At 57.1% G+C, this 69,345-nt stretch overlaps 2 protein-coding genes across 2 annotated transcripts in view; one reads left to right on the plus strand and one right to left on the minus strand.

The window, feature by feature from the left end:
- The window catches only part of SNX33 (sorting nexin 33), a 3,797-nt gene extending 2,907 nt beyond the window's left edge, over positions 1–890 (plus strand). Inside the window, exon 2 of the mRNA XM_010571642.1 lies at positions 506–890. Coding sequence (XP_010569944.1) covers positions 506–759 — 254 coding nt within the window. The 3' untranslated portion in view covers positions 760–890. The remainder of the gene's footprint in view (positions 1–505) is intronic.
- Positions 891–10,843: 9,953 nt separating this feature from the next.
- On the minus strand, positions 10,844–39,374 carry CSPG4 (chondroitin sulfate proteoglycan 4). Its single transcript, XM_010572249.1, is given in 10 exon segments — positions 10,844–13,028; positions 13,425–13,608; positions 14,500–14,654; positions 14,818–15,014; positions 15,138–15,352; positions 19,274–19,450; positions 19,926–20,405; positions 20,711–24,292; positions 25,590–25,753; positions 39,287–39,374. Coding segments are annotated over 10 exon segments (7,155 nt in total). The 3' UTR covers positions 10,844–11,115.
- Between the last annotated feature and the right edge of the window lie 29,971 nt (positions 39,375–69,345).

A 69,345-nucleotide genomic window follows, 5' to 3' on the forward strand; every position in this document is an offset into this window, starting at 1 on the left:
CTCCCAGGCTGGGGTCTCCCAGGGCTGCTCCTGACCCCCATCCACGGGGTTGACATCAAACATTTGCAGGGCAGGCGTGGCTGGGGTGCTTGGCTGCGATAACGCTGCCCCACGTTAGCTTTGCACCCCAAGCCTTGAGTCGCATCCGTCCAGCAGCCCAGACCCCCAAACCTCTGGCGAAATGTGAGGCTGACTGCCCAGGGATGGGGCGGAAAAGGAGCTGGGGAGGTCAGAGTCCAGAGGGAAAAGGTTCCTGGTCTTTCCCTGCCTGGAGGAGAGGGATGAGGATTGATGGGCACAAGGAGATGACAGCCCAGGAGCACGCAGATCCCTCCTTTATTCATGTGGGGCAGCTCTGCACCTCTGGCTGTGGGGCCAGGCTGGTGCCTCGGCACAGAGGGCGAAGGGACCCACCAGCGCTGGCCGGGGATGCCTGTGCCAGGGGAAGGGGGACGGAGGGTCGTGTGGATCCATCAGCCTCTCACCCTTCCCCCTGCCTCGCCAGGCGCCTTCGCGAAGGTGAAGGAGAGCCAGCGGATGAGCGACGAGGGCAGGATGGACCAGGAGGAGGCGGACGGGATCCGCAAGCGCTGCCGCGTGGTGGGCTTCGCCCTGCAAGCCGAGATGAACCACTTCCACGAGCGGCGCGTGGCTGACTTCAAGAGGATGATGCAGTCTTACTTAAAGCAGCAGATTGTCTTCTACCAGCGTGTCAGCCAGCAGCTGGAGAAGACATTACGCATGTACGACAACCTCTAACGCCTCCGCTTGCTGCCCTGCCGAAATCACGCACTTCTCTATCCACAGCCTTGCAGACCTCCTCTGTTTGTGACGGGCTGAGAACGAACGGGAACTCGTGACGCTAGTGACCAAATACCTTTGGGCTTCCCCCTTCCCAGGCGGGCAGGCTGCAGTCCTGCGGGGACTGCAGGCTGGCCGTGCCACCTCTTTCCCTGGGGACCTCCCACCCTGCTGCAGGTCTGGCGGGGGCGCAGGGGGGTCACAAGAGAGACGGACGTGGAGGTAATGGTGCAGGTATCTCTGCCCAGTGATTTTTAGCTTTCTGAAAACCCATCCTCCTGGAGCAGAGAGATGGGTGCATCCCAGCCCGCTGGGAGAAGAAATCAAAGCGGTCGACATTTTGCACACTAAAAGCTTTTCTGATGGAAAAAAGAGAAGAAAAAAGATCTTTATTTGGAAGAGAATGATTTTTCTTTTTTGTCACGAGATATTTTCAATACTTTCCATTTTTTGCAAATGTTTCTGCAGCATTTTTACCGATCAGTTTTTAAATAGACACACAGAGGCGAAGGGAAATGTCTTTCTCAAGCATGGCTGTTGACTGGGAAAAGGGAAAGAAAAAAAAAAAAAAGCCCCACAGCCTTTTCAATAAAATTGTCAGTAGAAAACCCACCCAACTCCTTCCTAGAGATGTCTGTGGAAAACGGAGCTGCTCCAGGATCCTGGGGAAGGCTCCGCATCCCAGCATCCCCCGGCTTCCAGCCAGCTTCTCAAAATCCCTGTGCTGTGGGCGGCGGGGGGCTGAGCAACGCAGGGGGGGGACCCCTGCACCGGCTGCCCTCCTGCTCTCCAAACAACATGCCGAGGAGCAAATCCTGCCCCTCTTTGCCCTGCCCAGTGGGGCAGGACCCAGGGCAGCGTGCCGCTGCCTGGGGAGACAGCGGGGCTGGCACGGGGGCCTTGTTTTCGAAGGGAAATGGCTGGGATAAATCACAGCGAGGAAAGTTAGGGCCGGCTTGGCGTGGCTCCAGGGTTAAAATTAGCCCCGGCATGCAGGCCAGCGGGGTATTGTTAAAATAACTGCGGCGCTGGGAATGCGACAGGCTGCGCTTCATCCTCCCGGAGCCCTCCCTGGCCCCAGCCCGCGGGGACGAGCACACTGAAATATAGCCGGAGGCGTCGCGCAGCCTTCGTCCGGGCAGGACATGTTTCCTCCTGCATCCCATGGCCGGGACGGTCCCCTTCACCACAGCCCCATCTCACTCTGGCCCCAGCCCAGCCCAGCCCAGCCCAGACCCATCCTATCCCAACCCCATCTTACCCCAGCCCACCCCAGCTCCTCCAGTGGCAGCAGCAGCCATGGGAATTAGGGCGGCTCACCCCTGTGCTAACCCCGCAGGGGTTAATGCCTCATCCTGGCCCTGCTGGCCATGCACTGGATGACCATGACCATGACCGCTGTCACCTTGGCCCCATGTTGAGGCCAGATGCTGTGCGGAATGGCACGTCCCTTCACCCCCCCCACCCCCCCCAGCCCCGCTCCCGTCTGCTCTCCCTCGGAATGGAGCCTGCCACTGCCGTCCCCAGGCGGGCAGCCAGCCTCCGGCAGCGCAAGCAGCCTTTGGAGCCATGCCAGCATCCAGCTGCGGCATCCCGGCTCCCCCGGACCCGGCTTGGCGGGGGAGATATCCTGCCTGGGGTCCCTCATCGCAGCACAGTCCCTGGGATGTCCCGGAGACAGATTTTGGAGTGTCTGGGTGTGGGGTGGGGGACAAGGACCTGGAAGGGTGGGAGAGCCGATAGCAGTGCCAGGAGGGTTCGTGCAGCCCGGGCAAAGGAGTTAATCCTCCTTGGAGCCACCCTGAGAAACGTTTGCAGATTTGGGCCCCAAACCCATGCCAGTCACACCCTCGGTGAAGGCTGAACGTTGCGAAGAGCTGCCTCTGCTCACAGGGTGTGCGACAGGCGCGGGGAGATGTCCCAGTGCCCCAGGAGCTCATCCTCCGCTCCAGCATCCTGGCATGGGGACGGAGACAGGACAGGGTCTCTTGCGGGGTGCGTGCACCCCCTCTGAAGGCTGTGCCTCAGTTTCCCCAAGGGTGGACCTGTGCTTTCTGCGATCCTTCAGCACCCGCAAAGGTCTCCCTGCCCCACCGGTCACCCCCCTGCATACCCCCATGTCTGGACCACGTTCCCAGGGCTGGCTCAGCACGGCAAACCCATCGGTCAGGAGAACCTGCTTCCCATTAACATTCCTGCCTCTTCCCTCTGCTGCCTGGCTGGGGCCCTCCCTGCCCACAGGCAGGCGTTTCGGGGTCTGCCTTGGCCGGGTGGGGGGGCTGGAGCATCCTCCTGCTGCCCCCCACCCCTCCCACGACCTCCTGCAAAAGCACTTGAGGTTTGGAGGATGGAACCAGCTCCGAGCATCCCGGCGGCTGCCCTGGTGCTCCTGCTGCTGGGTGGGCACCCCAGGGTCAGGGTGGCGGTAGGGAGGGGGGCTGGGAGTGCACACAGTGCTCCCTGTGCCCCAATGGTTTCAGTCGCTGCCCTTATCCAGGACACAGGCTGTTCCCTGCTCCCGCTCAGGGTCGCCGGCAAGAAAAAAAAACCTGGGGCATGCAGGGCCAAGAGGAAATGCCGGGAACACGGGGCAGGTCTGCTCCCTCCTCCCGCTTCCCAAGGCTGCTCTCGCGTGGGAAAGCCAAGGCCGAGGCACCGCCGTGAGCCCCGCCGGCACAACAGCCGGCCAGTGGCACCGAAGCCGGCACGGGAGAGCCCGTTGCTGCTTCTTCTCCGGCGGGCGACTTCCAGGAGCTCTTGTCTTGCTCCTTCCCTTTGAGCCTCTCCCCACTATGGAAAGAAAATCTGGCATCCTTGGTTTGACCTCTGGGAGACCGGGGTTTATATGCAGGCCAGGCCAGCAAGCAGTAGGGACAAACCTATATCCAACCGGCTGGATGCTGCGGGGTGGGAGGATCTCTGATCTCCTCCCGGGTGCAGAAGCAGCCAGGGTCCTGCCGGGACCAGCCGAGCGGCTGGAGGCTGGGGATGTGCTGGGTGCCTCCTGCTCCGGCAGCTGGGACAAGCAGAGCTGCTGATCGGAGGCTCGTCAGCCGCACGGATACCCCCACCGGCCCCAAGCGCTCAACAATTCGGGATCAGCACCAAAGCAGCCCGGCGACCTGACCCGGCTCCTCCTCATGGCAAAGGGGAGCGTGGGGTGCAGCTCCCAGCAGGGCAGCCGGGCAAGATCAAGCCTGCCGGGCACGCTACGCTGCCAACGCGCTTAGGAAGCGTGTTGGATCGACACGGCTGCCAACGGGGAGCAAAGTCACGCCTGCTCATCGGGGCCGGCAGCAGCTCTGGGGCTGCGTGTGCAGGGGATGGAGCTCGGTGGGATTTTGCTTGCCCCAACCCAGCCAGACCCATCCCCACCACGCTGGGAGGTAGAGGAGCGTGCGCCGGCGTGGAGGAGCGAGACCAGGCAGATCCACACATGGGAGGGCACTGGCGTGGGGCGTCAACGAACCGGGGGCGGAGGGAGACAGCTCAGATGGCCAGCTCAAATCTTTTAATCGCTGCACTTCTCAAATATTTCTGAAGCGTGACCCTGACTCGCCTCCTCCAGGCAAGGCAACGAGCACCAGCTGGTTCCACTGGCTGTGGCTATAAATGCTCCCTCCTTCTCTCAGCCCAGGGCTATTATGTGTGTGTGTGTGGGGGGGGGGTGGTCAGCAGTGCCTGGGCCAGGGGAATAAGCTGGGAACCACCTTTAATTGTAGCTGGGCTTTGCCAGCCCTCCTCCTTCCCCTGCTGCTGAGCTCTGCTGCTCTGCAAAGGGCTGGTCCTCCTTAGCCAGAGCCAGGGTGATGCTCAGGGCAGACCGCGTCCCAGCTCTCTGTGCCAGGATGGATAATCCCTCCCCGGTCCCTGGGAAGGCGCAGAGCCCGGGGAGGTAGGTCGTGCGCTGCCGGCAAGCTGCGTCTCTGGGCATGTTGTTTTTGCAGGAGGAGTGGAGAGACCAGGCTCTGGGATGTGGTTGTCCCTCTGTCATTGTCTGTCTGCCTTGGAGTTGCTGGGTGTGGAAACAGGATAGGCTCAATCTGGCTTGGATTTAAATCAGCAGCCGGGCTGGAGAGCCACGGCTGGCAGCAGCAGCCTGGGGCTTGCTTTCTGGTGTCCAGGTCCTCACGTCTCCATTATTTCCTCTGCTTGCTGGGGCCTGGGAAGCTTTATCTCAGGTGGGCAAGGTGGTGGGGAGATGCCAAACTCCTGGGGACAGCCCTGTCCCTGCATAGGCTTGTCCTGACCTCCTGCCAGGGTGACGTGCCTGCAGCCTGCTCTTCACCCCCCCTCAGGCTCTGTCCTGTCCTGTCCTGCTGGGCTTGCTGCCAGCTGAGCCTGTTCTGCAGGCTGCGGGCATGGCCTGCTGAAATCAGGCAGGAACGTAGCAGGGAGGGAGGGCTGCGGGCATCCCAGGGTGCTGGGCTCGGCTCGGAGCCAAGCGGAGGTTCTGAGCCTCGTCACACTGAGCAGCAGCTAGCCCGAGGTCTGGCTCCGAGTTTTCCAGGTCCAAGGAGGACCTGGTCACCCCTGGTCAGGCCCTTCACCTGCCTTGGGAGGAATACGTGTCCTCCTGCCCTCCCAAGTAGGGTCTCCTGGAGACCTTTTCTCATCGCCTGCCATCAGGGAATGTGCCCCCCACGGAGAGCCCAGCATGCTCCTTCTGGGTCCCAGAAAAATCTCAGCTGGTGAGAGCTGCCAGGGAGGTTTTGGGATGGGGACAGGGAGGCAGGAGCCCTGAGACCACGCTTTGCCTCCCCAAAATGCGGGAGAGGAGCTGCCTGCATGAGCTCAGGGGGTTCATGTACTTGATGTGCCTCTGCCCCCAGGAGCAATGTGGACAATGTTGTCACAAGGTCCTGCAGCCTGTGGTGGTCTACAGCAGCGGAGGAGTTTGGAGGCTGGGGACACGATGCTTAGGTGGGTCCCAGTCTTGTGTGCAAGGCTCGGATGTGCTGGCCCGAAGCCTGACTGGAAATGAAGTCCCTCGTTTGTTGAACCCCCGCATTTGCATGGCTAAAGCTTTTGGGGAGGGTTTCAAAGCCAAATGATGCTATCTGCCCTGGCTGGATGCTGAAAGAAACCATTTGGCCTATTATTTGTTTGCATTTGAATAGGTGCCTGGAAACTGGTTCATGTCACCAGAACTGTGACAGACTCTCCATCCCCACCTGCAAGCCTGGGTGTCTCTGGCTCCTGCCACGATGCTGGTATCGTTATTAACCCAGGAGAGGCGTCAGATCCAGCCTGCTGCAGATGCAATACCTGGGAGACCGCCGTGAGGTTATGGTCCCCTTCCTGAGGCCGTCATGCGTGGCCAGGAGAAGCTTTGCCTTGCCACAGTGCTTGGACTCATGGCCAGCACAGGACAGGGCCAGGCTGCTGGGGGATGTTGGGTAACTCAAGAGGAGGTTTTCTGGCTGCTTTAAAGGTGCTGTGTGCTTGCTGAGGAAATGGCAGGGGAAAACTGCTTTTACTCCCTTCTCCTTGCTGCTTCCATCGTTTAAACGTGTCCCTTCCCCACTGCCTGCCTGGGGACCAGCGGGGCTGCCTTCTCCCTGAGCCATGCACCAGCGCTGCTCCTCCTGCCTTGGCTGATCTGAGCTTAAATTGGGATGTTAACCCCAGTGCTGGGCTGAAATCCCGGCAGGGCTGCAGGGACTTCCCAACGGATCCAGCCCAGGCTGCATCCTGCTCTGGGATCCAGCTGCGGGGGCTTCCCAGCAGAGGAGGAGAAACTCCCTGCTTCTGGGGCTTACAGAAAGCAAGGGTGACTTCTTAATCATGAACAAAATAGAAGTGAAACTCACTGGCATTTTTGCTACTTGTGAGCCCCGCTGTGACTGCCTGGGTAATCTGGTGGTCAGGCACTGAGATGCTTTTACCCCTGTGGTCACCTCGGGGTATCTGGAGGGACACCAGCGATCGAGTCTCCTTGCACCTCCTGGGTGGCTCTATTTGGTGACATCCTTGCTTTTGACATGCCCCTTCCTACCATTTAGGAGGTGGTGGCAGGTATGGTTTGTCATCTCCATCCTGTTACACCTCTGTGAATCACTGCAACTCGCTCGCTGTCCTTTGTCTCTGTATCTGGGTGTCTTCTGGCTCCTGCCATCCTTTCTGCCGCCCCATGTTTTCCCTTTGTGACTTGAGGCTTTGCTTTAGCCTGGCTGTGGGCTGGCTCTCCTCTTGGCCTGCCTTTTATCCCCTGACCCAAGCGTCCTTGGAAGCTGCATGTAGATGTATGGGGGTCTTGATGGCCTGTTGATCCAGGTGCCCTCAGCACCTTCTTAGAGTCCCTCTTCTGCCCTTCCTGCTGTTCCTACACCTGATGTCCCCATTCCACCCCAACCCTGTATTTCTCTGCACTCGCAGGCTGGGCACAGCAATGCCTCCCTGGCACCAGGAGTAGGGATACCTCCCTCCTGGGCAGCACCCACCCATGACACCCTCTCCCACAGCCGGACTGGGGAAGACCTGCACCCCGCCGTGGGTGCAGGTTCCCTGCCTGCAGCTCGAGGTTGGGGTGAGCTGGGGGCTTGGCTGGTGGTGCTGCAGAAGAAATAGCTCCGGCCATGTCCTGGGACAGGGGTCCGTGGGGACAGCAGTCTCGCTCTGGGTGGCTTTTCTTGCTTTAAAACTGTGGATAGAAGGCAGAGGAGGGACATGGGTGTGAGACACCCGGGGTGTGCCCAGCCTGGGGAAACACCAGTGGCTGTAGGTGTGGGAGGAGGTAGGGAAGTGCTGTGGGTGAGACCTGGCATCGGCTCCCTGGGAATAGGGCATGCGAGTTCATGGGCATGACTGGCGCTTGTCAGCCAGCTGTGCACATCTGGCCCACCTCGTGGGACAACAGCACACCTGGCAGAGCACCTGTAAGCATCTCGCTCAAAGAGCTGCAGTCAACAGCTTGATGTCCGAGTGGAGACCAGTAATAAGTGGCATTCCTCAGGGGTCAGTATCGGGGATGCGGGCAGCGGGATTAAGCGCACCCTCAGCAAGTTTGCTGATGACACCAAGCTGTGTGGTGTGGTCCATGCGCTGGAGGGAAGGGATGCCATCCAGAGGGACCTCGACAGGCTTGAGAGGTGGGCCCGTGTGAACCTCATGAAGTTCAACAAGGCCAAGTGCAAGGTCCCGCATGTGGGTTGGGGCAACCCCAAGCACAAATACAGGCTGGGTGATGAGTGGATTGAGACCAGCCCTGAGGAGAAGGACTTGGGGGGGGTGTTGGTTGATGAGATGCTCAGTGTGACCCAGCAGTGTGTGCTTGCAGCCCAGAAGATGCAGCCCAGGATACGGTTGGCTAAGAGAAGCGTGATGGCAGGTCAAGGAAGGTGATTCTACCCCTCTGCTGCGCTCTCATGAGACCCCACCTGGAGTACTGTGTTCAGCTCTGGAGTCCTCAGCACAGGAAAGACATGGACCTGTTGGATTGAGTCCAGAGGAGGGCCACAAAGATGATCTGAGGGCTGGAGCACCTCTCCTATAAGACAGGCTGAGGGAGTTGGGGTTGTTCGGCCTGGAGAAGAGAAGGCTCTGGGGAGACCTTAGAGCAGCCTGCCAGTACCTAAAGGGGGCCTGCAGGAAAGGTGGAGAGGGACTTTTTACAAGGGCATGTAGTGACAGGACAAGGGGTAATAGCTATAAAGTGAAAGAGGGTAGATTTAGGTTAGATATAAGGAAGAAGTTCTTCACTGTGAGGGTGGTGAGGCACTGGAACAGGTTGTCCAGAGAGGTTGTGGATGCCCCATCCCTGGAAGTGTCCAAGGCCAGGTTGGATGGGGCGTTGAGCAATCTCATCTAGTGGAAGGTGTCCCTGCCCGTGGCAGGGGGGTTGGAATTAGGTGATATTTAAGGTCCCTTCCAACCCAAACCGTTCTATGATCTTCCCTAAATCTCTGCAAACTTTATAACCAGCTCAGCAGGGAAGGGTGCAGCCCAGCTCCTGTCATCCCCAAAACCTCCTGGATCAGAGTGGTTCTGGCCCAAACTGGGGTGAGGGGGGGGGGCGCGCGCCTCTGTGCGAGCAGGCAGCTTTGGTGCTGTGCCCCGGCCAGGTGCAGAGCCCATGGGGCTCTGGGGAAGGCAGAGATGCTGTGCTGGCTCCTGACGCAGGGAAGCCAAAGGGCCTGGCCAGGAAACTTTTGAGCTTGTTTGGGCTGTGGTTTGTCTGTTCTGCAGCCAGGCAGGAGCCCAGCCGGACCCTCAGCCCTTCCCTGGGTGGGTGGCAGTGGGCAGCACTGGGACTGGGCCTGATCCTGCCCCAGCCATCCTGCTGCAAACCCCAAATAACCCATGCGGAGCCACCAGCTTTTTCGGGATTTAAACCTTGCCAGCAGAGCTTGGCCCTGGAGAGCCACGATCCGTACTGGTGTTTTCCAGGTTACTGACTGTCCTCCTGTGACCTCAGGAAGTGGAAGTTTCCCAGCAGCAGGAATACAACCACAAGCTTTAAAAATAACCTGCTTCGCTTTCAATGCTCCTTACAAAATAGGCCATGTTCCTTCTATTTAATCCCTGGGCACGAGGCAAAAATCACTCAACAGGAAAACATGGCGGATGCTTCCAAGGGGGGCCCTCAGTGGATGCCACCGGCTTCCTTGCAAACCTCCATCCCTTGCTTGGGGGGGTACGTACTTAGCGAAGATAATAAATGTACTTGCTTGAATGCGATGGGGACGCTCTGCAGGGAGAGATTGTCCCAGCCTTTTGGGAGCAGCACTGCCCTGGCAAGCTCTAAGCCGTGGCATGGGCAGCCTGGTCATGCCCTCCCTGTTTTACAGAGGGGAGAGGATGTGGTTTGTCTCTGAGCAGAAGGAAACATCACTTTTCCCCCTCTGGATGGGGCAGGAGGAGGGTTTTGGAGGTGGGGAGGCTGCCTCTGCCATGCCCTGTCTCACCTGCGCCGTGGGGCAGGTTGGGGCTGGGGGACACGGGGCTGCCCACCTGCACCTCGATGGCTGTGGGTGCCCAGCGGGATGTGCTGGCACCTGCCAGCTAGAGCGGGGTAGGTGTGATTTACTGCTCGGCAAGCGTTTGGCACCATAAAGGCAGCCAGGAAAACTGTTGGCACGGTCCAAGCAAACAGCCCTGCTCTGCCGCAGCCTTGGAGCGGGACTGTCCCGGGGTGCTGGCTTGGGGAGGGACTGTGGGATGGATTTTACTCTGGGTTAGGAGGATGCAAACGTGAAACATCCCCCATAATCCCTGGGGTCTCCCTTCAGCTTCCCATCAGTGGTGTGAGAATAGGATGTGCCCGGTGATGAGCTTCCCAGCTGTAGCAATGCAGGGTATTATTGTTGGGTCCCATCCTGAGCTCAGCACTCAGTTTTTCCTCTGCTCTTCCTCAGACAATTTCTATTTAAGTTTTTAGGACTCCAGGCTGGGGAAAATTTGAGCAAGAGCCCAGAATTTGGTCCATTACCTCCAAATGTCACTTGGCAGCTCGCTGGGCTTAAAACAGGCCTGGCAAGGGAGACAGCTTACGAAAACCGTGATGCACCTCGGAAAAGGCACTTTATTCTGTTTACTTCTGCCGTACTGGAGTATACAGTGGAAAACTGTGTTGGGTCCAGTTCCCCGCTCTCCTCTCCGGTTTCGCGCTGCCCAGGTGAGCGCCTGCTGTCCCTCCCCGCTGAGGGCATCCTACCTGTTGTGCAATCCCCCTGGGGCTCGGTGCAATCTGCTTTATGAAACATAGGGCAAGCATGCAGAGAAAGAGCGAGGCGGGTTTTTTCCAAGTGGGTGGGGACTCCTTAAATTCCCCTGGCATTGGCCGCAGAATTTTTTCCGAGCCTCTGCTCCAGTGTCTCAGCCCGCCTAGCCCTGGGGGATTTGGGCAGCTTCATCCCCAGCCTGACTCAGCGCAAGCCGCTCCTCATCCTCCCTCTTGCGCCAAGAGCTGGGCAAACATCCCCGTGGTGGTCAATGCTGCCCGTGGAGGAGCCACCACCGGACCTGACCGGGTGGCTTGGTGGGGACCGGTGCTGTCAGGTCCTCTCCAGCACTGTGGCCACCATTGGGTGGCCCAAATGAGCACCCAAAGTCAGTGTTCCCCAGGGATGCTCAGGCATTTTGCCTGCCCCCACTTGCTTATGCAGTGTCCCCCCTCCCCTCCCCAAAGCCACCTGGAGATTTGGGGGTCCTGGGTGGGCCGGACCAGCAGCCCCCGTATCCCCAGGGCCCTCCTGCATCTGTGGGATGCCAGCTCCCAGGGAGGAGGAGGAGGAGAGCAGGGAGGAGGTGGCTGGCGGTGCTCTGGGAGGGTCCGGACCCCCAGGCAGTCTCGTGCCCCCGCGTCTGAGCCCTTCACACCCAGTACTGGTTGTTTTTCAAGGGGGGGTTGGAAGTCCGGCAGTACTGGAGGAGCTCGGGGTCCGGCGGCGCCCCAGGACCAGTGCTGTGGGGCGGGGGACCCGTGCCCTTGCCCTCCAGGGTGTTGACAGTCGTTAGGGGGATGCCTTGGTTGGGGTCCGTCCTCCGGAAGGTCTCCTGGTCTGGCACAGCCCCGTTCTTGGCCTTGGAGGACGGTGTGCCCTGGACGTGGTGCTTCCCCGTCTTGTTGCGCTTGTGCAGGTAGAAGAGCAGGGGCAAGATGAGAGCCAGCAGGAGGAAGATGAGGCAGATGGGGATGATGATGCTGAACATGTTGGCCTCGACGAAGCTGAGGAAAGAGCCCCCTTCCACAGGGCTGGGGCTGGTGGTGGCACTGGGGCCTGGCCAGGTGGTGGGGGACATCCCCAGCTCACTGGCATTGGGGCTGCTCCGTGCCGTGCCCTGGGAGCGGGGCACCAGGGGCGAGGGTGCCAGGGGAGCCGTGAGCAGGGTGACGCCGTAGGCTTTCGAGGTGTTGTAGGGCTCAATGCTGTACCCCAGGGATGCCAGAGCTGGTGGCACGCTGGCGGCTGCCAGCTCAAAGACGAAGCTGTCACTCTGCAGGGGCTGCTCAGTCTTGGCAGCATCTGGCACCTCTAGCCCGACCAGCCCTTGCTCCAGCTCACTCTGGCTGAAGGTCTCGATCGGGGTGGTGGGTTTTCCCGGGTCCCTGGAGACCCTCACAAGGCGGCTGCCACGGGGTGCCCTGCGGATCTTGAAGACTGGGATGCTCTTGGTGCGGTTGGCCAGCTCACTGGCATCGAGGACGCTGGTGTCCAGGAGGGCCGTGGTGCCCCTGGGCCACACGCTGCCCGTCTGAGCCTTCACCAAGGCGCGGACGGTCACGTTCACCACCCCGGTCCTGTTGGCTGCCTGTGACATGGCAAGGAACTGGAAGCTGTCCTCAGGAGAGGTGAGGTCGGTGAAGGTGAACATCACCTCCCCGCGGTCCAGCTGCTTCTGCGTGAAGCTCTGTGCCGGCTTTTTGTTGACCTGCACCTGGCCAAACCGTGGGTCCCTGGTGATCCTGTACAGGGCATTGCCTGCCCTGAGCTGTGCAGCTCCCAGGAGGTGATGGTGGGACACAGAGGCCCTGTTCAGGTCTTGGGGCACCTCCAGCAGCACTGGGCTGGCAGTGGTGCTCGTTGCGGGCAGCACCTCGACCTCCAGTGAAGTCAAAGTGGGTGGGTGGTGGCCATCGGAGAGGCTCAGGGCTAAGGACCCTGGTGCATGGCTCCCAGTGGCAACAAACATCACGTGGCCTGCGTTGACATCTGCTTGGGTGAAGTGGTTGATGGGCTCCCGTGGGTTGTGGGCTTTGGCCACGTGGCCAGCGAGGGGTGTCTGGAGGACGCTGTACACCATGTCCTCTGGGGAACCTGAGGGGTCTGCCACATCCAGGTATTCCTGGGACAAGGTCACCATGGAGCCTGGTGGGACCTGCAGCACTTCTTGCCGCCTCACCACCTGTGGTGGCTTTCTGCTGCTGCTGGTCACTGTTATATTGAAAGCTTCAGAGATGACCACCCCTTCCTGCGGAGGGTGGATGGACTGCTGCACCCGGGGCTGGAGCCAAGCCTTAAATCTGAAACGGTCTTCAGAGATGCCGTCTCCACCATGGGCATACACCAGGCTTCCTGTGGCCAGGTCTGACTGCAGGAAGAATGGCCGTGACCGCTCCAGGGGCACACCAGCCAGCAAGAGCTGCCCGTGAGCCGGCAGCCCTGTCACCAGGAAGACAACATCATGTGCAGCCCTCTCGGAGACCGGGATTTGGCTTAGGAGGTTGGAAGCATCCAGCACCGAGGTGCCGATCTCAGCCCGTTGAGCCCTTGCAAGCTGGAGGCCTGGGGGCGAAAAGGGAAAACCCCAAAGTCTGTCATCCCTAGGAATAGCTGGGATCTTCTAGAGAGGAGAGCAGACCCAAGGGAGAGCAAGATATAGCAGAAAAAGGAGGATTGCAAAGAAATGGAGAGGGATGAGAAGGCAACTGGGACGTATTAGTTTGGTAAGATGATGGAGGAAGGAATTGCACAGGGAGCCAGCAAAAGGATGGATGCAATTTTAGACGTTGCTTGACATGGTATCAAGGCTCGTGCTTGGGTGGCCATGGGAAATTGCACTGTGGTGTCGTCTTTAGCCAAACAAGCCCTCCTGAAGTTTGCACAATCCCCCCCGTTCGGGAGGATTGTGCAAACTTCAGAAGGGCTTGTTTGTCCCTTACTTATCCCTTCTTTCTTTACCTGCATTTCTCCATAGCTGAGTTGAGTTCTGGGGACACCTGGCCTCGAAGGAGATCAGCACGAGGAGGATGAAGGAGTCTGAGATGGTTGTGGGAGCGACCACACGGAAGCGGATGGCATCTTGGGCCAGCCAGAAGGGCTTCTCTGGCATCTTGTGCTGGTAGAAAACCAACCCGCTATCCACCTAAAAATAATAATAAAAAAACCCCTCAGTGAGCTCTGCTAAATGGCAAAATAAATACCCAGAGTGGGTGATACCATGTGGGACATGGGTGCATATGTCTTATCTCTGGTGTGATGGGCACTGTAGCACCAGGGGCGATCCCTGGTGATGCTGTGCTAGAGCCAACGTGTGCACCCTTGGCTCTTATCTTGGCTCCAGGAAGGAGCAGCCAAGCCCTACTTGGGTAAGAAATGGGGATCGTCACCAGCCATGGCATGGTAGCCACCACTGAGAGCTCATGCTGCCTCTCTGCTGGGATGTTTCTGCCCAGCACTTGGGGAAGCTGAAGCTCAGAAGAGGGGCTGAGCTCGCTCAGCATCCTCCAACAGCTGGGCCAGGCTTCCTCCAAGGGTGAGCATAGCACGGGGCAGCTTGCAGGTTGGGCAAACCTACGTGCTTCTGAGCGATGGCTAGAAATATGCCCTCTGCCATGCTCTGCAAAAGCCTGGCCCTGTGGGAGAAGGGTGGTAGCAAGGCTTTGCTCACAGCAGGGGTGAAACTGTTGCGCTTGGCTCTTGCCTTAGGCAGCAGCCAGGATGGGTGGGTCTGCAGCAGGGAGGTAACCTAAGAAAAGGAGATTATAACTCCCTGAGCCTCCCCCAGCACTAAATCCGAGGCTGGTGGCCATGATAAAGCCAACGCTGGGGTGGCAGCTCTTAATCCCTCTCAGCAGCCAATGGCAGAGCAGGGAAAGTCGCGGTGCGGCTGCAGCCTTGTTCTGCCTCCCGCCAGGGATCGGGCGCCTCTGCCCACGGTGGCGGCAGGGTCGGGCTGGGACCCCCAACCTGCAGTGGAGGGTGATAGAAGGCTGTGCCTTGGGCTTCTGAGGGGCTGGAGGAGGTGAAAGCTCACCTGGGCTTGGGTGAAGTTCCTGATTTCCTCCCCCCGGGAGGTGCTTAGCCTGCCCAGGCGCGGGGCTTGCTCGATGCTGTAGTACAGAGTGGTGGAGCCGGCAGGGCTGTTGCTCACTGCCTGCAGGTTCTGGCTGGTGATGGGCTGCAGGGCACCTGGAAAACACGTCCAGTACGTGTTTCATCCCGTTGCCTCGCTGGCTGCCTGCAGGCTCTGCCACGGGTGTCTCTTGGCAGCGCTCGGGGAGGGGGTGCGGGAGGGGTCCAAGGGCCCCGCTTGCCATTGAACTGGAAGGATAGGGAATGTGCCTGTACCCACCTGGGCAGACGGTTAGGCTCTGCTTCTTGGCCAGGCTGATGAGGGGCTCTTTCTGAGCCCTGATGAGGAAGAAGTGCCCAGGAGACAGATTCTCACTGTCCCACAGGTCGAAGGCGAAGCCCCCGTCCAGGGGCCCTGCAGAAAGCACAGAGCTGGGCATTTATGAGGGGCAGGGGAGAGCTGCAGCCCCCATTAACCTGGCACGGTTTGGACCAGGGTGCTGTGTGATGGGGTTAGCATCCGCCTTGGTGGCACAGTGCTCCCCTCCGGCGGTGTCCCCTCCCACAGGCCAGGGGTGATGCCGGGGGGGGCCAGGGCACCTCAGCCCTGCCCTACCTTGGTGCACGAAGAGGACGAGGCCGTCATTTATCTGGGCCTGGGTGAACCGGCGGACCTCAGCGCCAGGCGCCGACCTCAGCACAACCTTCCCGTTGGCAGGGGGCTGGATGGAGTAGGTCACCTCCTCCGCCGGGGAGTCCTCATCCTCAGCGCTCAGGACGTGGGGGCCGATGGCAGCTGTGGCACCTTCCCGCAGCTGGGGGACAAGGAGAGGCTGTAATCCCCTTGGGATGTCCCCAGCACTTCTCCCCTCTTCCCCAGCCTGCTCCGGACCCCGTCCCCGCTCAGACTGCTTCGCTGGGTGTCTGAGCGTGTTCCAGCCCAACAGGGTGCCTTGTTCCACACGCTGGGGGATGCCTCCGTCATCTGGCCTCTTCCCAGCCCTGCGTCACCCTGCACCGTCGCTGTGTTTGCTGGCACGTGCCATGCTGCCGGGTCAGCGCATCCGCACGGCGTGCGCGGGACAGAGGTGAGGGCTCGCCCCTCTGTGCCTCAGTTTCCCCAAGTGGTGGAAGTGGAAGAAGGCACGGTGCTGGCGCAGCTCGTGGGGCTGGGGCAGAGGCCATGCCTTTGATGCATCTCCCCCCCGTTGCTCCACAGGGGAAGGGCTTTTTGTGGGGTCCCTGAGCCCTGAACTCAGGGTCTGTTGCGATAGGACAAGGGGTAATGGTTTTAAACTAAAAGAGGGTAGATTCAGACTAGATACAAGGAAGAAATTTTTTACGATGAGGGTGGTAAAACACTGGCCCAGGTTGCCCAGAGAGGTGGTAAATGCCCCATCCCTGGAAACATTCAAGGTCAGGCTGGACGGGGCTCTGAGCATCCTGATCCTGAAGATGTCCCTGCTTACTGCAGGGGGTTGACCTTTAAACATCCCTTCCAACACAAACTATTCTATGATTCTATGAACTCACTCTCTGAGCTGCTGCTGTGTACCACAGCCCCGTCTCTTCCTGGCTGGGTGTTTCTCTTAGCTCGTGCTCCCGGCAAAGCACCTGTCCCACCGCCCTCTCGCAAGTCTGCAGCGAGGCCACAAGCTGTCCCAGCAAACCCTCCAGGAATGACAAGTACGTGGCCGAGCTCAGGGCCATTGTGAAGCTTCTCAAGGCTGCTTCCCCCCCCAGCCAGCAGTGCCCACCCACCCTGAGGGATGCTGCCTCCCCAAAACCCTGGCATCACCCCTCTCCACCTGGAGGCACCGATTTTCCCTGCTCCTAATCCTGTGCCGTATCTCAGTCTTGGCAGACCACGGGGATGAATCCTGCCCTGCCAGACAGGTTCTGCCCACGCACCCCAGAGCTGCCTTTCGCCCTCAGGATGCCTCCAAATTGTGGGGCGCGTGGACCAAGCCTTCCCGCAGCTCGTGCAGGGCAGAATGCGCTGCATCCCATGGCATCGCGAGCCTGGCCTGCATCCTGCAAACGCACAAGACAACACCCAGGCACTGGAGGAGCTGCTCAGCTGGCCGTGCTGGGTTAGATGAGCTCTTTTCTGCCGTTTTCAGCTGGCCTAACCCAAAACATTTCTTGAGTGGGTGTGGGTGCCGACAGTGAAATTAAATCCCTCAGCAGTCCCCATGGGATGGCGGGAGGCAGGCTCGAAAACACAGCTTTGGAGAGACGGGATGGGGGAAGCGCTGTCGGACACACGGCTGGTGTGGGAGCCGAAGCCCTCGCAGCCAGAGCCGCTTGCTCCCCTCTACGTGCGCCGAGGTTGTCGGGCTGCTCCCTCTCCCCAACACCCACAACCAGGTCACTTTGGCACTCGTTGGAATTGCAATCACACCCGGGGCTCGGTGCCAAAGAAAACTCCCTGCGGTCAAAGCCCGGAGTGGTTTTGTTTCAGGCAGGGGGGACCAGCAGCCCCCAAACATCGCTGCCCACTGGGGACGGGCACACGCGGCGGCTGCGGCAGCTTTGCTCGCCGCCGAGGGCCCGCGCCGCCGCAGCTGACCTGCTTCACCGTGCTCCCCGTCCTCTTTGAATTATTAAAGACTTCTGCCTGGTTCCTGCTCTCGCTTACTCGGCTTATTATGTTTGCTCAGCCGCCGTGTCGCCTCTGCTCTCCAGGAGAGCGTGCGGGCAGGCAGCGAAATAGCGCCGGGAGCGTGTCCGTGTGTTTTGGTGCAGCAGTGGAAGCCTCTCTGTTGGTGGCATGCAGCCATCCTTTCTCCTGATGCAACCCAAAAAGCCATTTGAGGCAAATCTGCCTGCTCCTTTCCGGGGGGGGCTCCGCTTCGGGGTCTGAACCCTGCCCGTCGTCTCTCCAGCCCTGTGTGGACTCTGCACCCCTGGAGCTGGCAGGCGCAGGCAGCAGAGGAAAGCTTTGTGCAATCTCTCTCCCGGACCCGGCCTGACCTTTAAACGCTGAAGTCATCTCTCGCCAGAGCACAAACACGGCAGGGCCGGGCCCCTCCTGAGCCCTGGGTTGCTTTAGCATTGCTCCTGCTGGGAGCAGGGAGCTTTTCCCAGCTCCGGAATCCCTCCTGCGGGCAGCCGGGCAGCTGCCATTCCCCCTCCCAGGGCCAAGGGGGGATCCCAATGGAAAGGCGGATGGACCGCTGCCTCGGAATTTATTTTGGGAGCTTTTTCTGTCTTTTCACCCTTTTTTTAGCATGGTGGCTGGGAGGGAAGGACATGCTTCCCCAAGTGCCTCGCAATCACTGGGCTGATGGGCTGGCTAAAAATAAGGCAGGGAGGGAGCCTCCTCCTCCTCCCCTCCGCACAGGGCCAGCTCTGTGCGTCTGCCTGCACCCCAGGCAGGAGCGTGTGGCACTGGGGACAGAGCTGCCTGCTCTGCCTGCTCCCCCCACCTCGGGCCCACCCTGCCAGAGCCGGCACGGAGCAGCCCTTTCGGGATGCGCTGGTCCTCAGTGAGTGGAGACGGGCTTTTGTGCCTCTGGAGTGGGAATGAGGGGCTGCCGTGGGCCCAGCAGCTGAGGGGTTAACCTTTCCCTGTTGGGAGTGCAGGATTTTGGCCCAGCTAGGGCAGATCGTGGAGGCACCACTTAATAGGGATTTGCTGGAAGGGGGGGCTGAACTTCACGGGCTGGGGGTGTAGCTGAGGTGGGTGCAGAGCTGGGGCTGCCTGTGGATGGGGGGGAGGGGTGCCCAAACTTTGCTGGCAGCCCTGGCCCCTCGCCCTGCCTGTGGGGTTGCCTGGGTAGTGCCTGGCCCTGGGCAGGGCAGCTCGTACCCTTCCTTCGGTCATCTCCTCCAGAGCCCAGGTTCCCAGACACCTTCCCAAAGCCACTGCGATGATGATCCTGGCGCGATGATCCTGACGGAAGGAGCTGCTTACCCTGCTGCCAGCCTGGGAAATCCCGGGATGGGTGAGGATAGCCTTGGGAGGGGGACGACGGGGGGGGACGGGACGGGGGGTGTGTGTGGAATGATCCTGCTGGGCTGGCACTCCTGCATGTTTTCTAATAATTTCTTTCCTGCAGTTTTGTATTAGTGATCCTGAACGGGGCAGGGAAGAGTCTGAAACAGAAGGTGGGACTTCAGCAGCAGGTGAGACCTATTTGCTTCTGACTTTACCGAGATGGGCATACGGAGAGGTGTGAAAGCTGCCTAAACAATTATTTCCAATCTGTACTGATGAAACGCGGGCAAGCAGCTCTTCGTGCTCTCAGGGATTATTCCGGGACCTGGGGAAGGGCTGCCCTCCCTCCGTCAGAAAAGGGGAGGTGAGCGGCCCCTGCCTGCCTGCCGCCGTGGCAGCGCGGCTCCGCCGAGCGCAGCGTTGTGCGAGGGACCGAGCGGTGCGGCGGGGCGATGCTCCCATCTTGCGGACGGTTTTAGCATTGGCGGCGGGGAGGGATGGGGTGGAACCGGGGGTGGTGGTGATGGTGGTGATGGTGGGGGGGGCATAGCCCGGTTTCCGCCTTCCTCAAAGCCTCGCCCCCGCGGGGAAACCGCCTCCCTTCTCCCGGAGCCCATCGCCCGCCTCTGGTCTGCAGCCCGGCTCTGCTTGTGCCCCAGTTCCCGGTGGTGCGTGAGCAGGCTCGGAGTGGGGTCCGTGGGGTCCCCACGTTGAGCTGGACGACCCTCGGGGTGTCCTAACGCTGAGCGCTCAGGGCCCGCTGGGGTGGCTGCCCATCCCCGTGGCATCTTACCTGCAGCCCGGCGTTGACCCTCAGCCGGGGCCCCTTGGAGCTGCGGGGCAGGATGGTAATGAAGAGGGTCCTGGGCTGGCTCTGCCGGTCCATTTCAGAGGTGTTGGCCAGGAGGGTGAAGCTGTCGGCCTGGGCCCGGGGGCCGTCCTGCCTGTACTGGATCTGCTGCTTCTCCACCTGCGGGGCAGGGGCTAGGTGACCCTCCTGGGAGGACACGGGCCACCAGCCCCGCTGGGGAGGGGACCTGTGCACCAGCCTGGGAGGAGGGAGGGAGCCGGCTGCCTGCCGCTTGCTCTGGGTTAGCCCCGCGGGATGGATCCAGCAGAAAGACAGGGAGACGGGTCCCCATGGGAAGCAGATGTAGAGCCCAGTGTGGGTGCTCTGCCTGCATCCCCACCCCGTATCCCCAAGGCCATCTAAGCACACTTTGGGGGTTGATGCATGCCTTGTCCGCAGGGCAAGCCTGCTATCCCGAGCCCCTCCATCCCAAGGGCAGAGATCTCCGATGGGCAGAGGAGCCCCGCAGCCCTCCCCAGCCTCCCAGTGCCACTGGGGGCTGGAGCCCACCCCTGGGCTCTTCCCAAACACCCTGGGCAAGCAGTGTGGTGGGCAAGCAGTGTGGCGGGCAAGCAGGCACCCTTGGCTGCTCTACCTCACTCCAAGTGAAGCTGTGCAGCCCACCGTCCTCAGGCCGCTTGCTGTTCAGGAGGGTGCCGAACTGGGGGGGCTTGAGCACCCTGAACTCCATGCCGAGAGCAGTGTAGTAGGTGTTGGGGATGTTGAGGATGCCTGTGGAGAGGGTAGCAGAGCCACCTCCTGGTACCGTGATGTTGCGGACGTCCAGGGGGATGGCGATGGGGAGCACGGCCAGGCTCACCACCACTCCCTCCAGCGGGTCCGCACCGCTGGCTGTGATGTCGACGACAAACCGGTCATGCTCCTCCTCCAGCTTGGAGTGGAGGTAGAGGACTCTGCCATTGTTGATGTCCTCCTGGGTGAAGGACTGGATGGGGTCCAGGCTAGGCTGCTCGTTCGAGTCTTGGCCGTGCTGAAGCATCGCCAGGAAGCCAGAGGCCGGGGGGCTGCTCACCAGGTAGACTATGTCCTGGGGAGGGATCTCTTCATGGGCCACCTGGGAGTGTGGGGGAGACAAGGCATGAGTGGAGGGCTGGTGCCTGCGAGGCTGGGCTGCCCCACAGCCTGCCACAGTGCAGTCTCCCAAGGCTTTGCTGTGGGATGAGCAGCAAGAGTCACCTTCTTGCTGCGGCCATGCCACCCCCCCCCCCCCCCTCTGCCCCTGGGCAAAGCCTGACATGGACATGAGTCCTTTGCTCTGGGCAGGCAGGAGTAAAACGGAGTCCTGCCAGCAGCTGTCCTGGTTTGGTGGCCAGGGGAGTGATGCAGGCTTAGAGAATGACTAGAGGAGGGGATACTCACCAGTAAGTATTCCTCCTTGATCCCAGCCGCTTCGCCCTGGAAGACATGGATCTCCTTGTGGTTGACTATGTGCAGGGGGCTGGGATGGGTGTCCAAGAACACACTGATGGCCAGCGTGTCCTTCACCACCACCTCATTTGCTTCTACAGTGAACTGGAGCTCATCCCGGGTGTTCCTGCTCCCGTTGTGGTGGTAGGAGATCTCTCCTGCCAGCAGGTCCCTCTGGGAGAAGGCCATGACCGGCTGCTCCCCTCTCAGCACGGTCCCCCACCTTGGGGGGGTCGTTATCAGGAACCGTATCTCTTCATCTGACCTGATGTCCATGTTGGTCTCCAGGCTGAGGACAGAAGAGTCAATGCTCCCTCGGCTCCCTTGGTGGATGACTAGACCGGTGTTGTTGACTATTTTGATGTAGGGGTCCGACGCCTGTACTTCCAGGAGGGCCGTGGTTTGGTGGAGGCCATCTGAGATCTGTAGCTGGATCCAACCCCGGTCAGCCCCTGAATGGACAAAGAGGACCTTCTTCTTCCTCAAGTCATCCTGTGTGAACCGATAGACCTGGTGGCTCCTGTCATCGACGGACACGATGCTGCCAAACAAAATGTCCTTCCTTGCCAGCACCAGCTGCGTGTCGGAGAAGCCAGAGTCCTTGTCGGTGAAGGCAATGTCATCTGTCGTCAGCAGGTGCTGCCCATTGCGCACCACGTTGAAGACCTTGTTCACTACCTGGACCGGGGCGTGGTCATTGACGGGTTGGATGGAGACCCTGAAAACACCTCTCACCTCCTCTGCCTCAGGCTCAGCGCTGCCCTCACCCTGCCTGATCGCTACGAAGGGGATGTCGTCCTCCAGCGTCTCGGAGTCATCGTGCTGGTACAGCAGCCGTTGGTGGAGGATGTCATCATTGGTGAACTCCGTGATCTCCTCTCTGGAGGCCCAGCCATGGGACGCAGCCCAGGCCAGCCTCCCGTGTGCTGGCCCCTCAATCACTTCGTAGAGGTAGTCCATGCTGTTCATGCTCTGTACAAACAAGTGGTCCTTGGAGATGACTGCTTGCCCCCCTTCCGGCACAGTCAGGAGGATGTTGGTCAGGGCTGGCGCATCAGGGTCCCCACCAATGCTGATTGTGTAGGTATAGATGGGAGAGTGCTGTTCACCAGCATGGACGCGAAACTGGAAGGTGTCCTCAGCTTGCTGAGAGTTCCTAATGGTTGCGCTGTAGCTCACGTGGTTTCTTTGCAGGTCATCTTGGGTAAATCCAAAGCCTTCGGTCAGCCTGTTGCCGAGCAGCTCCAGGTTTCCCTTTTTGGGAGCCTGGATTATCGTGTAGTGGAAGGGGACTGGGGCAGAGTTTGGATCTTCCAACATTGCCTCCAGCTCCTTACTGGTGATATTTCTGTGCCGCTTGTTCTTCATCTGGAGGGGGACCATGGTCCTCATCTTAATGGTGGCTCTTTTAATCCTTATGAGAAAGGTGTTGTTTTGCAAGACCTTCTGCCCCACCTGGACTTCAAGTTGCAGCTTCTCCACAACATCTCCCAGCCGGTGCTCTGGGTCTGTGCTAAAATACTGGATGCGCCCTTGCTCCAGGTCTTGCTGGTGGAAGGACTCGACTTTTTTCCATTCCCCTCCCATGCTCCCTTGCTTCTGGACTTCACCATACCTCAGGGGCTCTGTGAGGATGTACAGGATGGCAACCCGTTGTTTCTCTGCATTTGTTGTCACTGACAGGTTGGCCGTGGTAATGCGTGCAGCCCCTCCTTGGGAGATGGAGAGGCCGGTGTTGTTGTGCAGGTGGATTTCGGGGTCAATGGCGAGGATTCTCAGGATGGCAACGGGGCTTGGGACTGTGCCATCGCTCACCTGCAAGGTGAGCTGTAAGTTTGTCCCACTCTGGTGCACGTAGGCTACGTTGCCTGCCTCCAGGTCCCTGCAGGAGAACTCTTCGATAGGTACTCCGGGGTGAAAGTCATACTCCACATAACCCTCCTCCATCTGCTGGCCACCATGCAGCTGGAATTCGAGGTCATCGCAGGACGTGTCGTCATCTAGGACCTGCAGGATGTCTGTGGTCAGGTGTTTTCGTGTGTGCTTCAGGATTGTCATGTGGTTCCCCTGGGGAAAGATCACCTGCGGGGCATCATTGATGGGGTTGATCATGATGGGCAGCAGGTACATCTGCCCCTGCCGCAAGCACTCTGGGACTCCTTGCTGGGCCGTCACTGTCACCTCCAGCATCAGCTGGTCCATGGGCCCCTCAGAGCCATCGTGGACGTATCTGACTTTCCGGTTCACAATGTCCAACAAGGTGAACTTCCTTCTGCTCCTGGACCCAGGAATGTCGAGCTCCAGCTGACCGTGCCTAGGGTCGTTGGTGATGCTAAAGAGGACTTGGGACTGTCGGATGTTTGCAAGGCTCAAGTCTACTGTTGGCTGGGCGTGTTTCCACTCCAGATAGGCTGTGCCCCCTTCAGAGACTATGAGGGGGCTGACGTGCAGCAACCTGCTGATGTTGGCGAAGGCGGGTGGGAAGCTGCTGTCTGGCCGGCACGGTTCCACCACCAGGCCCGGTGCTCCCAACCAGACATCCGGAGGTGGGGAGGTGGGTGCCTCATCCTGCTCATATACCTCGTCATAATCCCAGTAGTGCTCCTGCTTTCCACAGCCTGATGTGATGTCCTTTGTGATCACGGCGTCTTGCAGACTCCTCCTCTGCAGGTTTATCCGCAGATCCTCCAAGCAGCCAACAAACGAGTTGTTGGTCATGGTCCACACTGAGATGAAAGCAAGATGATGCTCCCTCAGCCTTTGCAAAGCTTCTTCGTTCATACCACCGATGAAGAGGTTTCCCTGAAGGTCCAGGTAGTTGTTGATGCCCCGGTTGGACGTGGATGAGGCGTAGTAGTCTATCAGTATCTCAAACTTGTGGATGTCTGTGTAGACTTTGACATAGTGCTGCTGCTCATCGCTGATGAAGACATTGTTGTGCAGGACGATGATGCCATTCCCCTTCTCGACAAACCCCCTCAGGCGCCCATTGGAGATCTCTAGGTAGAAGAAGTCATTCTCCAGCCCCGCGTGGTAGATGAGGGGTGCCTGGGTGATGCTCGTTGTTATCACAAACTCGATGGTCGCTTCCTCCCTCGCGTCCCACGTGGGAAACGCGATGTAGGAGTGTGGCCCCAGGAACCCGAAGGGGTCCTCGGGCTCTGCAGAGAACTGTGTGCTGCACCCTTCCTGGACCCGGTGGAAGATCTTGGAGCTGCCCTCAGAGGACAGAGGGGAGAGGACATCCAGGCCATTGAATGTCACTAAGTGGAGGCAACCTCTGAAGGGTGAGCTGGCCTCGGCGAGGTACGGCAGGTCAAGGCTGCCTGTCCCGCCAGCATAGAGTCCGTACTGGATGTCCAGCTCACGTACGGGCCCTGCGATGTCCACGGAACTGTTGAAGAGGCCGTCAATGGTCAGCGTCATCCTGCCATCTTCCACCAGCAGCTCCACGTCATGCACCGCCAGGTTATTGAGCTGCAGCTCTGCTGGGGACTGCAGGGTCACCTCCTCCGAGCCCAGCCGCAGCCTCGCCTGCAAGGAAGGATGCAAAATGCTCAGTTCAAGCAAGGTGGTATCTGCAGCACAGGAGACATCTCTCCACCTACCAGAAATACGAGCCGAAGTGTGGACCTGTACCTGGGGGCTCACGAGTCCTGTTCGCTGCTGCATGCCCTGCCCTCCTCCACCTCTGGGCGCATTCCTTCCTCATCCCCCTGTGGGCAGGCCCTCTCTGTCCCACTCTCTGAATTTCTCTCCATTTTCACTTATTCTCAGCAAACCCCAGTCTCGGGGCTGTTTCCCTGGGGTCCTCCATCTCCTGGTCCCACAGATGGGCTTTTCTTCTCCCCGCAACAGAGGACCCCTGCCAGATGCTGGCTTCTCTTTCCCTGCTGCATCCTGCCTGCTGCCCTCCATCCCTGCAACCTGGGCTGCTTCCAGTCCTTGCCCTGGGAGCTGGCAGGGGAAATAGCAGGCTTTGCTCCCCACAGGCAGCAGCCTGGAGCCTGCCTAAGTAGAGGGCTAGTTGACGGGCCCTGAGACAGACATATGGTCTCCATTAGGGAGACCTCCGGCCAGCTGCTTGCTTGCTCTCCTGCTTTGGTTTAGATGTGGTTGGTGGCCCAGCCCAGGCTGCAGGAGAGGCAGGATGTGTGCCTCAGATGCTCCCTGCTCTTTTCCTTTATGGTGGATGCCAACACCATAATCACACGAGGGAATAGTATTCTTTTTCCCTGATCCCTTCCCATGCCCTAGCTGGGCTTGGCCTGTGGGTGGGACAGGCGAGACCTCTTCTTTCTCTGGATCCTCTTGTCTCACCCCTTCTCTTCACTAACCCCTTGCACCCCGAGGGTGCTGTGCACCATGTCTGACCATGCAATGTACGTGGGGTGCTGGTGTCTGGGTGTCTCTGTGATGCTCCCCAGCATTACCCCAGGCAGTGGGTGAGGAGCTTCCCCAGCTGGAGCCTGATTCTCTGTAGTTAACCAATTCTCCCAAGACTCTGTCCACTCTCCTCTTGAACTTGATCTTAGAGGTCTTTTCAAAACTTAATGATTCTATTTCTATGTCTAAAATCCAGGTAATCTTGCTCTTCTTGGAGGCTGGACTAGATGATCTTTAAAGGTCCCTTCCAACCCAAACCATTCTATGACTCTATGAACTCTTAACATCCCCTGGCAGGGGTCTTGGCAGCTTGGCTCTCCGTGCTTGTATCTGGCCCTGTGGGCTGCTGCTTCTTTCAGGTGCTGCCCCTTCGTCCTTGCACAGGACGAAGCCCTGACCCATAGACCCCAACTGGTGTGGGGGAGCGGGGTGCCGGGGTGCTGACCTGCAGGTTGCCAGCTCGTAGCTGGAGCAGGAGGTGGTCGGGCTGGCCAGCGGCCAGGAAGAGCAGCCCGCTCCCCTGGCTGGTGTACAGCTGCAGGTGGAGCCGCACCGTGCGCGAGGCATCCTCCAGCGGCATCTCCACGTAGCCATCCCCGAAGAAAGAGGCTGGGGAGAAAAGGGAGAGGGTCAGGCAGAGGAGGACACCCCCTGCAAGCCCTGTCTGTGTGTGGGGTGTGAATCTGGAGCATCCCAAGCCCATCCATCAGTCCTTCCCCGTTTGCCCTGTGACAGGGTGCTGGAGCCCAGCAGCATGGAAAGACCCTCAGGGAGTCTGTTTTCTGATTTTCCTAGGGGAAGGGGTTTCTAGGGGCCAGGTGGTGAAGCAGAGGTGGTGTTTCTCCTTGCCCATGCAGCATTTAGCAGAACCTTCCCCCTTGTTACTTGGCCAGGGCAGATGCAGTATGGCCTGTCATCGGGCCGAGTTCCCGAGCGTTAGGAGGTGAACAGTTACCTAATGAGTCTTTCCCACTTCTGCCACAGCCGTCTCCCTTTGGAGGAATATGCACCCTTCCAGTGGTGGCTGTGTCGTGCCTTGGCTGGATTCCCCGGCCAAACAGAGAGATGCTGCGTGGGAGCCCTGGGGGTGCCACCGGGTCAGCCAACGCTGTGCTCTGCTCCTCTCCCTATTTATACACCACTTTCTAACAGCTCTCCGTATCATGCAAACACTGCTGACGTTCACCCTGAAGGTGGCTGCTCCGTCAGTGCCGGAGGAATAAACGCCTGTGCCTGCGATCCATATGTGGATGCAAGACCATATGGAAACCTTGGCTCAAACAGGGCGCCTGAAGCTGCAGCTGGAAGGCGTTCAACGCCCAGTATACATCAGCCTTGGAGGGACTCAGCGCAATGGCATGCGGTCATGAAATGAAAGACTGTGTCACAGGGCATATGCGGGAGACGGTAGAATTAAAACCACAGGGAGTGGCAAGGCTTAATTTTAGAGTGCCTATACTTTTTGCTTACTCAATGTATGCGTGTGCATTGCATTCACGTTAAGTGCACGCGTCTGCGATGCATTGCCACCCATCCTGGTTAGCTCCAGAGCAGCCCACGGCAAAGTTAACTCTGCACTTGCAGGGCAAAGCATAACCACTCAGAAGACCCGTAAGTTGTGAATGCTTGGTGACGATGTATTGGAGGGGGGGACGTGCACGTTGTCAGTCCATATGCAGTTACAGGCTGTAAAGGCTGCTGTGCTTGAGTTTATACCTGCGAAGCTTTCCTGCTATACTTCACTATTGCACTTGTCGTCATCAAATCCACCCAGCTGCAGGCCCACACTTGGGTTTGGGGGCCCACGTGCAGTTTGCTGAGGTGCCATGGGGCAACAAGGATGAGGCTTTGGCTTCTCCGAGGGTCCCAGCCCAGCCTCTGCTCTCTTTTGGAGGAGGCGAGGATGAAGGTTGGGTGCTGGAGCGAAACCAGCCTCCTGCGTGGTGAGGTCTGGGTGTAAACACCCACGTGTGCTCTTACAGCTGCTTCCCCGGTGGCATTTTCCTATCACCCAAATTTCTGTGGGGCTGACTGGGGTGGGAATGGGCAGGAAATTGGGCAGGCCCACCCTGCTCCGGCAAGCAAGCTTTGCTCATGGGGTGGTGCAGCAAGTGAAAACCCAACCCAACAAGAAGCAGCCACAGTCATGGAGGGTTTGAAACAAGCCCGTCGTTAGAGGTGACGGTGAGGGTTTGCCTGGCAGGGGCAGAGTTGGAGCACTCTGCTTTGGCTTACTGCATTTTCTGCTGAGCTGAGCTCTGCGGTGCCCTGTGTAGGGCGATGTTCTTTGAGCCCTTCAGGGACGGAGACACCTCCTTGCTCAGACCCCATGAAAAATCATTTCCTGCCGCCAGTGGCAGAGAAAGTGCCTCGGCTTTCTCCTGGGGTCTGGGAGAACAACGCGGGTGTTGCAAGGACCGTCACCCCACCCGCTCTGGGCAGGGAAGGAATGGCAGCGTGGAAATATCTAGCATTTGCTTTAATACCAAGCCCTTTGCCCAGCCCAGGGCAGGGCTGCCAGGGCGCCTTACTCAAGCCTACTCGTATCCTGGCCCTCGTGCCTCCCGTTGGCATGGGGCACTTTGGCTTCCTTGTCTTCTTGGGCCCAGCCAGTGACTCAGAGGAGCTTTGCCATTCTTTGCAGGAGCTCTGTCCTCTCCTGACCCGCTCCCTCCTTCCAGTGGTCCTTGCAAAATCAGCCAGCCCCGGCATGCCTTGCTCAGTGGCCAAGGGTGGTGGGTGCTGTGCCGGGTGCTGCCCGGGGCTCTCGGCACCACCTTGTCCCAGCGTTTGGTGAGCAGGAGCGTCGTGGCACATCGCAAAAGGGAATTTTCCTTTCCCTCCCTGAACAGACGCAGGCGGCTGTGCTCGGGCCCCAGCAAGGCGTGCACACATGCATGCAGTATATTGTGGACCCCAGAGACGTTGCATGTACGTTATGTGCTGGCTCCCATCAAGGTTCCCCCATGCGTGCGTGCTCTGTGCTCCAGCTCCCACCAGGATTCTGCTACATTTCGGGTTTGTGGCTTCGTCTAATCCAAAAAATGTGCTCTTCAGATGGGCGCTGAGTGGCTGCTCTCACGGGGAGGGAAGGCTTTGCTGAGGTTGGACCCACCAGCAACTCCTCTGCCAGCCCAGGGGCTGGGCAGCATCTCACCGCGGGTGCTGGGGATCATGTTTTGAGGCTGGAGGAGCCGGTCCAGCACAGCCAGGCTGTTTTCCAGTGTGACAAGGGGCAGCAGCTGCTGCAGCCAGCACATTTTGTCCTGCCTCCATTCTTCCGAAGCTGCCAGAGATGCTTTTCTTCTCTTTCTCTTGTAAAATACTAGTAATAAAAAGTTACCGCTGGCGTGGATGCCCAGGGGAGCGGTGCTGTTTGCTGGGAGAGGGAGGAGGGACCCTTGCCCGGCTCCAGGAGGTGCTGGGATTTTTCTCCGGCAGCAGAGCCGTGTGAGTTACTGCTGTTTGTTTCCCAAATTCCTGCTTTATTTCACGGCCGCCCTCCTCCTCTGCTCAGCAGCCTGGCCAGGATGCGAATGCCGCTCGACCTGTGGCATTTCTCTTTCACAAGGGACTTGCAGCTTTTCACCTCCTTCTCCCCTCTTCCTTGCCCTCCACATTGCAAAAGACCCAGAAAATATGGCTTGCTGGATTTGTGGTTTTTTTTTTTCAAATGCATTTCGCCTTGGAGGAGCCTCCGTGGCACAGGGTGCACCATCCTGATCGATCGCTTGGTTGGCGGCTCTGATTTGGGCACGGATGGAGAGAGTAGGGACCCCCTCAGGCACCCAGCCCCATCCGTGGGCTGGCTGCAGCCGAGCATCCCGGGATCACCCCATGCGGATGCATTCCCGTGACCCAACAGCACCTTTCCCAGGTGATCCGAGGGTGCCACGATCGCACCGTGGGCTTGTCGCGCCCCGAGCCTAGCCTCATCCCTGGATGGGGAGGTCTGAGCTGGCTCTTCTGCCCCTGTCGTGGGGAGCAGCAGGTCTCCATATCCTGGCTGTGGGTCAGGGTGGGCACACTAGCCATCCTGCTTGCCCCGACTAAAAATAACATTCCCAGCTCGCCGTGTCCCACAGGAAATCGCTGCCCCTGCCTTGCCAGGCCGATAGAAAGGCGTTGACGAGGAGAGAGGGGCCTCCGTCACAGTTTCCGAGCAGCCGGCCAGCAGCCAGCAGATTATAGCCTGCAGTGTCATTTAGTTGGGTTTTTTTTCTTTTTTCTTTTTTTTCATTGAAAAAAACAAGGAGATGAGCCAAAAGCACTGAGCAAGGGGCTGGGAGCAAGGCCCCGGACGTGCTCGGCTCCTCTTGGGGCTGGTGAAAAAGCAAGGGCTCTGTGCGAGCCGGCGCTGCCCCGGTGGCCCCCCCCAGCCACCGGCCACGTGCCGGGTCCGGGACGCCTTGGCCCTCTCCCCCTGCTCCTCCAGTTGAAAACATGGCGGGTTTGGCCTCTCCGGTTGTTGGGTTTTGGTGTTCAGGGGGGTTTTTGGCATCCCAGCCCCTGAGCGAGCCACATCCAGCGGAGCCTGATGCTGGGCAGCACCACAGAAGGGAGGGGATCCCCCTCCGCCTGGGGGGCTCCGGGGGCCACACTGGGGCTCATCGGGGCCACTTTGGGCCCTCCTCCATGTTTTAACATCTCTGCACACAAACTTTTCCCACCTCCTCCCCGGCATGTAGGAGGATGGAGGAGCTAACTCCCGGTCCAGGCAAGGGAAGGCACTCGTAAAACCCAGCAACGAGGGTTTGCAGAACAAACTGGCGCGGGACGCCAGGGTTTTTCGGAGCAGGGAGATGTCTCCTGGGTGTGCAGGGGGAAACGTGGGCTGGTGGATGGAGGCCTTCCCCACCCGCAGGCTCCCACCCCGGCTTGAGGCATCCCCAGCCCTGCCAGCGGGACAAACAGATGCGTTTTGGGGTGTGCATGAGGAAGTGCATCGGTGACACAAACAAGTCCCCGAGGGGCTGCAGAGACTCCCATTGCTCTGCCCAGAGGAGGATGCTGAGGCCAAGGAGGAAGGACGGGAGCAAATCCTGCCTGGAGAGAGGGGGCATGGTGCCGGGGAGGCACTGGCCACTCAACAAGGCTTCATTCAGGCTGCGGTGGGGGGCAGGTGGGGGCCAGGGCTGGTGGCCCATGTGTGTTTGTAGGGAGGGGACTGGAATTCATTAAAGCAGCTCTTTAATTACCGTGGTGGGTGCCAGGAGAGCCCTGTGCACACACATACACGCACCCCCCCCTGAAAGACTCTCTTGTGTTTGCAGCCACTTCCCATCCCGGCCACACCAGTTTTCTGAGGGTGGAAAAACAGCCGGGGAGTGAAGAAGGCTCCTTGTTGCCCAAACAGCCCCGGGCTTGTGTGGCTGTGGGTGTAATCCAGCCCAGCCCAAGCCGCCGGCTGCCCTCCTTCCTGCCTGCCGGCCGATGCCAACAAGCAGCCCCTGTGTCGGCAGCATGCCCGCTGCTGCTGAGCCCCCCGGCGTGGGGTGCCGCAGGGGACCCCCACGGCCGGCCTGCCATGTTCCTCCTCTGTGGCATCAGGAGCCTGTTTCCAGGCCCTCTGAGTTGTTTGGGGCTGGTTTTATATATTTTTTTTTTTATTTCTTTATTTTAATGACTTTATAAGGTAATGAGCTCGCCCATTGCCAGCTGTGCTGCACCGCAGCCACCCGCTGTACAAACACTGGAGGGGCTGGGGGACAGCCGCCCAGCCTTGGGGATGCTGCTTGGCAGCTTGAACCCCCCTGGTCCCCTCGCAGCGTGTGCAGGAGCTCCCGTCCCTGCGCCCAGCACAGGCAGGGTGGGCAGGACCAGCCCTCCCGCGTCCACTGTGGGTGGCCGTGGGGGCTTCAAGCCTCCCTAATCCCCAGGCTGTCTCTGGGATGCTCGGCGGGACCCGCAGCCCTGTGCTCTCCGGCTGCATCCCGGGTGGCTGTGGGGCTGGGCTGCGTCCCTGTCCCTACATGGGTTGGAAGGGTTGGGGGAGGAAGGGATCCGATGGGCTTTCTGAGAAAGGCTTCATTATGTTCCCTTCGTTTTACGGCATAGTTTTATTTATGGCCGGGGAAGGAAATGAGCAGCTTGTGAGGCAAGCTAAGGCAAACACAGCCGCTGTGGAGCGGCCCTTGGGTTTGGCTGGGGCTCTGCTGGGAGGAGCCGGTGCCGGGGGTGGGGGACGACGACTGGGGGGCTGCTGCATTCAGGGATGCCCGGAGACCCGAGCGGGTGCCTGGGTGCAGCAGGAGGGCTAAGCACCCATCTGGGTCTCCACAGCGAGGAAATCCCAGTGCAATGGGGACGGGTCACACATGAGCAGGTCTTGGGCTGCAGTGATGGCATCCAAGCCCAGTGGGGACCTCGGGGACATCCCACGGTCCCCCTCCTCCGCAGGCAGCACAGAGCTGCCTCCACGACGGGCTCCGCATTTGGGACGGGGCAGAGCCAGCCCAGCAAAGAGCCCCTGCCCCGGGAAAAGCCTCTCCCTGCTCTCCTGCTCCTGGGGTTCAGCCTTGAGATTTACGGGGTGGGGTGTCATCGGCACGGATCCATCCCTGCTGCGATAGCTCCCGGCACAGCACAGAGGAGGGCTTTTTCTCGTTCTCCCCACTTCCAGGTTTTATCCTCCGTGACTCCAGACGGCAACTGCGGCTCCCACATCCCGAGCCAAGGCTGTGCGTGCTTCTCAAACCCCGGCACTGGGAATAAGAGCTCCAGTTCTTGCCTCCCACCCTCCACCTGGCCCTCCCTCGCAGCGGAGCTCCCCGAGGCCGAGACCGGTGCTTTCCAGGAGTGCCGGCCAGCAGAGATTGCTGGAAAGCAGCGCCCGGGAAACCGCCAGCAAAGCCACGGCTGATCACCCTCGTTGGGGCTGCCGACCGCCAAACACTTGCCAGAAGTGGCCATCACCCTTGTTTCGGGCGTGGGAGGAGAGCCCCTGGGCCGGGGGGCTCTGCTTCGCCCCCATCCCATCCTGCTGGCCCCAGTCTCCCAAAGCAGATCATCCACCCCTACCTCTGGCTGCACTGCGCTGCTTTGAAACCTTCCGCCTGTGTTTATTAATTCAGTTCCTCTCCCCGTTCCCCTGCCAGCTGCTCTCCCTCTCACCTTCCCCTGTCTCCTGCCTGACAGCTTCGGGGGGGGGGGGGGGGAGACTTTTTGCAGCCCACGGACTTTGGGATCAGGGGAAAACTTGCCTCCCGCTAATTCTGCGCTGCCGGGGCTTGCCATATCACCCCGTGTCCTGCCAGTCCTCGACCCCCTGCCCGACACATGTGCCTGCTCCTGCCCGCCTTCCCCATCCTTACGTAGCGTGAAGGAGCTGCTATAGCTGGAGGCCATAAAGCAGGGTCCAGGAGGCTTGGCTGGAGCTCTGGAGCTCCAGCCCTCGCTTCTCCAGCGTGGTTTTACGATGATTCAAGCAGCCCTAAAGCTGATGGTATTTCCTGCGCTCTCCTGCTCGGCCAGATGCAGAGCCACGGAGGGGAGGGCAAGAAGCTGATAGCTGGCACTGCCGCGGCCCCTACCACACACCGGCTGCGTCCCCCTTACAAAGGTCACGGTGCTTTTCGGAAGAGCTGGGGCTCTTCCAGCATCCCCGGGCCGAGCACCCCTGAAGCCTGGCGCGAGCAGGAGCAGGGATGGAGGGCTTTTAATGACATGTGGCTAAACGACTCCGGAGGGACTTAGGGAATAAGCCTGAGCTGGAAGCGACGGTTGGAGTTTTTGCCCTGGGAAGCGAAGTGGGGGGAGAAAATGGGAGGATTTGGGGAAGCGGGAAGCTCAATAGGGCTTTTGTGCCGTCCCCTGCAGCGTGACTCAGGCTCGCTCAGGCTCCCGCTGCCAGGAGAAGCTGGCCTGGAAATATCGTATCAGCCTCAGAGGACGTGGTTTCCAAACCATCCCAAGTCGGGTTTTGTTCTATATTTTTCCCCTTCTCTTTCTTTCTTTTTCTTTCTCCCAAGCCGTCTCCCCCTCTCTCGCTGGCTGGCAGGTTTTCCAGCTCCACCCTGCACATCCCGGCCCCCGCTCCCACAGCTTTCCCTACTCCGACTCCATGCTGGCTGCTTCCCACTCAGTGAGGGAAGGGCTTGCAGAGCTGCAGGAGGGCATGCGGTGGCATATGAGGGGACAATCCCGGCCAGCCCAGCACTGGAGGAACAGGGGGACCGTGGGGGAAGCCTGGGCTGGAGGCTGGTTTACCTGGGAGAGGGGCACCCAATGCACACATCCCACCTGCAGATCCCTGAATCCCATCCCTGCCAGCCCAACAGAGCCGGTGCCCATGCCCAAGCCCGTCCTCAGCCCCGGTGGGAGCAGCAGAGCCCGGCCAGGGGATGTTCACAGGCGTCCCTGGAATGGCTGGACGTTACCGGAGAGATCCTCGCCTGCCGTCAACAAACAGCACGGCTGCCGCTGGAGAGGGGCCCATCTCCAGCCGCCCAGGCTCCGATGTTTCCCAACCTCGCTTGTGCCAAATAGCTCTTGAAGTGCCAAGATATGGGGGGGGGTTATCAGCCAAATTCAGGGCGAGGAGGGGAAGGACGGGCACGAGCGGCGCACAGAGGGAGATGCTGAGGCTCTGCCAGGAGCTACCTGCTGGTTTTAATTCCAGCATCCAGCGCTGCCCTCAGGGGTAGGGAAGGAGCTTTTAAAATGTGCAGTTCGGGGTGAGCTCACTGTAGCTGTGCTGGCAGAGCAGCCCCCACAGCACCCTGCACTCCGCGGGGCTACAAGGACTGTGGCTGGCCTGGGCTTTCGGTGATGCTGGGTGCTGCGAGGGACAGAGAAAAGTGTCTCCACAGACAGGGAGGAGTGTTTGCAGCATGGAAGGGGAAAGAGAGGATTTTTTTTGCTCATCTGGGGTTGAAATGCTAAATTGTCTGCCTTGCAGTTCTAACTGCAAAGAAAATGGGTATTTTCTTTTTTCCCCCTTCCTAGAGATGAAATGTCTGCCTCTTCTCTTCTTCTTTTCTCTTCTCTTCTCTTCTCTTCTCTTCTCTTCTCTTCTCTTCTCTTCTCTTCTCTTCTCCTCTCCTCTCCTCTCCTCTCCTCTCTTCTCTTCTCTTCTCTTCTCTTCTCTTCTCTTCTCTTCTCTTCTCTTCTCTTCTCTTCTCTTCTCTCCCAATCCTTTTGGAGGTCCCCCTCCCTACCCTGCCTCCCCCTCCCCACCCCCATTATCCCCCTGGCTTTTCCATCTCTGAAAAACAAGCAGCGGGGTGATGTTTATAGAGAAAATAAATGCCTGCTCTATTTCTAGCACGGGGGAAACATATAGCTGGCCGTGTGGGGCTGTGGGGGTGTGGAAGCGGGCGCGCACATCCCCTCCCAGGGCTGTGGGGCAGGACAGGAGGCTTTTCTCAGCCACATCTACCTCAGGCCAAAACTTCCCTCTCTCCTCCCTGGCTCCCAGAGGAAGTGACCCTGGTGGGCCCAGAAATTTCTGTGGGATGGGATGCAGAAAACCTTGAAGCCCGGCTGAAGCCCAGCCAGAGGCTGGGAAAGGGAATGGGAAATTCCTCCTGACCCCCCCTGGCTTTCTGCCTGTGTGCTGGGGAGCACCAGGGGGGCTTATGGCATGGTAACAGATGGGGACCATCCATTAACACACCTGGGCATGGCACCGCAAGCAGCCGGGGGCTCTGACCCCAAAACTCCCTCCCTTGCCCACCTTCCCCCTGCCCGCCGCAGCAGGGAGGAAAACAATCACCAGAAAGCCAAGATTTTGGCAAAAGAAGCAGCAGGAGCCGTCCCGAGCTGACTCACAGCCCGCAAAGTCTCCTTGAACAGCCAGTGAGTCACGGCGATAGATGAACGTTACTTTTCTCTCTCCTTGGCTTGGAGGCATGTGATGGGACCGGCCACCTCCAAACCGTGCTGTTTGCCCCATGACTTTTCCCGCTCCCGTCAATTTTTGGCAGGGCCCTCCCTTCCCTGGGATGCTTTCTGTCTGCTACTGTCTGTCTGTCCGTCCGGCTGTCAGGCAGCCAAGAGCAGCCGTTGGGTGCAGGGCAGCTCCCAGAGGTATTGCATGGAGCGACGCACGACTGGCGCAGGCAACGCACCCAGGGAGGACGGACGGACGGACGGAAAATGGGAATTTATCACCCTCTTGGATCCAAGGCACGAGGCATAAACATCTTTCACCCCACCTCGCTGCCGGCTTGCAGAAGGATGCTCAGAGACCCGATTTGGTCTGTCCTGAGGATGAGCGACAGCTAACAAGTGACAAACCGGGCGGCAAACCTGCATCCTCCCCATCCCGGGGTCGGGAAGAGCTGCAGCAGTCCCGCTCCTCTGGTTTTAAGCCCAGTTTGCAGAATCCAGAGCTGCCCTGACTCTGGGCTCTGCTTTGCAAAGCAGCCCTTGGCTTTGCAACAGAGCAAAGTGGGTTCTCCGGTTGTGGCACATTAACAAAAAGCCTGGGGTCCATTTGCAAACTTCACAAGTAAAATGAGCATCATGCAGGCATGTCCACTCCCACTGCAGCAGCTCAGGGAGAAAGATCATAACACATTTCTCTTGACCTTAGTTTTTCTGTTACATTTACCCTAGAAAAACTCCACGGGGCATCCTGTCCCCGGGCAGCATGGCAGTGTGCAACCCAGCACCAGGCATGATGGAGATGGCTCGGGGAAGGGCTGCTTTGGGAATGAGGGGTCTCTGATGGGCACCCTCCTCACTCCGTGTCTCCAGGAGGTTTGGAGATACGGGGTGCTGAAGGGGCTGGCTGCAAACTGGGCTGGGCTGCCTGCAGGCCTGCCTTGTCCTTGCTAGGGTGACTTAGGCACATGGAAATGGCCTGGGACACCCAGGCAAGACCCAGGAAGCCTACAGGTACGAGCAGAGTAATTTCTAGGACTTTCTAGGCTGGAGGCTGGGGGTGATCCTAACACTTGGGGAGGCTGGCTTCCCAAAAAGGAGAGAAGCCAGAGCCCGGCTCCTCCAGGCACCTGGAAAGGGCTGATGGAGCAGCCCTTGGGAGCTGAGGCTGGGCTGAGCCAACGCCTGTTGTGAACAGTCTGTGCTTTGAGCTTTATTTAGGCACACAGACAGCATTAGCCTACCGCCTCTGAAGTCCTGTTACTGTCCAGCCTTCAACCTGACGTTAGTTCCTCCGGGTGAGCTTAACCCTGTCCTGCAATCTTGGAGGAATGCGCTTATTATATATTTGCCCACAGCCCTCTGTTGCTAAATATAAGAGTGAGACGAGAATATTCCTCCCTGATTCCCACGATACCAGTTTGCATTCTCCCCCCTTTTCAGCCTTTTTCCTGTTCTTTCCCATCAGCTGGAAACTTTTCCAGCTGCTTGGAGCTATGACCTCAAAACATGTGGCGCATTCACGAAAAAGAAAGTTTGAATAAATCGGTCGGATTTCCAAAAGTGGAGGAGAGGAATAGCCAAGGCAGCTCCCTAGAGCCGATAAGATATCCCTACACCCCGGATAAGGCAGGAGGGGTCATGGCCGGGTACCCTGGGACAGACACTGTTCCCTGCCCATGAGCAGGTTACGCTGCCCGGGGCAGCCATGGACAAGCTGGGGTCATGCTTGCCTCCCTGGGACCCCCATCACCGCTGCTGCGGGTCCACCCGAAACTTGGGGATCACATTTTTGCTGGAAGCTTGGGGTCAGTGCTGCTCATAGGGACCCTACGCATCCGATTCCTTCTTCCCCCCGCATCCCTCCTCATCACAAACCCCCAGCGAGAGGGCTTGTGGGGAAGGGGGAGCTCAGCCTGCTGGTGACCTCACTGGGAACCGGAGGAAAGCCAGGCTGTCTAAAAACAGTTACTAAAGCCTCACACTCAGATGTCAAGAGGACAAGTTTTATGAGTGTTTTTTCTCTTTGTTATAATCTTGTATTTGTTGATGTGCACGGTGACTTTTTCCATTTCAGACTGGGCAGAAAGCCCGGGGGTCCTCAACCTGGGCTTGGAGGCAATGCAAAACACAGGCTTCACCCCTAAAAACGAGTCTGTCCCCAGCCCTGTACCCAGCACGCTGCTGATGGCTGGTGTTGCTCTCACTGATGGGGATGGAGGGATGTCCCAGGGTGGGCAGCCTGGCACGGGCGCTGGTGGTCTCAGCAGGGATGCTCCTGAGGGGAGGGAGCTTGCAGGAAGCCAGTGCCCAGACCCGGGGGTCGTGGCTGCCACGTCTGCTTTGGCAGGGTGCAGAAATAGTCCCCAGCATCAGAAAATGGGTGTAAAACCCCTTTACTTTACCAGCCCTGCAGGTCTGTGCCAGGCGGATGCCTGCTGATCCCTGGAGCTGTGCCCCAGCCACAGGCGGTATTACCTGGAGGGAATCTGGGGGTTTGGCAGGTGCCAGCAAAAGCCACGTGCCTTTTTTGGGGGTTGCTCCAGCCTATTCACCATGAAAGAGCTTGGGAGTGCCAGGGCAGCCCCAGGAGCCATTCTGGACACCCGAGCGGGCGATGGTTCCGCGTGGTGAAATCCCTGCCCGGGATGGAAAGGTCAGGGCTGGAAGGAAGAAGACCACTTTGTTCATTAACAAAAGGGATTTTTCTCCACTTGGCTTGCCAGGCATCCTCATATTTTGGTGCATGTTAAAAAAAGAAGGAACAAGGCTGGAGGGAAGGAGAGCAGTGTGTCCCGGAGGCCACCTGCTCGCTGGGGAGGGAACAGGGACAAAAAGGGACCTGCAGGGACCTTGTGGGTGCCAAGAGCCATGAGGCTGGGCTCTGGGATTGTCCTTGTCCTCCTTCTCGCACTGACACAGGCTCAGACACAGAAGATGGTTGGGGAGCAAAAGACCAGAGGTGGTCAGCAATTCCTTCGGAAACTGCTTGGAGCAAGCTCCTGCCCCACTGTTGGTCAGAGCCCCGACGCCTGGCAGGAGGTTTGGGGAAAAGAAACTGCTTGGTGAAATGTTATATTATTTTGGGGGTGAGTTAGGGAAAAGAAGTGCTTTTTAAATTCCCTTCGCTCCTGAAGCTGCAGATGCTGCTGATGCAGTGTAAATTGTCGGTTAGACCCTGAGCGCAGCTTGGAGGGTCAGGCTAAGGCGCAGGCCTGTCCTGAGCAGGATGAGACCCATGTCCAGACCCCGCAGAGCCTGCTGAAGCTCGGACCATTGCAGGTACAAGCATCCCGGCGCAGAGGAGGGAGCGGGAGGCAGAAGGCGTGGGGTGGGACCAGGGCTGCGGGATGGCCGTTGGGATGCTGAGGCAGGGCACGCTGCCGTGCCAAGAGCTGTGTGGTCAAACCTGGCCGCTTCTTGGGGAAAACTGGATATAAATCACCCGCTCTGCTCCCCACCCAGCCAGTGCCCTGCAGTAACCCTCCCTGCTGCCCGGGGCCAGCCCGTCCTGCGGCACCAGGGCTCCTTCTCCTGGGGGGGACCCTCAGCTCTGGATGGTCCCCGGTGCCCCATCACCCGCGGGGTGATCCTGCACCCCTCTGGGACTGTGCCGGCAGGAGAGGCGAGCCCCTCGCCCCATGCACCCAGCCACACCGGGATGCCCGGGACAGACGGACAGAGCAGAGGCAGGAGGTGACACACACCCTGGCAAACGCTGTCCAGCTCCGTCTTTCCCACTGGCACCATCCAAGCCCTCGCAGACAGCTACTGTGGCAAGGCCAAACATGGGCAGGGAGGGCTGACTCTCTCTGCCGGGGCTGCAAGGATGTGCCTGTGCTCCGTCCCCATGGCACAGGGCTTTGGCAGAGTGGGGAAGGTGCCTTTCCTCCGTGGGCTGCCCACAGCGCAGACCAAAGCCCTGGGGTTCCTGCATGCGTGCGGGGAGGGAGCCCCATCCCTCCCAGCACCACGTTTGCGTGTTCCCCCCCAGGGAAAGCATCGGACGCAGCAGGGGTACCCGGCACCCTGAGAGCCACGGGGGCGAGCAGCCCCGCTCCCTCCCTTGCCTTTTCCCGCAGGGCAACCCGGCCCAAACACCCTGCCCGAAAACAGGCAGCTGCCTCTCCTCCCTCCTTGCCAGCTTGGCGACAGGTCCCCCCCTCAGCTCGGGGAGGGACAGCCTGCACCCATGGGTGCCCGTACCGCTCTCCGCTGGGTCCCCATCCCTCCCAGCCCACCCGAAGCCGAGCCTCATCCCCCCGGATTTCTCACTGCTCCATCCCTTGGGTGGGCTGGTGGGACGGGGCTTACCTCCGGCCAGGGGTCCTGCGTGGAGGGACTGGGGCTGGCAGACCAGCAGCAGCAGCAGCAGCATGGCAATGCCACCTCGGGCACCCATGGTGTCCCCCGGGGGGGGCCGGAGCGGCGGCTGGGGCTCCGGGTACGGCACAGCCTCCACCAGCGCCTGCTTCCAGGCGAGGGCTGCTGCTACTACTATATTTAATAAAGCGGAGTGAGGGAGGGACCCGTAACTTCTCCTGCCTGTCAGAAAAGAGGAATTCGCTCAGATTACAAAGTCAATTTTCTGTCTTAAAGGGCTAGAGGCCCCCACCCGCCCGCTGCCCACCCGCCGCTCAAAGCACCCTTGTTCCCACCGGGGCGAGGCGAGGGAGGAGCGCCCGCCGCCGAAGGGGGGAAGGAGCCCAACATGGGGTGTGTAGGGGTGGCTCCGGAGGCACCGCCTGCTCCCCGCAAAACAGGGCATCCACGGCTTTCCCCGGCACCAGGCACTTCTGGGGGAGCAAAACCAGCTCCCGGTGTCCGTGTGGATGTGGACGAATGGCTTGGTCCCAAAGCCGTGTTACCCATCCCCGGCTGTATCCCATGGCAAGCTGTGCCACCTTCCCTGCCACAGCGGTTCTCCAAACCTCACACCTCTCTCAGGAGGACTCAAGGCAGTCGGGATGGTCCTCAGCCCTCGGGGTTCGTAACGGTCCAGCCGTGCTAGCGTGGCACCAGGAAAAGAGCTTTCCAGCTTCTCCCCCCAATGCAAAGCTGATGCCACATGTGTTCAGGAGGAAGTCACAACCTTTTGGAGACGCAGCATCCCACCCAGCCTGGCTCCCCGCTCCTCGCCCCGCAGAGCCCCGTCGGGTTTCAGGGCTCGCCTCGCTCACGGTGTAGCTCATCTCCCATCTCTCCATGCCCCTCCAAAGCTGCTCCCGGCCTTCCGCTTGGATCTTGCGCAGCACACCCCTCCTTCCTCTTGGATGTCTGCATTTCAGGTCCTTTTCCCCCCGCACCGTTTTTCATCACTGGATTACGTGTGACTTGTTTCCTGCTGGTTTATTTCTAACCTCTTTAGGGCCTTTGGTGTGACTTTGCTGTCTTTGGCAGCATTTGCAACACCTTCCAGCTTACAGTCATCTGCAAACATAATTAATTTGTTATTTACTCTTGCTTTCAGATCATTAATAAAGACATTAAATAAACCTGGGATGTGCCATTTTCTCAGTAACTTCTTATGAGTAATTGTCAGGGGCTCCATAAGTTCATTAGCTAATTCTATTTAGTCTGGAGGTTACATATTATCCAGACTTGCTGATTTGTAGAGATTCAATTTTGCCAAGTATTCCCTTTCCTGCTCTTTATCTCGAGGTCTACTGAAGACCTCCGTGTCGCTTTGCTTTCTGTCTGTCCTCAGCGGTCCCCCTCTCTTTGCCTCGTTAAGGGCTGATTGAGGGATAGAGTCATGCAGGGCTTGGCCCTTCGGGTGGATGTTTGATCTTGACTGTCTCCATCGTTATTCACGGGTAACGGGCAGGCTGAACGTGTCCATTCCTCACCTGCCCGCTTGGCACAGGAGGCCCCGCTCCCCTCTCTGGAAGGATGAACCGGGACCACCTCCAACCCACCAGCAAGCATCCCTGCCTTTGCTCCTGGCTCCCCGGCCCCAGGCTGGCTTTGCTCCCTGCGGCGCTGGGGATGAGCCACCGTTTGCCAGGGGAACGCCAGCCTCGGGCACGGGCAGCAAGTACGGCCTGAGCAAGGAGAAGAGCATCCTCCATCTCGGGGATGCTCGCTGGCCTGCTCTTGCCTCTGCAGGTGGGTTTTTTCCCTGCTCCAGCAGCAGGACACCCGCCTGCAGCAGCGGGGATTGCTGCTTGCTGGCCGTGCTGGCTTCAGCATCACCCAGCACTGAACAAGAGGAGGCTGGTGGGAAAATATCAGAGACAAACCTGGCCACGGCGCGGACAGAGTAAAACCTTCACTGCTTTTTTTTATTATTATTTTTTTTGTTTTTTTCCCTCCGAGAAGGAAATGACAACCTCTGGTTGAAACCTCATGCATTATCCAGAGAAATGTCCCCACAGAATCCCCGCGGCAGCCCCAGGCGCTCCTGCCGCAGGCTGTTTTGTCCGCCCCCCTTGCCGGAGCCCCTGAGTGCAGCCCCATGCCCTGCGTCTGGCCAGCACATTTGCTATCCCTCAGCCAGGCCCTGGCGGCAGCCGGGGATTTGTTTTTTCCTTTCTGAGCCAACATCTGGCCGAGCGGCGGAGGGGCAGAGCCAGCGTGGAGCGGTGCCTTCGCTCTCCGGGCGCTCGGGTAGGGCCGGCAGCTTGGCTCTGCACCGAAACCCGCTCTGGTGCCGGCACTGCTGGGGAGGGACCCACATGCTTCCCCCTCCACAGGTAGCTCCAAGAGGGGCTTGCCCGCTGCCGGCGTGGGGACCCGATGCCTGGGTGCCTCCCACCTCCATTTGCAGGCAGCGGGGAGCTGCCCTCGCCCTTTGGTGAGTGCCCACCGCAGGGAAACCCAGCTGCCAGGGCAGGCAGGGTGCTGGGGGCTCAGGGAGCCTGCCGGGGGGTGCTTTGAGGAGGGCTGGGGGAAAAATAAGAAAAGTTAAATTCTTTTCTTCCCCTGCAGCCTGGTGGGCTAGTGTTTGAGGCGGCCGCGGTCTCCATCCCTCCTGGCGCAGGGCTGCTCCCCCGCCTCCTCTCGGTGCTGGCTGGCCCGCCAGCCTCCGGACACATTTATTTATCCAAGCCCAGCTTTTATTTAGGATGTGTTTCCTCTGGTGTGGAGAGAGGTGCGGAGGGCTGCCGGGCACCTCTCAGCCACCCCGCCTCTCGTGGGAGCCCCACTTTGTCCGCTGCATCCAAGCCCAGCGTGAGCTGGCCAAACTGGGAGCCCTTTCCCTGGACACCAATGCGCCCTGTTTGCTTGGTGTGGGCAAAGCTGTCCGCGGCATCTATTTCATGGGCTGCCTTTTGCTGTCTCCTGTGTCCTGCAGCCTCTGTGCAAAAAACCCAGGATGAGCTAAATCTCCGGAGAACCCTTCCAACTCCACCGCTTGCTGTGCGTGAGACAGAGCAGCGGGATGCTGGCGTTCACCTGCAGGGATGAGACACCCTATGCACCCTTTAATAAGCAGAGCTCAGCTTCTGTGCTTGGCTTTCCGCCCCAACGCAACGTCCTGCAGCCTGGCTGGGCTTCTCACCAGCCCCAGGCTCCCACCCTGCCACCCACCGCCAGCAGAGGAGGGGGTTGGCCGCCCGCGGAGCAAGGATGGGGGTTCCTGATGGCTGCGAGGGGCTGCAGCTGGGGAAGCGAGTCTGTCCGAGGGAGGAGAGCAGCAAGCGTGCTTGGAGCGCACCGTGAGCGTCTGGAAGGAATATCCCATCCGGTGCTGGCAGGAGGGAGCGCATTCATGAATGCTGCTGGGATTTAGCTTCTCAGCATCTGCCTTCCCAAGTGCTGGAGGGATTTTAAGAGGAAACAAAGCAAAGCCTTCGGATCTGACCTGGCCAAAGCAATGCCCTGGCTGGAGGTGCTGGGTGGATCTGACCTGGGGGGTGGGTCCCCAGCCTTGGCCATGAGCCCATTTCCCCAGGAGCAGGGACATCAGCCGGGTGCTGTTTCAGCCAGGCTGGAGCCTCTCCTGCCTCGACGTGTACGTGCCGTGCAGATAGCGGTCACCTCGGGGAGGTTTTCTCTCTACTTGCTCGGGGAGAAAGCAATGCCAACCTTGTGACTGTGGTTCAAAACAGCTGGGCAGATGTGCAATATCTCTGTGGTTGGGGTCACCCAGGGGAGTAGAGAGGGATGTCACAGGGTTTGTTTGGTATGTCCGGCACGCCCTGTCTTGGGGTGAGGGACAGAGCTCGAGGAGGAAGGGGATACTGCGGGGAGCTGGGGATGCTGCCTGCTGCATTAGGCAACAGAAGCGCAGCCCCGCGTCCTCCCAAGCTTTTCTCTTGTCTCTTTGCAACCATCAACAAAACAGCCTGTGACTGGCAGACTTGTGATGCTGTTAATTTAAGGAGACAAATGGTTCTTTACAGAGTTTCAAGGCCCTGAATGCTAATTGCCCTGACGAGCCCCATCTGGGCTCTCACCCACACCTTCCACCCCCCGCAACCGGGCTGCATTTAAGCTCAGGTGCCCTTAGCCCTTGCTCCCCTTCACCAGGGATGTGTTGTGGTGCTGGGCTGATGCTGGCTGCTGTTACTGGCCCTGCCTGCTCTGGTAGAGCAGCCAGCCCTTGGGTGGATGGGCTGCATCCCTTGCCCAACATGGGGGCTCCCCTTGCCTCCAGTGACTTGCCCTCTGAGAACCAAGATGAGGATCGGGATGTGTTTGCAGCAAGGTGAGCAAACATCTCCTCTGTTGAGTTGGTGCTGCTTTGGGATGTTCCCACCCAGGGCACATCACATGCAGCCTCTGCATAGGGATGGAGGCTTGAAGTCCCAAAAAAGCAACCAGCTGGGGTGACCCTGGGCGGTGCTGGGGGGCTACCTCTTGCGCTGGGCTCTTGCAGCCACACTGGACCATGGATTAACCTCTGTGGGCCAGACCCACAGCCCTCGTGTTGTTTTTGCCAGGCCTTGTGCAAGGGGGTTGGTGTGAGATGGGGTTTATTTGGTCCCCCCCCCCCCGGGGGGGGGGGGGTTGGAGTGCTGTGACTGTGCTTCCCTGTGACTAATACCCTTTGCTCTTCCTTGAGCACTGAACACATCACTACCCAGTGTTAGTTTAAAAAAGGAAATCAATAAAGTCTATTTATTTTTAGCCTGGATTTAGGGTGTTTTGGAAGAGGAACTGAGATATGATTTGGAGCCAGCAGGCTCACCGGCTTCTCCAGGGCTTGTCAGATAGAGGAACTGGCTTTTAACACTAAATAAATATTGACCAATGTATTTTCAAGGAGTGAGGTCCCCGCTGTGTGAGCGGTGAATCCTCTGAGGGCATGGGGAAGGCTGGAGCGAACCCTTGGAGCACCCAGGGGAGCAGCAGTGAGCCATGCTGGCTACTCGGGCTGACTTTGGGTGCCCAGCGAGGTCTTGGGATCTAAGTGGGCTGCGACAGAGCTGGGCTTGGTCTGAGGGAGCTTGTGATAGTGCCTGCTTGAAGAAATGCTCTTTCTCACCAAGCAGCAGCTAGCCCTGAAGCCCACTAAGGCCAGCCCAGACCCAAATTCTGCCCTGGGCTGGCAGGGCACTGCCCGGCTGGTGCTGGGACCAGGGCGAGAACTTCAGGGCAGGGTGGGAGGTGAGGGAGATGCTGCCAGTGCCAGGGCGGGAGGAAGGCTGGAACAGCCCGGGTACTTGCTGTCCCGGTCTGGAAGGGGCTGGGGAAGGGGAGGATGGGGATGGACGACGACCCGGAGGGTTTTTACCCCCGCTGGCAGGCAGCGGGCAGGGCCCGGGGAGCCGCTGCCAGCGGCGGCAGCCCGGGAGATGGCACCAGTGCACCGCGCTCGCCAGCCCCGGCTGGGAGCTCGCCCACCCCGGGGATGGAATCCTGCTCCAAGGACTGCCCTTGCTCCTTGGGGGGCTTCGGGATAGGCAGGGGACGTGCAGGGCTCTGCTGCCAGCCAGGGTTGTTGTCCCTCCTGGGGCGAAGCAGAGGTGGGAACCCTGGGGGATGATCCCTCTTCCCCCCCCCCGCTCCTGGTCTGGCACCCGTGCTGATTTGGGAGGGCTCATCCATCCAAGCTAGGGTGAAGGTAAGGGCTGGACGCTTAATTTATAGCCTGGCTCCCGGAATTAACAGCTGGAAGGAGAATATTAGCTTTTGGTTAAAAGCCCCAGTGCTTGAGACATCCCAGCTACCCTGCCCCATAAATTTAGGCACAATTTATTGCTCTCAGCCCCACCGGGACCCAAAGTTGGAAATCCCAGGCACTGGTTTCTTTCTCAGGACAAACTAATGCCAAGCTAGAAATAGTTCCCTCCCCCACCCTGGGAAAGGGGGAATGGGAACAGCTCTGGCAGACCCAGCTTGCTCCAGGGAGGCTCCTTGTAAGCCCAGGGCTCCTGGTGCCTCTGGTGCTCTCCATCTCTTGAGCAAGCAGGGGGGCTGCCTGGACTCCAGCCCACCTATGTTCAACTGGGAAGGAAATTGGAGTGGTTTAGGTCTGGGGATCTGCCTGGGCTGGTCTTCCAGTAGTTTCTGGCTACTGGCGATGGCTGGAGGGGGGACATGTGGCTGGGGAGGGTGGGATGAGTGTGTTTACATTGGGATGAGCCACTCAGGGATGAGTGCTGGGGCTGTTGCAGGGACATATCTGCTGGTGGGGAGGAAGGTACTCAATGGAGAACTAAGGTGATTGTGAGGAAGAAGGGGTGGAACTTTGAAAGGGAGGAATAGTTAGGATGGAGCCATGTGGGACAGGAGGCCAGGTCTGAGGACAGCCCAATGCCAGACCCTGCTGTGGCTCCCAAGAGTGGGTGACAAGCAGCCCTGGAGCCCTCAGGGTCCCTCCTGTCTCTGCTCTTGATAGCTCAGCCCTTGTAGATAGCTCCTGCACCTTGCAGGCATTGGTACCAGCTTCACCTAGGGGAGACCAGTTAAAAAGGGGAGACATGAGCCTTCTGTGTTCATCCAAGTCCCTGTTTTTCTGATCTTGTGCTGTTTTTCTTCCCAAACAGCCTTTCTGCTGCTTGGCTCCTTATTGTCTGTCTTTGGTGTCACCAAAACAGACTGGGTAGGTGTCTACCTGCAGTGACCTTCCCTCCTAAGCAGGCATTTGCAGGCTGCCAGGAGCACACGCCGAAACAGCAGCAGTATGAAGCCTTTTGTGCCAGGGCTGGAAAGCCCTGGCTGCTGCTTCAGCTGGTGCTTGCCGAGCTTGTGGTGTGAGAGGCACCAGGAGCTGCATCTCTCATCCAGCTTCTCAGAGGAAGATGGAGATGGCTTCTTTACTGGGAAAGGTGGTGGTTTCTCTGGGTGCACTGAGCTGGCAGAGTAAGATGCTCACGCTCCATCTCCCCATCCCCAGCCATTCTCATGGTGCTCACAGTGGAGGTGACACCTGACCAGGGACCCAATTCCCTGCACCCCCTTTTCTTTTCCTCCCTTCACACAAACTCTGAAGCCCCCAAAGCTCTAATGGGGTGGGTGGGAATCAATAAGTGAAGGAAGATGCAGTGACCCCCTTCCCATCACCCCAGCTCCTGGTGCTGTGGTTCCCTCCCAGTCAGGCTTCACTGGGGGATTCTTCTTCCCACAGTGGGACCCGTCTGTCTTGGAGCAGATTAGAAAGATGTCACTTTGTCAGCACAGTCATTTATCACAGCAGCTGGGGAAATTAGCAGGGGCTGGGCAGGGAGGAGGGAAATTGGGCTTCTCCTGGTGGCGTAGGTAAAGGTTGCAGAGATTTCTAAACTATTTCTAGCTTGGCATTAGTTTGTCCTGAGAAAGAAACCAGTGCCTAGGATTTCTATCTTTGGGTCCTGGTGGGGCTGAGAGCAATAAATTGTGCCTAAATTTATGGGGCAGGGTAGCTGGGATGTCTCAAGCACTGGGGCTTTTAAACAAAAGCTAATATTCTCCTTCCAGCTGTTAATTCCAGGAGCCAGGCTATAAATTAAGCCTTCAGGCTTGCCACGATAATCACAAGAGTGGGACAAACCACATCACCCTGTTGCAGTTTGCAGGAGTTACCTGTACCTTGCTCTGTGTACATGGGAGCAACGCAGCCGGCCTTGGTACTTTGCACAGGGGACAGTGGTAGGATAAGGGGCCCCAGTCACTAGCTGCCAGCTGGAAAAATGACAAAACTTGGGGAGGGGGGGGGAATGCTATTTTGCAGCCGCAGAGAGACAGTGCTGCAAACAAACGAAGAGTAAAAAGCAAATTAAAACCGATAAAAATTCCTTGGCAGTGTCCCCTTTAAGCATCATATATTTTTATCGTATTCCAGTTTTATTTGCTGGAAAGGGAAATGTAAAGGGAGAAACATTCAATTAAACCTGCTAGTCAGCTGGAGCCTCTGAGCTGTGTCACTTTGGGGGCTGGAGGAGAGATGCTGCTGGAGGTTTCCTTTGCACTGTCCCCATTGGGGTAGCTGGGACTGTTGATTCTTGCCTGTCTGCTCGCCCACTGCTCTCACAGCCATCTTGTAGCACATGATTGTATTTGCAAGGCAATGTTAATCACCATAGTAACAAGGGCCTTATTTCTGGCAGGATCTGTCCCCCTGGAAGTGTGGCAGAGCGGGGCCGTCTCCTCCCTGGGTTCCACGGAGCAAGGCTGGCTGTGGTGGCTCCTTGAGGACATGCTTGTGTTTCCATCCTCTTCCCCTCTGTGCCACTATCCCCACCTTGCCCATCACCCGTTGGCTTCTCTCCTGGCTTCTCTCCATTACCACTTCTTCCTCGTGCCCACAGAGGACACGTGGGGCACATGGACCAGGGCTAGAGAGTCCCAAGTCCTGCAGTAAGGAGGCCCCATACATCCAGGGTCAAAACTGGAACTTTGGAGGCAGCAACCGTCTCTTCAGTAGCATCTGGGGGCTCTTTGGTGTCCATGCTCAACTAACATAAGAGGGAGATGGTTGCGAACTGGTTTCTGCTCAGATCATCAGCTTTTCCTTCTGGAGGGTGAAATGTTGGAGTTGCCATGAGCTGTGTTGGTCTACAAAGATGTGTACCAGTTTCTACGTGACAGATATGAAGTATGATGATCAATTGTGAAGCCCAGCACATGCTTACTGTTGGGTAGCTTAAACATCTAAATGCAAGAGCTGGAAATATCACCGCAAACCTTGAAGTCTGAATATTTCTGATCTTGTACCAAGGCCATGCTTCAGTGGGTTCTGCCTTTTTTCCATGAATATAGCATCTGTGGAAAAAGCCAGGGAGAGGGTCCTGGAGATGATACAGTTCTCCCCAAACCAGGCAGGGCTTCTCTGAACACCCCCTGCCCCAGCCAGGGCTGATTCCCAGCAGAAACTGGTGATATGGAGGATCCTGGTCGTGTTGTGCTGGTGGGACCCCAGCAATGTCTTGAAGGAAACCAGCTGCTGGCTTTGTTCTGTTGAAGGCACAAGGCAGTGGAGAAGATGCTCCCAGAAATACTCGCACCTGTGGGCACTTGGATTTTTCTTCATGGCAAGGAAATCTTCTCCCCTTGGTGGAGGCTGCTGGTTAGCAGTGGTTGTGACAGGAGCAGCTGTGATGGGGGCATCAGTCTCCTCATAACTAGACTGAGACCAATGCCTTGTTCCCTGGCAGGCATTCATCAGTTGGCAATGACTTTCTGTCTCTATTGTCCCAGGGCTGGAGCTGAGCCAGTGACACAGAGGTAAAAGGGTCTATTTACCCATGAAAAATACTCCTGAGGCATCTAGAGCCTCTTCAAGCTTCAAATACTGGTGAAACCAAGGATGTGCTGTGAGCAGGGAGATGCTGGTAGGACTGGAGCACCCAGTAAGTGTGTGTGGAGCCTGGCTGGAACTAGTGGTGTCGGTGCAGGTGATGTTCCTGAGATGTGAAAGAGCGGCTCTCTGAGCACAGGTAGATGATGGTAGCAATTCTTGGAAGGTGCCTCTTGTGCCCCCCTTCCCTCTTAGCTCCCCACTGGGCAGAGGGGAAAAAAAACCCAAGCAGCCGTGAGGAATATAGCCATAATAAACCCAGACCCCTGATGGGAAGGGTGTAATGCGCTGGAGAGAAGCAGTTCAGCAGGCAGCGGGTGGTGGGTGTGTTGCAGAGCCGGGGATAATAAGAATAATATAAAAAATGTCAGGGAGAGTGGCAGCTCCGCAGCCCGGGGTCAGGCTCGCCTCCCACCAGGATCCTGCCGCCCTCCGGCAGTGCTGCCGAGCCGCTGACACGGCACAAATAGAGCCGTTTCCCCGAAAAAAACCCAGCCTCTGTTGTGCGTTTCCGCTCGAAGCATTGCTGCTGCTCGGTGAAACCCCTAGCTGAGTGCGCTCGGGCGTGTGCCTGGGCTTCTTGGGTCTGACTGGGGATGGAGACAGGGAAATAGAGATGATGGAAAGGGGACAATGTTTTTTCAAAAGAGCAAAGCCGGGAAAGAGATTGACTGGTTGGAGGAGGAAATGGGGGGGGGGGGGAATGTTTTGGATGAGAGAAGAGCCCCCATCCCTGAGGCAAGGGCTGACTTCAGCCCTTCCATCGCCTCCTCAGCCTTCTCCAGCCAATGTTCCTCATGCCCCTCACTCCTACTTGCTCTCTCCATCTCTCCAGCTGAACCTGGCACACATGGGTCCACCTCCCCATGTGTTGTCCCCATCCTGTCCTACCCCCCAGCAGAGCCACCAGTTCTGGAGCTGTACCTGCTTCCCACAGACCTGCTGGGATGCACACAATCATGTATTCCCTTCCCCATGCTGTTTCTTTAAACAGATGAAAATCCCTCATCCTTACTGGTTTTGCTCATTCCACATGCTGTTAGAGAGATGCATCAAGTTTAATTCTTGTACAGATAATCATTATTTTTATTTTCTAGCTTGCTAAAAGGGCCAGGCGCATCCCAGAATACTTTCCTGTGTAAGCCAAGGCTGCCAGGATGCACGCGGAGAGGACCAAGAAATTGGGTCTTCTGCAGGACGCTGATGGTGCCCATCCAGCCCAGCCCCTGGGGGGACTAACCACAGAGGAAGAACACAAGTTGGAGGAGGAAGAGTAAGGCAGGAGGAGGAAAGGATGAGCCGGCTGCTGGTGATGTTGAAAGGAGGAGAGAGTGGGCTGGGTCTCAGCTGTGAGGATGGATTTTCAGAGTAGCCTTGGGTGGTGGTGGTTTTTTTGGGGGTTTTTTTTTGGAAACTGCTCCTTTGTCAAATGGAAAGTGCTTGTGGGGAAGGTCAGACTTGATAAATCTCCCCAGTTTGAAAGCAGGAGTTCAGAAATACTTAGGAACGTCCCATTTCAGTGATTTGTAAGCTGACAAAATGGGGGAGAGTTGGTTCAAAAGACTTTTTGCCTAGGAAAAGTGAGTTTGCAGTGCAACATCTAAAGGCAAAAAATGAAGCAAGCCCCAATGACCAAATGGACTCGGGGCTTTCTAGTGTGATGGGTTTGACCCCCACCCTCCCCTTGCAGCCCTTCCTGGCCATCTCTGTGTCCTTGCAGCACAGTCTCTTGGGGACAACAGTCCTTTTGGGTGACAAAACCCTCTCCTACCAGCTCTAGAAGAAAGTGGCTGAAAGCCAGTCCAGAAGCCCCAGGAAGGGGATTTAGGGGACTGGGAATTTAAACATGTTGAAAGGTTGGTGTGTCTTGCCCAAGTTCTGGTTTTGTGGGTGCTATTACTGACCCCTTGCCCCTGATTTTTCCAGTGTAGCTCCAGCCCCGAGGCACAGGGAGCAGGACCCCTGTGGCAGTATCCTCTGACAGGAGGGCAGGCACTTGTGCAGGGTAAGTTGCTAAATTGAGGGAATCTTCTTTAAATAGTCTGTGCTGGAGTGACTTCTGAATGCTGTGTGGTTAATAGGGATTAATGGGAATTAAATAAGAATGGGAGAGAAGTGCTGGGAGGACTAAACTGTCTTGGGAATAGACATTAAGGGTTTGGGGGGGGGGGAAGTGTTACCTGGAAAGTATCTGGGGAGGTGGCTGCTGATATGGGATGGCTGGAAACTGGGATCCTTTGGGTGCTGGTTTTCACAAAGCCTCAGGGCAGGGGGATGCTGCAGCTGTACCCCAAGATGCAGGGCAGGGTTTGGGGGCACCACCCAAGGCATGGCAGGGGCAGGCAGGGGGTCTGCTCAGAGCCAGCTCAGGGTACTTATTTCTAGACCTTGCGTGCAGAGTCCAGAGTATTTTGCAGCTGGTGATGTAGGATTTGAAAGTCGCATGCCAAGCTGGGAGAGGTCTGGGGGCTGTCGGCTCATCAGAGGGCTTTGAGGGTGTGCAAGGCTCCCTGACCCTCCTCACCCTTGCTCATGACACACTGGACCCGTGCTACCCAGTGCGACAATGGACCGGTGCGAAAGGGAGGTAATAGCTGGAAAAAGCTGAAGAGCTGGATGCTGATCTGTACTTAGCTCTGTGAAATTACAGAAGAGCCCTGGTGAAAGCCTTCCCTGGAAGATACTGCCCAGGACACCGTGGACTGGGGTGTCTGTGGTGTTAGGAGCCCCCCTGTCCCCCCAAAGCCAAGGGCTGTCCTGGCTCCTGATGACAGCAGCTCCTCTGGGAGATGTCCCAGTGGCTGGCCCAAGTGCTGTACAAGATAATTACACATCGTTAGTGGCTCTGGCTGTTAGAAAGCTCCTAAGTGCTGACACGTTGTGTTGGCGCATCCTTGCCTGGGCTGTGACGGAGTTGGGTATGGAGCAGCCTGCAGAGCCGGGCATGGGGATGAGTGGAATTGGGTTGTGGTGTGAGAGAAGACCTATCTGCTGATAACACCCTGCAAGAGCACTGGGAATGGGGCAGGGATGTGGGAGCAGAGCTGCCTACAGCCCTGCAGCCAGCTTCCCTGAGTGCCAGCCTGCTCAGGTCAGCTCAGCTCACCTCCAGATATGGCTTTTTTGGTTTGTTTTTTGTTTTTTTGTTTTTTTTTTTTATCTGGGCAAGTCTCATGGGGGCAGCTGTTGAGAGGCAAAGAAGCTGAATTAGATTTTTGTGCCTGCATGAAGTAGGCTCTGGTTACACAGCTGGAGAGAATAGGATCCTAAATTGGATTTCACTGCTTACTTGGAATGGGCTCCAGTTGTGTGAGATTATTGGGGATTTAAAGCTAACATATAGGAAATGGTAATGAAACCATCCCCCAGCCAAAAAGCTGGGGAGCTCCATGTGCTGCTACCTCAACAACTGAGGAGGGATCTCGCAATTAACATCTGAGCTGTGAACAGAGCATTGCTGGTGATGCCGGTATGGTAATGAAAGTTTGCAGGATCGCAGGGTGACTATTATCTCCTCCTCTGTCTGCAAAACACAAAGGCACATGTGCCAACACGGCCGGCTCCTTCCTGCTCGCTGCCCCATGGGCTCTGGGTCCCTTCCATGTCTCTCCCGGCTGGGGTGGCCCTCAAGGGCGACTGAGGAGACAAAGCAAATCCTCAGGTGCTGGGAGGGTTGGCACCCATCCATGGATCTGCAAAGGCATTGTGTTCGCCAGTGAAATCAATGATGGATTTTTTTTTTTTTGCTTAAAAGAATGAAATTTGGGATGGTTAATTGCATTTGCCTGGTGCTGAGATTTAGTGTCTCTGATTTGTTTCCCACTCCTCTGCCTCCCCCTTGTTTTGGCCCCAGAAATGTCAAGGCTAATTGCTAGCATTATTTGTCCTCTTGTTTCAGCCTCGCCCACCTAAGTGCTGGCAAATTAGGCAGCGTGTGTGCGTGAGCATCATTGCCCAGTGCTGGCGTGGGCAGCCCCTGCCCCGGGAGCTGGGGTGGCTGGGTCTGACAGGGAGAGACAGCTTCATTTTGGGAGCAGCGCTCCTGCAAGCTGCTTAGCCGGAGAGCATGGCTGAGAGAGTCTGGGCACGGATCCGAACCAGCAACTGATTTTTTTTTTTGTGGAGAGGTTAATTGAAGTGGAGCTGTGGGAGCTGAAGTGGTGGTGGGGAGGGGTATGGGGGGATTGGAGCCGGCCTGCAGCTGGGCAGGCTGGTTTTGGGGGTACGGTGGGGAGTGAGGCTGCCTGGGTCCCTGCAAAGGGGTCCAGCACCCTGGCTGGTTTTGGGGGGGATCTCAGCAGGCTGGGGAGTGGGGCCAGGAGCCAGCAGATGGCACTCCTGAATGCACCGCACAGCTTCTTGCTTTGCAGGCACCGCTCTGAAATGGCTTCCCCAGCTTCTCCATGCAGCAGCTCCAGGCTTGGGGCTGGCCACCGTGGCCCACAATGCTCCCCAAGCTCGCCCTCCATCTTGTCCTCTGCCTTCCTCCCTGGTGGCATCTCCTGCCTGCAGACCCCGGGCCCCAAAACTCTGGCTCTTCTGCACCCGGGTGCTTTCCCGGCCTCTGCTTTGCTCTCCCGCTGCGCCCGGGGTGCTGGGTGCAAGGACTTGGGGCTGAAGGTGGGGTCTGCCGAGGGACCCCAGCCTGAGGTTTTTGGTGCCGGGGCTGGAACCGCGAGCGTCACCAAGAGCGGAGGGGAGGGCTGGGAGCAGAAGCGCGCAGAGACTGTTTATTTTCTGTCCCTTGGGTGGTAGGCTCTCACCTCTGCCTGGAATTACAAGTCATGTCACATCTTGGGAGGCTTGAAATTGTGTTTCTCAGCAATGTTCCCGAAGAGATTAGAAGCACTGAAATGGCTGAAATACCCTCTGAGCTTGGAGCGGAACAAGCCACCGAACACAGCAGAGTGGGATGGGAAAAGAGCTGCAGCATCCTCACCGGGGTAGGGGTGGGGGGGTAGCTCATCCCTTGCCCCCTCCCCACACTCTTCCTGGTTTGGGGTTGTTTTTTCAGTGCCAGTTCATACTGGTGCGAATGGGATGTGGGAAGAGCTGGGGTGGCCACCTGCCTTCTGGCATGGGATGGAGAGACCTAACTGCCATACCAAATACAAGGTGTCTTTAAAGGGATACCTAAATGCTCACGCATGGAGCTGGGTGGTGTTCCCCAAATTTACAGATAGAAAGCGAGGAGCTGTGATTTAAAGGGATTAAGAAGGGCCAGGCAGAAGCTGACCCTGAGTGTAGAAGGGATTGATTTCCAGGGCTGATTTAGAAGAGGTAGAGATTCAAAACTTCTTAACACAAGGCAGAAGCCCATGCCTTTTTGAAGCTCGGCTGCTTGTTTTCAGTGGACATATTGCAAACACCAGCCAAAATTGCTCAGCTCTGATTCTTTGCAGTCTCTTTTTTTGCTGCCGGAGCCCCTGCAATGGCATGCAGCTGCAGAGGGCTGTGTTGGCTGTGGGGCTGCATCCTGGTCCTGGTCGTCCCCCTCCCTCCTGTGCACATCCCTGTTCCTGGGACTGTGCAGAGCTGTCTGAGATGTCGCCAGAGTGAATTGGTCCCTAGGTGCTGCTTTGAGGGCCTGGCTGATGGAGTGATTGGTGATCAGCTGGCTGAACTGACACATCATACCACATACCTCCTGGTATGAGAGAGCTTCAACCCAGGCAAAGACTGAGCCAGTTACAAATATTGAAGGAGCTGTTAAAGATGCAAACTCATTATCTCCCAAGCAATCCAGTGACGCTCACGAGGACATTAATGCCAGAGCAGCACATCGGAATGATGAATGCACACATACACATGGGTCTTGCATTATGGAGTGGACAGAAAGATGAGCTTGATGACAAACACGTCCACAAATGTGGCCATCATCCCAATTACAGCCTGAAAAGAAGTGCAGGGTGTGAGGAATGGGAATGGATGAAAGGGGCATCAATGGGGGGGGCGGGGGGCAATCTCTGGCCTGCTGCAAAGGAGACCTCGGTGCCAAAAAGCCAGAGCATTGGCAAAGGAAGAGCTGGGGTTGAAGGAGGAGCTCACAGGGTTGGGGCTGTTTGGTGAAGAGCTGCCTCCTGGTGGGATTCACTGCTCCAGTCTCTGCTGGCTTATTATGTTGCCATGTTTTTCATGACTTGTGAGACTCAGCAAAAGACTTGGCGAGGGTTGCCTCGGAGGTTAACAAAACTAATTGAATTGAATTTCCAGTGAGAGTATTTACATGGCTATTTTCAGAGTGTGCTTTTTCCATACCTCTGGAAAAATGCAAGTCCAAAGAGCAACTACCTGCTCCGCCATGTAGCCTGGTGGGACCTGCTGCTCTGCTCCTGGCTGCAGCTGTGCCAGTGGGGAAGATGGTCCTTCCACCATGTATAGTCACACCTGTGGTGGAAGAGGGGCAGGGCAAGGGGATGCTGCTTCAGAGCCCTTCCAGCTGGGGTATTTAAATCCTCCTGCTCTGGTGAGAGAGAACCCCAAACCAATTTCTATCTGGTTGTGCAGCTTTATCTCTGCAATAACAATGTGCTTAGTGCTCAGGGTGAAATTAATACTGAGCCAAATTTACCTTGGGAATATTTGAGCAAGCTTTTTCAATGAATATTCATTGGAATTTTCATGCTCTTATGTCTTGTTTGGCCTGTCATGGCTTTAACTGGGCAGCTGGGTCAGCTCTTTCTGGGGCATCCCTTGCCATGTCAGAAATGCTGGAAATGTCCCAAAAGAAAACATCCACCTCTTATTTTCTTCGCAGCCCCCAAAGTCACGGGAGTGATGCAAATCCTGCTGTCGGCACCCGTGCCGTGATGTGGGGCTGTGAGGAAAGAGGACCTCTGCCTGGGGTACAGCTCCTGTCTCCCATCCCAAAGGCACCGGCTGGCTGGAGCAGAGGGATGGGGGAGGACATGGGGGTTTACAGCCCTGAGCGGGAAGGTGTCTGGCAGCCAGGAGCCAGGTCAGTGCTGCAGGACACGGGTGGACTCGGCAATTGTAATAAAAGTATGTGAGCTGACCTGTGGCCAACTCTAGAGAGAGCTCTCAATGCTACAGCTAAATGAGCTGGTGGCAGATTCAGGCAAGACTAAAATTAAAACAGGTCAGGTACAGGCAGTATCGTGGAGCTGGAAGCCAGGGTTTTCAAAGCACGCTTTCTCTGAGAGAGGGAGAGCAGGGGAAAAAACCTTCCTGTGTATGCAAAGGACATTTCCAGAGCTCTAATCCTTTGATTATAACAGATCTTAAGAGAAACTGTGCTACTCCTTGAAGATGAGGGGAAAAACCATAACTGCTCTATCTCATGGAAACCAAGCTGCTAATCAGCAGAGAATAATGATCAATTTATTGGAAGTGATACATTTAATGATGAAATACCAGCTGTCTTTCCTAATTCCTGTGACTAATGGAGAAGGACATAGTAAAAAGTATCAGCGTATACTGGTACAGCAAGTGCTGGCAGCTGTACCGAGATGGGGCAGTGGGTATTTACATGAGTGCAAATGGACAAGGAGCGAAACATGAAGCTAAGGGCTGCCGGCAGCTCCAGGAGGGAATGGGGCTCGCAGGCTGTATTTCAGGAGAGGGGCTGCCTTAGTGGGGAATAAAAATACACACGTGGAGACAACTTCCCTTTCTCGTCAGTTTCTCGAGACTCTGTGGGCTGCAGAGATTCACGCTGGAGCGTTACAGATGTGCAGGTACTAAAAATAAAGGCTAGCCACTCCAGTCCCCACACTTAGTTAGGTGCCGCTCCAGTACATCTGTGTCCCTTCACAGTGGTCCTGCTCTGACAGCCCATCCTCTTGCAGCTGGCTGCTCCAGCTCTGAGGGTGCTCCTTAACAAGCCAAGAAAAAGTAAGACTGGGAATGATTCCCCCACCCCCCTTACTGCTGACAAATGCAATCTATAAAGTGATGAGAGAGAGAGGGGAGGGCAACAAGGCTTGTCTGGATTAACCAGCCAGGGGAGCATCAAGCTGGGGCTGAGGAGTGTTGGCTGCTCACGCAGAGGCTGCAGCAGCCCAGGGTCCTGGCAGAGGGACCCTGCTGATGTCCCCTCCCTTGGTGGCCTCTGTCCTGGCTGCACTCCCCAGCGCTGTAGGGACCCTGTCTTGATCTCCCTGCTCTTCTGGATGGTGGGTATGGCACGTCTGCCAGTTTGCTGGGAATGGCTCTGGGGGGCTGTGCTGCTCTCTGGGACTGGAGAGGGCTTTACTAGGCAAAGCCCCTTGCCTCTGAAGGAGCCAGGGAGGTGTCTCTGCAGCAGAGAGACGGTGTTACAGCTCTGAGGGGCAAGAAAAGCTCATAAGGACCCACAACCCTTTCAGCAGGCCTGATATCCAGATGCCCTGTCCGTCCTGGATGGCCACTCATCCCAATCCCACAAGGGGCCGGGGGGTGCTGGCGTTTCCCACGGTGCAGTGGGACCAGCTTGGGGGTGGGAGATGGCTCTGCAGAAGAGCAGCAGGCTGTCCAACACCTTGGTTCGCCAGGCTCACCATCGGGGCTGAGAGAAGGCTTGGTCCCTGCACGCTGCCCGGCACAAAGGCAGCTACCTGCCCTTGCGTGCTAAGGCCGCTCTCCTTGCCTGCACATCTTGTGGTGCAGTTTTTCTTTATTTTTTTCATTTACTCGCGACCCGTGATGTGGAAGAGGGGCTGTGGGGTCAGCCACCGACGAGCATCCCTGGATGAGGGGCCATATGGGGCTCGTCTCCCACCCTTCCCATGGGTGCAGGAGGGATGGGTTTCAGCCGCTGAGCAGGCAGGATAACAACTCGGCTCTGCTCTTGGAGCCGCACGTGCCTCCACCGGTGCAATAGCAGAGCCTGTAGCTAGATGCCACTCAGTACTAAGGCGTCATTATTTTTTACGAACTAAGAGAACATTCCCTAATGCGCCTTGGAACATTATCGTAAATAATTAAATCTGAACTGCAGTTGTCACAGTAAATGAACAAAAGATTGTTCTGCTTCCCATGTGCAAAGTACAAATCACAGACTTTTAGTCTCCCTGAATTTTTACTGCCAATTTAAGGAAAGCAGTGAAGAAAGAACCAATATAAAGTCTCCAAGTTGGGAGCGGATCCAAAACCCCTCCTAAAAACTCAACCTTTGGGCAGATCGAATCCATTTCCCTCTTTGCGAGGGCTGAGGAGGTGCGTGGGACGCAGGATTGCAGCAGCTTGTTGCGATGGCTGAGATGCTGAACCCCTGCAGGCACAAGGGTTTGGGGGCTGAACTTCCACCTTTCCTCAGTGGGATCAAGGACCACTTGAAAGCAGATGAAAATTAACGAGCTAATGGGGCACGTCGCAAACTCCAGGTATCTGCCAAACACAAGGACAAGCCGCAGGCCATCGTGCCAGCCAAATTCTGGGAAAACCCAATATGCAGGATTTGCAAGTCCTGCTTTTATTTCAAAGCTCAAATCCTTCCCTAGCTGATGAAACGCTTCCATGCGTGCTTAAGTCTAAGGAATGTAATGTGGCGCAATTAGGGGTTTATTTATGTAACTAAGGTTTTGTTTAGCCCTTGGTCCATCACACAGGAACATCTTAGTCTGCTCCTAAAGCAGGTACTAGAGCCAAGCAGACAAATTATGTCCCTGAAGGGTGGGAGCCAACGGCCTGATACGGTCAGGACTTCAGGAGAGCAAAATATAGCCCGTGTCTGGGGAAGATTGCTCCTGTATATCACAGGGACCCCTGTGGCCACCTGGGCTGAGCTTTGGAGAACATCTCCTGCCCCTTCTGTTGCCTTGATTTAAGGCCGTCAGTGTTGAGGACACAGTGATTTGGTGATAGATCCTGATGGCTGTGATGCATGTCTGAGGTCCATGTCTCACCTCCCTAAATCTTCCCGCGCGCGGGTCTTAATTCAGTGCAAAGTGGGGACGTGTCACTGCCTCCCGCCATGTGAGTGAGCTTTGCCCTTCATCTTCCTCATGGCTTTGGGGGGAAGGCAGGGAGGTGGCGGAGGGGGAGGAAGGCTGCTGCTTGCCCAGGGCTCAGTGTTCATGCAGGTGAAGGTGTGATCTTGCCTGATACAGATTGCATCATGGAGGGGATAAGAGCCTGCAGGTGTCAACAAGGCTGCGTCCTGGTTTTGATCGGACCCCTAAACTCTCGCTGCTGTGCCCGGCAAACACATCGCTAACCTCCAGCAAGGGAGAGCAAGTGGCAGAATAATCGCCTTCCTCCACTCTAGCCTGGGTTTATGATGCAAAACATTTTAAAAGGGTGAATAATTAAGTGCTGCTCGTAAAAGAGTTGCTTGGCACTGCTGCTGGGCTCCTCTGTCTCCAGGAACCGGGACCCAGCAGCGGCTGGGCCATGGTGGGGGGAAGAGAGCTAAGATTCATCCTCTGCTAGGCGCTGGGCTTGTCCCGCAGGCAGAGGGGCCTGGGGGCAAAATAAACATCGCAGTTTGCTCTGACAAGCAAGACAGAGACTTTTCAATTGCTGTATAGGTCCCCACGGCTGAATCCGTTTGCAGACTGTCCGGTACAGGGGGTGTTTCTCTTGGCGAGATCCAGCCGCGGTAAATAATCCAGAATTTGTGCTTGATGGATGTTCGCTCCCTGCCAGCCTGTCTCCCGAGAGTTATATAATTCCCTTTCCTGCAGCTCGGCTGTAAATTCAGCGTGATTCATGGCAGGTCCCTCCGCCAAAGGCTTTTACAGCCCTGCCAGCCCCGGGCGGGCAAGGACGGGGCGGAGGGTCCAGGGTGGCCTATGCCAAGCAGAAGGATGCTGCTTGCCTGGGCATGGGGTCTCCGAGGGCTAAAGCTCTTGTGTGGGGTGGGCAGGGCTGTGGGGACGGAGCGGGGTGGCCCTGAGTCACATCAGGTGTCCCCCGAGGCTGGGACAGCTGGGTCCTCTTCCTCTAGCTGACACCAGCCTCTGTTTCTTGTCCCTGGCAGACCCCCAGGATGCTCCTCTCTTCCATGCTGGCTAAACCCCAGCAGCTCCCTTTGCACCAAGAAGATGCGCTGTGCTGGAGGAAATAATTCCTGCCTCGATCCAACAGAGAAGCATTGACAGCGTGGCATGGCTGCGCCAACCTCAGCAGCCCTGGGAGGGTCCCCTTCTGCTCCACAAAGTCCCAGAGGGCAGGGGGAAGCCAAATTACTTCTTGATTTTTGGAGGGAGCCACCCTTATTCCGCTGCGTAATATCCTGCCTGGCCATAAACCCGGCTGAGGCGGTGGGAGCCCGGACAGGGGGTGATTCGCGGGGTGTGGGGGGGGTCCCTGGGCATTGGGCTGGTCCCTGCCTGCTCCAGCACTGCTGGAGGATGCTGTGGCACCCCATGCACTGGGAAATGAAGAAGCAACTCTGCAAACAGCCTTTGACTCTCGACCGGTGCCAAAGGATGGGGTGCTGCCATGCCTGACATCTGCCAAAGCACGGATCCTGGCGCTGCTTTTGGGTGCTCCCCGGGGGATGCTGGTGGCATCTTCCCTTGCAATGGGGTCTGGGTGGGAGGATGCTGGGCTGGGTCCCAAACGCCCTGTCCCAGCAAAGGGACCCTTGTTAGTGCTGTTTGCCGAGCTGGTCCCCTTCCCCTCCACACCCTGCCCATGAGCTCCCATCACAATTTGTTCGACGCTCGGGGGTGATAACCTATCTGCAATATTAAGACACGTGTAATGGAGCGTATACGTATCCCCCCCTTAAATCAGATAGACCCCGTGGTGGAGGCAGCTGATAAATCCCCTGGGCAGTTACACAGGCAGGCAAATTTAATTAATTCTTATCATCTCCGACAGAGGCAGCGAGCAGCGGGCAGGGAGAGGGATCTTTTTGGCCTCTTTTCCCTGCCGAGGAGCAGAAGGGGAGGACAGGGGAGGCTGCAGGACCCTGCCCAGCATCAGGGCTCCGCAGCCACATCCTGGTGACACAGAGCCAGGCTGGGGCTCGTGCCTGAGCACGGGAGCCTGCTGGGAGGAGAGGAAACAGAAACCCGCCAGCCTGCTGCTCATGGGCTTGATCCATCAAAATCCAGGCACCTAAACGCATCAAAACACTGAGACTGTATAAATATCTATTTCCAGGTACTGGAAGTATGTCTAAATAAATACAACTAGGCTCGACTGCTCATCCTGGACAATAAACACCTGTAAATTGTGAGGTGGCTATGACGCACGGCTGGAGCGCACCCATTTCTGCTTGGAAAAATATTTTTGAGCTCAGCCGGTGGTATTTATCTCTGGTGGTTGGCTCTGTAGCTGGGAAAGCAAAGCAGGGCTGGACGCTGCGGTGAGGGGTGGATTGGATGCAAAGAGTATGGAGCAGGGCACCAGTGGCACTGGAGAAAGGCAGGATAAGGGGGGCATGGGTCTGCCTGTGGGGTGGGGACCCACCGGAGCTTCCTGCTGCCAGCATCTTCTGAAGCTGGTCCAGAAGCTTCAAAGCAGCCACTGCTTTTTCAAGCCTTCTGCTAATTGCTCTGATGAGCATCATGGCAAGGGCCGGGAGGAGAGGAGGACGATGTGCAGGCAGAGCCCCTGCAGCACCCACTCATCTCCAGGTCAGAGGTACAACACTCGTCCCTGCAAAGCTGCCAGAGCAGGCGTGAGTGTCAGGCAGCTGCTTGTGGGGATGAGCGTGTCCTGCTCCGGTGGGGTTACGGCCTCCGGGGCCATCTGCCAGGGTAAGGATGTGCTGGGTCTGGGCTCTGATGGCACATCTCTGAAAGGTGACATTTCTGGAGGGGCCGCGGTGCAGCTCACAGCCCCTTGGGCTCCCTTAATTAATGTGCCGAGAGAGGGGAGGTGTATTTTGACGTGGCAGGTGAGGATGGCTTAGTGTCCCCTGAACAAAATGTCCCCATCCCAGGGGCAGGACCGCGCTCCCACGCCTTCCGCTTGCCGAGCACCTGAGGCTTGGTGCAGAGCTGGGACGCCGGCACAATAACCAACATGGCAAGGTCCGATGCGGCGGCCAGGGCTGCTATGGGATGTCCCCCCTGGGTGACTGGCCCCTCGTCAGTACGGGCTGGGGCTCCCAGCGTGGTCCTCCCCCATCCCATCGGCGGGCAGGAGAGGAAGGTCCCCGCCTTGCACAGGGTGTTCAAACTCTGTCCAACTTCACCAGTGCTGATCAATTACTCAATTTTTAATGTTCCTGTCCTCCTGAGAAGCTTCATTTTATTTTTCTTCTCCTTTTCTCCCTATCACTGGCCATTGCGTTTTCATCTTAATCTGCCGATAGTTCATTTTCATTTGACATATTAATCTATGCTTCTTTCTGTAAAGATAACTCATCCCTGCCTGATGGCAGGAGTGCATAACCAGCGCCATGCCAGGAATATTTTACTTGCTTTGAAAAGTCAGTAGAATAACAAGTAACCGGAGTTGAGCTGGTATTGCCCATCCGTTTTAAGAAGCCAGAGGTCCCTGGCAAGAGACCTGCCAGGTGATGCCGGTTTAAGAGCTTTGCTCTGGCTTGCAGGTGGGTGAGGCTTTGAAGCAGGATCTGGGAGTTACGATGCCAAGGTGGGGCTGGATGCTGGGATCCCCCCATCCTTACACACACACACACACGTTGGCACCGGAATATTTGGCTGTCAGCACCGGATTAATTTATTTGCTGCTGTTTATCAGGTTTGCGGCTGGCTAGTGTTTTTAGTGCTGTTTGTATAAGGAACGGCATCAGTGCATGACAGCAATTATTTCTATATAAATAAGAGCATTGATGCTGTCAGCTGCCCCTGATGGGCCCTGGGATGGGAACTGAGCCGATGTCACCACCCCATCCCCAGAGGTGGCGGTGGGGACATGGGAGGTACCACACAGGGTGGCAAATGTCACCAACAGGAAGATTTGACAGCAAAAGCTGCCTGGCTTCCCATGCACCCCTCCACTCCCCTCTGCCAAAACCACACAGCTCCAGGGATGCTCCTGGTGCTGTTCCCTTAAACACATAAAAGGGCTCCATCTGGTTTTAATTATTCAAATGAGCTGACAGGGTAATCAATATAAATGGTTAAACATGGCCAGGATTAGTGTTGGTTCTGCTGTGGCACTGGGCAAAAGCTCTCAAGATGGAGGGGGGGGGGCGGGGCAGTTAGCTGCTGCCCCAGTGCTATGGGGGAACTGGGGTGCTGGGGTCCCCCCTTGCCCATGGGGATGGGGGGGCCCCACGGCCTGGGCTGGGGGTCACGGGTCAGGGAGCATGTGTCTGTGGCCACTCTGGCAGATGCAGGATTTAAAACAATAACCTGCGGTACTTCTGGCTCTGGCTGCTTTTTTATTGCTAATATACTGCTAATTGTGCTCTGCTGTGCGGTAATACTAATAAAGCAAGATTTAGAAAGCAGGAGGCTTAAGAGAGTAAATCAAGGGCATGGCACAGCCTCAGCAATCTGCATCGCAATTAGCCACGGCTCCCCAGCACTGGGGAAGGACGAGGGACCCCACCGCGAGGACCCACGCGTGGGGTCCTCATTGCACCCTGAGCTGCCAGGGCGGAGGGGTTTTGTGGGTGCTGCACCCTGGGGTGGGAGCCCCAACTCCTCCCCGGTGCTGGAAGACCTGTGTCCTCGTGCCCTCCCCGGCAGCAAAGTTTCTCCTGACCCCTTTCTCCTCTCGGGGCTGCCGCCACACTGCTTTTTTTGCCGGGTTGCCATGGAAATGCTGCCTGCATCCATCCCTGGTCCTGCCCGCATCCATCCCTCGTCCTGCCCGCATCCATCCCTGGTCCTGCAGCCAGTGAGTGCCACCAGCCTCCTCCCTCAGGGCACCGCTGAAGGGGGGTTTGGTGTGTTTGCTTGGCCCACAGCCCCCGTTTCTCCCAAGACTGGCTAAAACGTTATTAAAAGACGAAAAGAAAGGGGGAGGGAGGCGGGCACCCCCTGGGTTATTCAATCCGTCTCAGCTAGTCCCTTACGGAAGCCGCTGGTGGCCGTGCCCCTCGGCGTGCCTCGGCGTAGGTGTGCTTCATCAAGCCGGCACCCTCCTCAGAGTGGGGTCATGCAGAGACAACCACGTTAATGAAAAGAGCTGAAATTGCTGCACGCAGCAGGAGGGGAGCAGTGACAAAGGTGACGGGGATAGGGATGTCCTCGTCCCCACCATCAGGCGGCTGCAGGCTTTCTAGGCTTTTCTAGCCCCGAGCGATGGCAGAGCCAAGGCGAGGCCGTTGTTGTTCCCTCTCCTCCCAAACCCTCATTTTCATCTTGCGTTATGGCATGGAAATGTTTGACTTTACAGCCTTAGTTTATATTGCCGGGAAGTAACTTAACCGTGCTCTCTAAGTGTTGAAGCTGCATTTCTTTTTGATGATTTCAAAGATTTATTAAGTTCTCCCAGGGAGAAGGAAGAAAAAAAAAAAACCATGCCAGCAAATAAGATTCAGTGGTAGGCCCAGCGAATAAACCGAAAATATATGTGCAGTGTTTAGAGATTTTGCCGGAGCGTTCGCTTTCTGCCGGCTCCTATCTACAAACGCACCTCTGTGATGCTCAATGTTATCCTCGGCTACAGAAGCTTCGACGCCTGGGGATGCTGCTTTTAAGGTTCCCCCTTTATTTTGGGGTTCGGCTACAGGAGCCAAATAGGAGATAATTAAAGGTTCTCTGTTTGCTAATAACCTGTGCGCTGGAAAGTGTTCATCCAAACCACTCAGCTGAAATTAAAACATAGTAAGTGCTCTCCGAGCAGGAATCTGGAGCGGTTCCTGGGCAGTTCGTGAACGTGAGAGATGGGTCCAGTTCACCACGCGAGTTTAGTTGCAATTAATTAATGGACTGGGTCTATTAATTTACTCCCAAATCCAATCATTGGGGGATGAGGTCACAGCTGGCAGAGAAGTACCAGCAGGATGCAGAGTTTTCTGCGAAGTAAATTAGCAGCATTTAATTTCAAGAGTCCAAAAAAAAAAAATGTGTTAAGAAGTGACGGAGGCCTGGAAATCGGCTGGGGCTGGAGCCAGAAGAGGCACGGCCAGCTGTGAGGTGGGCGAGAGCTGGAGCCAAACTTACATCCGAGGATTTGGGTTCTTTTTCTTTCTATTGGCACTTTGCGGAAAAATAAGCAGCGCAATCTGGTGGGATGGTGCTGGCGTCAGAGCCCGGGGCTGGCATTGCTCCTGCCTGCTGCTGCCAGAGCCCTGGCCGGGTCAGGGGGGGACCATCCCCAGGTTCGTGTTACCCTCCTGTGATGCCGGCTTAACAAATCTCTGCCTGCGGCACCGTAGGTGAAGCACCTTGAAAACTCCCATCTGGCAAGGAGCAGGCGATTGCCAAAGAAATCAGCAATCCTGTTTTACTGCAAATGCTCCCGGTATTAAAAAAAAAAGGGGGGGGGGGGTGGTGCTAAGAAACTGCAGTGTCAGCAGAATGTGGGGCCAACTGCTTTGAACACAGGCTGCTGGGTGCATCTTGGTGGTGCTGGCACCCCGATGGCAAGGGCCAGGCAACCCCTTCCCTGCGAGGTTCCCCGGAGGTGATTATGCCATGTTAATGAGCATATCTCTTCCAGGGGAAGATATTTAGTTGTAAACATGCTGCTTTCAACAGCAAAGGGGAAATCTTTGCTTGGGGAGGAGACCCCAGGGAAGGGCAGAGGTTAGAGCCGCGTCTTTTCACATTGCTTTTAATTTCACCCTTGAGAAAGCTTTAGCTCCAGGTATTTATGTATCTCAGTTTTACCAGTACAGTCCCAGTTTCCCCAGCATGGTGTATCTTTTGTTGCTGGCACTTCTTTTCAGCCCCTTTGAAATGCCCTTTGTAGAGATGACCAAGTGGAAGACATCACTGTGGGGTGCTGGGTGCTCCCCGAGAGGAGCTGGGGATGCAGGCAGAGCCCGGCGCAGGCAGCAGCGCCAGCATAAACACCATCAAAACTGCTCTCTTGCCCCCAAAACACGCTAAGGATGCTCGGCTGCCTTTTCTGAAAGGTTTGCCCAATGCGGTGCATTACTAGAAGACCCTCTGCTCTGAGGAATAACCTCATCTTGCTGAGAGGAGTCAGCGGTGATGCTGTCAGTCATTAAAAATAGAGGTTGGACTTCTACCAAGCGCTCAGCTCTTTCCGTGCGTCTTTGTGTGCTTGAAAACCCGCTGTCCCTTCTGCCCAGGGAAGCAGAAAAACACAGGAGGATGCCGTCTGGCTTGGGTTCATTGTCACATGAGCCTCTGTCTTTGGCGAACGCTGAGAAAAAGCTTAACGATGCTCAAGAGGAGCGGGAGAGGGGCTTAAGTGCTGTAAGAGAGAGAAAAACATCCACACGCCATCCCTTATGGGTTTAAGCCATCTCAAGCGAGCTTTCTCTTTTTTATTTTTCTAATTGGTACCCACTTCTGGCACTGGTAGTGCTGCTCCATGGTATGTTTCAGACAGCTGCTGAAGCTGGCTCCTTTTTTTTACCAAAAAGGACCATTTTCTCCCCATTTATTCTGCAGGGAGGCTTCTCTTCCATCCTCACAGGGAACAATTCTGGAACACAAACTGGGGTTCTCTGGGGCTGGCACAGGTATGCTCAGTGGAGGTGGCAGAGCCTGGTGGGAGCCAGGTGAATTTGGGGATCCCCTCATGGGGTGAAGCAGGCTGCTCTGCTCCATCAACCTGCCGCTCGTGGGGTTGAGCCACATGCGTATGGGAAAAGCAATCCCTGGGGGAAGCCCGTCTAAATTACTGTCTCCCCAAATAGACGTGATTTGAAATAATTTCCTTAAGTGTGAGATTATTACAGGTAGATTATATATTGATTTTGAAGGCTTTCAGATGAGCAGAAACACTCTCCCCTCATGACAAAAAAGACTGAAAGGGTGGGGTGGTTTGGTTTTTTTCCTTTTCTATTTTTATAGAAGAGGGGAATTGCACCAAAAAAAGGCAGAGGTGAGACGTGGGAAGGCAGTGACAGGTCTGAGGTCTCCAAAAGAGCTCTAACCACTGAATTACTCTCAGAGAAAGGTGAAAGGTAATGAATTGTGGTTCCCAATGTCCCAGAAGTGTTTCCCCCCTCCCAGCCCTTACTCCCTTTCCCCCAGCACCCAGCATCCCTCCAGACCAGGCAGGGGGATGTTTACCGAGGAAAGTGCCTGAGATAAATCCCTGTTAATCTCGGCTCACTGTACGTGAAGGGTAATAGCTCTGCAGGTCGGTTGATGAGCCGATGGAAAATAAAGTAATATTCCTCCTCGCTGCCCCCACCGCTCCTGTCCCTGCTCTGACAGAGGCCAAGCTGCCGTGTTTGGGTGAGTGATGCTTTGGGGAGCGGTGGGCAGATGTCCCGTATGCTGGCAGATATCCTGACATAATTATCCAAACATCCCAGTAATCCACCTGCCCCAGGAGCTGGTCTAGTTGTAGCTGCAAAAAATGCAGCTTTCCACACTAAAAACTACCCATCGTTGGGTAATCAACTCAAGCCACATATTTGTACTCGGGTGGGACCTGGGCTGTCTACATCCCCCCACCAACGCTGCTGGAAAGGGGTTTCCTAACATCTAACCCGAGCCTTTTTCTCCTTCCCATGCTGGATGCAGAGAACAGGTTTTCTCTTCCACTTCGCAGCCGTTGTCTTTTCTATATCTGCAGACGCAGTTTTGCCCTTGACCATCTCTTCTCTGGGTTAAGCAACTCAAATTCATTCAACCTTTTGTATTCCCCTGATCTCCTGGATTGACTTCACTGAATTCATTAGCGGGTTCTTGGGCCAGGAGGAAGGAAGGTCCTGCCTGAGCCCAGGCTCATCACTTGAGGTGAGTATTCCTCCTCTGCCCTGATGCCTCGGGGGCCTTTGGGAAGGTGCAGGGGATGTTTCCAGCAGTTTAGGGGCCTTTCTCGCCTGTGCCTCTCTTCTAGTGGTGCTAAGAGCCTTATGCCAGCTGAGAAATCAGCTCTCAGCATCTTTATCTAAGCCCATCCGTTTGGCTTTTCCTGAATGCAAGCCTGCACAAGCACCTCGCTGTTTCTCCCCCCACGTATATATTTAGGTATTTTCCCATATCCAATTAATTCAGCCCCCGCCACCGAAGCGTCGCGCTGCCTCGATCTATCCTGCCTTTCATCCTCCAGCAATAAAAGCATCTTTTGTCAGCGGCTCGCTGCTGGGCCGTGTTTCTCCATCAGGCTTGTGTAAAACACCCCCAGAACCCATTAGATAGAGACTTTCCCTCTTCTGCAAACCTTGGTGCCCGTGAGTGGAAGGGAAGAGATTCATTATATTCTGTGGAGGTACCTCAGCCTGAGACCCTGGGATGAGAGGCAGCCAGAGGGAAGGAGAGCTCAAGCCATGCTGTGATTAGTCGGAAAAAAGTTGGGGCTGCAGCCCCAGGAGCTGCAAGGGAGCTCGCCAGAGCATCATAGTGGGTTTTTTTTTAGCACTGGCCACTGTATTACCGTAGTGCTGAGCAATGGTGGTGCCCTGGGGCAGCTGTGGTGCCCTGCGTTGCTGGCTCTTGCCTGGCTCCGCATCCCCTTGCCAGCAGCACAGAGGCATTTATTCGGAAAGATGCAATTGGGATTGCAGCCGCCGAGCTGGGCATCACCTTAACTCTGCCCCATCTGAGGCGCGTTGTACGGAACAGGGAAACTGCGGGGCGCCAGAAGATGCCTTCTCATCTTCATGTTTTTGAGGCCAAGCCCAATGCTTCGTTCCCAGCTCAGCTTTTCCACTGTAAAATCAATGATGTCCTTTGTCGGGGTGCTGGTTGATGGGGGCTGAGACGTTTCGGTGTGGAGACCTGCTGGCCATCAGCATCCCCTGGGGTCCCCAGCCGGCCCTGCCCCACTGGGGAGCAATAGCAATCAATATGTGTAATTAGGCAAGCGACCGGCTGCATTTGCATGAAGTGCAGGGCAGTAATGCCAGCTGTTAAGCCGCGTGGCCATGGCGGGGCTCAGATTGAAGTGATCCAGCTTTTACGAGCAAGGATAAGATTAAACTGCTGGCATGGGGAGAGTCACCATTGGCAGAGCTAAGGTGACTCGGTGCTTGACGAGGTCCTGCTTTGCTTGGCCAAGGAGGGTTTTGCAGATGTGGCAGATGTGAGCGGGGATGACTTCTCCAAAGCTCTGAGGGATGCAACCCTTCTCCTCGCCCCTTTCCCGGCTGGGGCTTGCGAGCAGGTCATTGCCATCCCTCTCCTTTCCCTCCTGATGAATGCTCTGCTGTTCCAACTTAGCATCAGTGGGTCTGTCAGAAAAATTAATTTTTTAATTAAAAACATTTTTTTTTGGTGGTGCTTTAATGTCTGGGTCTGGAGTAATTATTACTAGCTCCAGGGAGACTGTGCTTTAGAAAAATTGTTGGTGCTACTGCAAAGGAATTTATCTGATTAACGTCAGCTTTCACACGTGGCTGTCAGGGAGGGGGATGGATGAGGGTGGGAGCCCTGCTGCTCTCAAGCAAACTGATTAATCATGGAAAACAAGGCAGGGCTCTGCAGGTGCTGATTTTCCACCTTGGAGGTGGACTGGGAGAGGAGGAGAGGCTGGGAGCAGCAGCACAGGGCTCCCTTGCCATCCCCTACCCCCACGCAGGTCCCGGGACGCGGCTGGAGAGATTGAAGAGGTGAGGAGTGACGGTTTTGTCCCTTGCTGGAATAAGGAGGCAGAAAAACACCCCAAGAGAGCGTGAGCAAAGCCTTGGGCGATTCTTGTCACCACGAACGCATCCTGGGTGGGAGTGGATGGGGTGCTGCTGTTCGTGGGGCTGGGGGATGCTCGGCGATATCCCTGGCCAGCCCGTTCATCCACT

This window comes from Haliaeetus leucocephalus, unplaced genomic scaffold (assembly GCF_000737465.1).
Source record: "Haliaeetus leucocephalus isolate CR32 unplaced genomic scaffold, Haliaeetus_leucocephalus-4.0 Scaffold339, whole genome shotgun sequence".
Lineage (NCBI taxonomy): Eukaryota > Metazoa > Chordata > Aves > Accipitriformes > Accipitridae > Haliaeetus > Haliaeetus leucocephalus.